Source organism: Chiloscyllium punctatum, chromosome 11 (genome assembly GCF_047496795.1).
Source record: "Chiloscyllium punctatum isolate Juve2018m chromosome 11, sChiPun1.3, whole genome shotgun sequence".
Lineage (NCBI taxonomy): Eukaryota > Metazoa > Chordata > Chondrichthyes > Orectolobiformes > Hemiscylliidae > Chiloscyllium > Chiloscyllium punctatum.
In genome coordinates this window covers 53,881,752-53,953,840 of record NC_092749.1, presented here as the reverse complement: position 1 = coordinate 53,953,840, position 72,089 = coordinate 53,881,752, and the positions used below count along the sequence as shown (strand labels likewise).

Genomic DNA, 72,089 nt, shown 5'->3' with positions numbered 1-72,089 from the left:
TTTCCTATTCTGCCCAATTTTCTTTCCCATGCTCCATTGTCATTTTTAAAAAATGTGTTTACTGGCTTGGGCAGCATTTATCACCCATCCCTATTTGGCCAGAAGGCAGTTAAGAGACAATCATATTGCTGTAGGATTGGAGAACATACAGACTAAACCAGGTAGGTTTTTCCCAATAATCGGCAATGGATTCATGGGCATCAGTAGACTCTTAATTCCAAATTTCTGTTGAATTCACATCCCACCATCTGCCATGGCAGGATTCAAACCCAGGCCCCCTGAACATATGTGGGCCTCTGGACTAAAAGTCCAGCAATAATACTATTAGGCCATTGCCTCCTCTACCTACATTGTGTTACGTACATTTGGTCTTTGTGGGTGGTAGTCATTAGGGTGAGGGATGGCAATGCTGGGTGACGGTACATCTAGAGTGCAAAACTGGACAACATTGAAATCAGCCAAGAGGACTATCTTGTCCAATCTTGCACTTATTGTTTCTGATGCAGTCAGCGTACAAACTTCGTGTGAGTGGCTTATTCTAATAATCACGTGCCTCAGTTGGGGGTAAAAGGTTTTGCTGCAAGGTTGGTACCTCTTAAATTTAATCCGCATGGTCTAAAGCCAAACTGGATCTCCCAAAAGGCTGTAGTTGTCCTCTATCAAGTTGGATGTCGATCATCATCACCATAGTTATTCGTGACCTTGTTGTTGCCTGCTAGCTGGCAAGATCTCAGAGTTGCTTGAGGGCATTGAACAAAATCATCTGCAGTTTCTGCATTTAAAGTCAGCATCCGAACACGAGCTATGCTACAGCCATTGTTTATGAGCACAATGACAAACAAATCACCTGCAGGACAACTATCTGCACTTCACATATATTGCAGTGATGCTTTCACTCTGTATAATTATTCCAATGCAAGTATTTAATAATTTATAAATTTGTTTGTGGGCGCTGGGTGTCACCAGCAAGGCTGATGTTTGTTGTTCATGTCTAATTGCTTTTGAGAAGGTCAACTGACTTCTTGAAGCACTGCAGGAGGGCATGTGGCTTGGATGGGATATTGCAGGTTATAGTGATTCCGTGCGTCTACTGCCCTTGCCTTTTAGATTTTGAAGGTGCTGTTGCAGAAACCTGGGTGAGTTGCTGCTGTACAACTGGCAGACAGTACTCATTAGTGCCACTGTTTGGCAGAGATGAAGGGAGTGAATATTTAACATGGTAGATGAGGTGCTAATCAAATGAACTGCTTTTACCTGCACAGTGTGAAATCTTATGTTATTAGGATCACAGAGATTCTATCAAGTGAAAAGTACCCCATCATGCTCATGTTTTGTGCCTTTTAGATAGTGGAAAGTCTTTGAAAAGGTCAGGAGATAAGCACACAATTCCCAACCTCTGACCTGCTCTTGTAGTCACTGTATTTATATGGTTGATCCAGTCCAGTTTGTGATCAATGGCAACATTACAACACAGTTTGGACAAAAGGTTGTCAATCTAAAATATCAGGCTTCTTGGATATGATTATATTTTGGAATCATTTCTGGTCCCAATTCCATGCAGGCTGTATGAATGTCCACCTGGAATAGCTTCCTGGAAATGACAAATTTAGACATCACATCCAAGTTTGTTGTCCAATTAAGGATGGGGAATAGGGGTTAGGTCCTGAGATGGCAGGCCTACACCGTTGGAAAGACAGCAACTGCAGTGGCAGGAGTATGGTATGGTACAGCAGGATGGGGACTGCAAGGATGCTTCCACTTTGACATACTTACTTTGATAAAATAAATGGTGTCCAGAGACTCCACATATTAGTTGGTAGCAGCAACTCTAGTTTGCTGATGTTTGTGGCTCTGATGGGGCTAATTGGCCTTCAGTGGAGGCTTGGGCCCATTGGCAGTTTCCCAAATCTGCTCACAATGGACAGTCACTCATACTGTGGAAAGTTCCAGAGAAACTCAGCAGGGCTGGCAGCAACTGTGGAGACCAGAGTTCTCCTTTTGATTCTGGTATGTCTCTCCTTCGGAGCAGCTCAATAGACAGATTGGCTATTCACTATTGCGAGGTGTTTAGCCTCTGATGGTGATGGTGTGCCTTTGGGAAGATCGCCCAGGGAAAGAAACAGCTCAGCCACCTACCCAATGCTAATATTTCTCACTGCTTTCCCATTCCTACTTTCCAGCTCATCCTGGCAGCACGAAGAAGATTTTGCCCTCTAATACGATTCATCTCTTGATGGGTGTTGGCCAACCTGTTAGGTATTTTCAGACATTTCTGTTTTTATTACCAATTTCCAGCATTGACAGTTTTTTTGTTCATGTCTCACAACACAGTCTTTTCGAAGGTAAGATTTCTATAATTGTTTTGATTTATATTTGGATTGTTTTGTAGTTATGAAAGCTTCAGAGTATCAGGGCAGCTTTCGTTTTCCTTGCATGTCATCAATTTTTGTTCAATCACATAATTAACATGTTGCTAGTCATGCGATTACTATCATTTTTTAATACTTCTGCTACGAATGATTGTTTGTTCTGTATCAGATAGCTTTTGATTGTTTCCAGCACCAAATATAATGCAAGTAGAACTATCCTTCAATTGCAGTTATTTAAAATAAAGGTTTTTGTTTTACAGAATTCTTCACAGAATGCCAGAAGTGAAACAGCATGGCAAGCGCACACACTTCCTGCTTCAGGAACCTTTGGGCAGTGATACTGTTTGGAACTGCCTTGCATGGAGAAGTTACAATGAGACATTAACCATGTTTGCTAAACACAGGTTTCACTAGCATGAATTGGATTGTATGAAGTCTCTGGTTTCTTTGTTGGTACCTCAATACTAATTCTCCATGCCACTCTGTGATCTCAACAAATGTCAAGTTAGTGAAATGTTTCTTCAATTTATAACTGCCTCCAGCTGTGCCTGTTTTGTTCCTCTGAAGTCTAAAATCTTACGTAAAAGCAACTTGAAGTTGAGATTTTGGTTCCCCATGAATAACTATATCATAAAGTTGATGAACTGATTTATATTAATGATTTTTTTTTATTGACCAGGTATGACACCGAAAATGCCTAACTAATGTTAAGCCCTACTGAAATGTCCCAAATCTGATGGAAATATTGACTTGCAAACTGAAATTCTGAACCAATCACTTATTTTTTTAAAAAAGGTTTACTCGGTCCAGCTGGGTCAGTGACTCACATAAGCAAGCTGAGCGTTTTATTTTCATGAGTGTTAATTCACCTTCTCCGATTTGGAGATGCCGGTGTTGGACTGGGGTGTACAAAGTTAAAAATCACACAACACCAGGTTATAGTCCAACAGGTTTAATTGGAAGCACTAGCTTTCGGAGCGACGCTCCTTCATCAGGTGGTTGTGGAGTATAAGATTGTAAAATACAGAATTTATAGCAAAAACTGGTGTTGTATGATTTTTAACTTTGTACACCTTCCCTGATGTTGACTTGTGCAGTAGTGAAACCTGGGGGTGTAATAATATAACCTGCTCAAGATCTAGATCAGATTTTTTTTGCATTCCTCTGAAAGTGAACCAACACAGCATTGAATCAGTTGTGATTCGATTCACATCATTTATCTGCTTTAGACCGCAGTGAGGCAAATTAGTAACAACAAAAACTGGAAGTGTTGGAGAAATTCAGGAGGTCTGGCTGTACCTGTAGAGAGAAAAGCAGAATTTATATTTAGAGTCCAGTAACCCTTTGTGCCTTGGGTCTTCACTTTCCACTCCACCAGCCTCGGTACCCAAAGGGTAAAAAGCTGTTGTTTCCACCACCTCCAGCAAGATATGGGCGGCACGGTGGCACAGTGGTTAGCACTGCTGCCTCACAGTGCCAGAGACCTGGGTTCAATTCCTGCCTCAGGCGACTTACTGTGTGGAGTTTGCACGTTCTCCCCGTGTCAGCGTGGGTTTCCTCCGGGTGCTCCGGTTTCCTCCCACAGTCCAAAGATGTGCAGGTCAGGTGAATTGGCCATGCTAAATTGCCCGTAGTGTTAAGTAAGGGGTAAATGTAGGGGTATGGGTGGGTTACGCTTTGGCGGGTCGGTGTGGACTTGTTGGGCCGAAGGGCCTGTTTCCACACTGTAATATGTAATGTAATCTAATCATACCGCAACTAGACTCATGTTCCCCTCCTCTCTCTTGTCAGCATTCTATAAAGATTAGATTACCTAACACCTTACCTAACACTACGGGCAATTTAGCATGGCCAATTCACCTGACCTGCACATTTTTGCACTGTGGGAGGAAACCGGAGCACCCGGAGGAAACCCACGCAGACACGGGGAGAACATGCAAACTCCACACAGTCAGTCGCCTGAGGCGGGAATTGAACCCGGGTCTCTGGCGCTGTGAGGCAGCAGTGCTAACCACTGTGCCACCGTGCCGCCCACAAAGATCTTTTCCACCAAAACATTCTGGTACATTCCCAACACCTCCTCTCACCCTCACGGCACCTTCTCATGCAATTGCAGAAGGTGCAACACTTATCCACTTACCTCCTCCCTCCTCACTATCTAAGGCCCGAGACATACCTTCCAGGTGAAGCAGCAATTTACCTGCACTTCACCCAGTCTAATTTACTATACTCGCTGCGTCTCTTCTACACTGGGAGGACGAAACGTAGACTGGGTGATCACTTTGCTTATCACCTAAACTCCACCTGTGAAAACGCCCCAATCTTTCAGTTACCTGCCACTGCATCAAATCACCATATTCCCATGTCAACAATTCTGTCTCAGGCTTGCTGCAATGTTCCTGCAAGGCTCAACCCAAGCTGAAGAAACAATGTCTCATCTTCTGCCTTGGTATCTTACGGGCTGTAGGACTCAGCATTGAGTGTAATAGTTTTACAGCATGCACAGCTACCTCTATGTTCATTACACTTCCCCACGCCCCTAGGTCCTGTGTTGTATGGGTTGCTCCCTGCACAGTTAAACTATTTACAACTTCAAACATTTGCACTACTTATTAGCACCTGACCCAACATTTATGTCTCTCAGCTTATCATTAGTTCTCCCTTTATTTGCCTAGCCTTTTCTCTTCTCTCTCCTTCCCTTTCTCTCTGGTCACCACTTTACTCACTCCCATCAGCAGTGTAAATACCATCATTTCCTGACTATTTTTAGTTCTTACAAAGGGTCACTGGACTCGAAACATTCACTCTGTTTTTCTCACTATAGATGTTTCCAGTCTGGATTTCTCCGGCACATTCTATTTTTGTTTCAGATTCCCAGCATCTGCTGTACTTTGCTTTTATTTTTAGCAGATAATTTATCAAATTCACTTAATTAACATTTGTTGCCTGATCTTACTGAGCTTAAACGAATATTCTTTCTTTACTCCAAAGCAGAACTTCCCCTGCAGTTTCCTGCATTTTTAAATGTTCTCTTGCAAATGTTTCTCTCTGCCAAAACATCTATCTCAATTACTCGTATTGTGAGTGAACAAGTTCCCTCGGATTCAGACTTTTGGCAAAACAACTTCTGAATAGTTTATTTCACCATGTTTAATTTGACTGCTAATTTGGATAGCCTGGACTGATCCAGATAAACAAATCAATGAGAACATATATTTATATAGCATCTTGAAAGTAATGAAGCATCCCAATATTTTTCATACCAAGTCATGAAAGGAAGACTAAATATTTGGTCAGAAAGGTGGACCTTAAGCAATACCTTTAAAGGAGGAAAGCATGGTATTGAGGTGGAGAAGAATAGGGACAGAGGACCAAAGCTTGAGACCAAGGCAACTGAAGTCTCAACCACTAATCAAGGAACAATTAAAACTATGGATGCACAAAAAGCACAGAATTATAGGGCTGCAGGATTGTCAGCAAATTGTTGAATTGGAGAAGACTACAGAGATAGAAAGGGGAGTGATGTCTTGGAGGGATTTCAAATTAAGGATGAGAATTTTAAAATCAATTTGTTGCTTTACCAAGTACTGATGTCAGTCAGCAAACACGAGGATGATAGGGGATTGAAATTTGCAAGTTAAGGCCTGCCCTAGAGAGTTTTGGATGATCTCAGCTTTACAGAGAGTAGAATATGGGAAACCATCCAGGAATCTTTTTGAATAATGTAATACTATAATTATTGTATTTTATATATTATTGTATATTATAATATTTTGAGGAGGCAGTGATGTAGTGGTAATTCAGACCCTCAGCTACTGTTGTAGGGACTTGGGTTCAAATTGCACTATGCCAGATTAAGTTTTAGTTTAGTTCTGTAGAAATCTTGAATATAATGCTAGCCTGTTGGTGACCATTGAACCATTTCCAAATGTAGTAGAAACTCATCTAGTTCATTAATGTCTCTGAGAGAAAGAAATCTGTCATCCTTACCTGGTCTGGCTTACATGTGACTCCAGATCCAATTGACTCTTAACTGTCCCCTGGGTAACTAGGATTGGACAATAAGTGCTGACTTAGCCAGAGATGCCCTCAACTCATGAACAAAAGAACAAAATTATAATATAATTGCAATATTGGATCTGGGTTTGGGTCTGGTGAGGTCAGGGTGGGATTTGCTGGTTCTGGCAGAAGGTTTGGGTTGGATCTAGAATGGTAGATTTGGGTCTCTATAGGGTTTAGTGTAGTTTAATAGTTATCTATGAGTTAGAGCAGTTCTAATTCCTGTAAGCTTTCCTGGATAAGTTAATCAGAGCCCTTTGACTCTGACTCAGACTTAGAGTTGGGAACTTTTTTGTGGAGGATTCCAGGTCTGTCAGAAGCTTCCAAGTTAACACCAGGGGAGTCAGCTGTGTCCAGATTTCCACATAGTCCAATGTGCAATTCCTGGTCTGTGTTGTTGCACTGACTATTTTCCTATTGGAAGATCTGAGTCAAACATTATTCTGTAAAATTATTTTACAAACTTGAAATGAGATACAGACGTAACAAGGAAGGCAAATGGAATTTTGGCATTTATTGTGAAAGAAATATAATGTACAAGTAAGAACGTGTTGCTGAAATTGTACAAGGCATCGGTGAGACCATAGCTGGAGTATTGTGTGCATTTTGGTCCCCTTACATGAGGAGGGATGTAATTGTATTGAGGATAGTTCAGAGAAGGTTCATGAAATTGATTCCAGAGTTGAGAGGTTTGGCTTATGAACAGGGGTTAAACAGTTTAGGCCTACACTCTGTAGAGTTTAGGAGGATCAGGGGAGATCTAAAAGAAGTATATAAGATGTAACAGGGGATTGACAAAGTAGACATAGAAAAAATGTTTCCGTATGTGGGGCACTCTAGAATGAGAGATTATAGTTTAAGGGTAAAGGGTAGCAAATTTAAACACAGATGATAGGGAATAGACAAATTTTTAATTAGTAATGGGTTGAAGGGTTGTGGGCAGGAAAGTGGAGTTGAGGCTGAGATAAGATCAGTTATAATTATATCAAATGGCAGATCAGGCTCGAGGGCCTGATTTGTCTATTAGGTCTACATTATGTTCTTATGATTGATATTGGAAGCTTTTTGAGCATTCTTGGATATACAGGTAACCTGCATAATATATATGGAGACTGTAACTAATATAGATGACAACAGGGAGCCAGTGAGTGTGGTTACTTGAACTTTCGGAAGCTATTGATAAAGTGCTATGCAAAGGATTAGTGTGCAAAATTAAGGCACATGAGGTTAATGGTAGTATGCTGACAGTTGTTTGGCAGGGAGGACACAAAGAAATGGGAATAAAGAAGTCTTTTTCCAAATAGTGGGCAGTGACCAGTGGGGTACGACAGGGATCAGTGGCTGATTTAGATAAAGGAAATGAATGTAATATCTCCAAACTTGCAGATGACATGAAGCTGAGTGGGAAGATGAACTGTAAGGAGGATGCAGAAATATTGATTTGGACAAGTTGAATGAATGGACAAATACGGGTTGGTGACGAATCGCCACAGCACATTCCCCGCTGCCGATTAGCCACTGCCAGTTCGCCACCAGCATTTCTCCACTGGGGTCATTTTACCTCTGGAGACTATTTGCCACTGGAAATATATATATGTACTGATTGTTTTCCCTCACGCCTGTCCTTTAATACTTCTCAGTCCCCTTTATTTATACAACAACATAACACATATTGATAAAAAAAGGTGAAATAAATATCATTTTATTGGTTTATACATAAAAATGAGTTAAAAACACTTGCGGTGGCGAAGCGTTCTCGGCGGTGAAAGGGCAGTGGCTAATCGGCAGCGGCGAACGGTCCCATCCCGGCCAAATATATGGCAGATCAAGTATAATGTGAAATTATTCGCTTTGGCAGCAAAATTGGGAAGACAGGTTGCTATCTGAACTGCAATAGATTGGGATAGGGGAAGGTGCAATGAGACCTGAGTGTGCTTGTTCACCATCGCTGAAAGTAAGTGTGCATGTAAAGCCGCAACCTTTCCACCTGAACCCTGGCAGTGAAGAAAGCAAATGCATGTTGGCCTTCAGAGTAACAGGATTCAAGTACAGGAGCAACAATGTCTTGCTGCAATTGCACAGAGCATTGGTGAGACATACCTGGAGTACTGTGTGCAGTTTTAGTCTCCTTATCCAAGGTAGGATGTTCTGGCTACAGAAGAAGTGTAACAAAATTTTACCAGGTTGATTCCAGTGATAGCAGGATTGACTTATGAAGAGAGATTGGATCAGTTCGGATTTTAGAAGAATAAGGGGCGGTACTAATAGAGAACTATAAAATTCTAACAGAACTAGACAAGGTAAATGCAGGAAAGATGTTCCAGAACCAGGGGCCAGAGTGCAAGGATATGTGATGGGTCATTTAGGACTGAGATAGGAGAGATTTTGTCACCCAGGGAGTGGTGAGGCTATGGAATTCTCTGCCACAGAAAACCATTAAGGTGAAAATATTGAATGTTTTCAAGAAGGAGTTAGATATAGTTTGTGGGATTAAAGAATTTGAGAAAGTTGGTCCAAGGGACTGAGTTGGATGATTGGATATGATCATATTGAATAGCAGAGTAGACTCAAAGAGCCAAATTTGTACTCCAACTCCTATTTCCTATTAGATTAGATTCCTTACAGTGAGGAAACAGGCCATTCGGCCCAACGGTCCACATCGGCCCTCCAAAGAATAACCCACCCAGACCCATTCCCCTACATTTACCCCTGACTAATGCACCTAACACTATGGGCAATTTAGCATGACCAATTCACCTGGTCTGCACATCTTTAGATAGAGGGAGGATGTGGAGGAAACCCACACAGACACGGAGAGAATATGCAAACTCCACACAGACAATGGCCCAAGGTGGGAATTGAACCTGGGTCCCTGGCGGTGGGAGGCAGCAGTGCTAACCATTGTGCCCCTGTGCCAACCATTGACATTATTCTCTGTTCATAATGTAACACAGCACTGGAGGAAGTATTTGCCATTTTATTTAGCCAAATCTATTCATAGTTAATCAAATTAATAACCTGATCATATTTTACCTACTATAAATCAAACACATACTGTTGGAAAGTCCCTCCTTCATTGAACGTTGAATGCTCATGGAACTTTTTTTCAAAAATGCCTTGGGAAATTTTACTTTAGAAATAATATTAAAATCTCCAATGCATCAGTAGTTCTAATACATTAGAAATTATGAAAAATTAAATGGAAGCTTTGGGAAAGCCTAGGCATTTCAATTCAGGTGAGTGAGTATTAAATGATTAATTAAAGTTAATGGAATGAGTTAATACACTGTTCATTCATTTTCTGAAACCCAGGATTAAGACTAAATTATTGGGTTGAATGGCTTCTTTGTTTGTTCATGAAACTCATTCAATAGAAGATCAATCATATCTGTAATCTAGAAATCCTAGAGGATTAGTCCTTTCTCTAAGATGTCTGCTTTTCAAAATTCAAGAATCATTTCAACTCTTCTAGAATGTCCGTCCTGTGTTTTAGAATAGCCAGATTTCTCATACTTGTATTCATCCAGTCCTTGTGTGTAAAATAGTATCACCTCTTTCCAGTCCACTGGGACTGTAGGCTTCATGCTTTTAATGTAGAGTAGGTACAAAAATTTTCTGCTCCCATCACACAGTAGGTAGATATACGTACAAATGTGGACAACTTTAGAAAATTTACCTTTAGAAAATTTTGATCAGGAAAGTCGCAAGAATGGATGATGGATGAAGTAAAAATTTCACATTCATACAAGTATACCATAGCTTCAATACAACAGCAGAAAAAAGACATACCACTTATCATGAACATTTTTTGGAAAGCTGTGGGAAACTTGTTAATGATGTTATGATAAACATTCAATAAGTTACACAGTAGCAGGGTAATTTGCTGAGGTGAGGACACAGAAAATCTAGCCTGTGGTCTCAGGGATCCCCCTCCTTCCCCTACTCTCTGCACTTTCTTTAATGTCTTCACAGCTTCCGTAAAGTATGGTTCCAAGTTTATTCCAGTTGAGGCTGAACCAACGTGTTATACAGGTTTATTGTAATTTCCTTGCTTTTGTACTCTTTGGCCCTTTTTATAAAGCCCAGGATTCACGTGCTTTGTAAACTGCTGTCTAAACCTGCTCCATTTTCTTAAATGACTTATGCACTTATACACGTAATTCCCTCTGGCCCTGCATCTTCTTTAAAATTGTAGCTTTTACTTTATGTTGTTTTTTTTACACAAGCTTCTTCAGATATCACAAACTGTCCATAGATAGGTTCACACTTGCTCTGATGGTGTGAAACATGAATTCCACATATCTCCTGGAAAGTGAAGTCTGTATTGGAGGAATCCCCAGTCAGCAAAAAAAAATCAAGACTACAGCGGCATAATTAAAGTCAGACAACGCTCTTGGGATAGATGGCATTCCAAAAACAAGGATGCAAATCCTGGATATGTTTACAGATCTGCTTACAGCAAGTTGGAGGAAAGTGGAACTGCCTCAGAACCTTGGAGATGCAGCGATTGTCTCCCTCTTCAAAGACAAGTGAAACAAATCTGATTGTTGAAACTACACCTTACTCTCCTTTTCAGGTAACTGATTGATGAGGAATTGCTAAGCATTGACCCACTACATTATCCAATATCTTTTAGCAGGGTGGTTCACATAGTTATGTGTTGATAAATCTTCAACCGTGAAAATCGTAAGTAGCTGACTTTTGGTTAACATCACCCAGCAGTACTTTTAGAAGAATTATTGGCTTTTAATGAATCTAAACTTACACTTCAGATCAAAGATGCACAAGCAATGGTGACATGCTTTGTATGGTTGTTAATATCTCGTTTATTGAAAAATGACTCTGCCACTTTGAATGCTTTGGCTTTAGCATGTATCTTCTACATTATAAAGTAAAAGATATTGTATCCAATAATATTAACAGTTTACCTTAAGTAATTGGCTCTTAATGAACATTTAGTGAATATGATGTCTCCACAAAGTAACATAAACCTTAATAATGCATAATAAATGTGACTTTAAAGTTCTGATAAAGTGAGGATAAGGAATTCTATGGCTATTTAAGTGAAATCAATAAGTGTGGTCTCTTTAGACACACATTTGATTGACAACCTATGGACAACTGAAGAATATAAATAATACTCAACAATATAGGATTCTCAGTTGCATTTCTGGAAAGCGCCTTCCAACAGATGGTAATTAAAATTTAGTTTTTTGGAGTCCTTCTGAAATTCTGTCCCAACAACAAAACTATGTGAATACTCTAAAACAACCATATATATTTCTACATATAGAACTTCTTAGAACTGCTTGCACTGGGAATATTGAGACATTTACAGACATGAATATTTTAAAGGAATTTGTGAAAGCAGAGGAAACAAATCAAGACAAAATCATTTGGAGGAAATGTTTGAGAAAATCTCAATGTTTTGGCAAAATGTCTATGCTCAAATGGAAGACTAGTAAACTTACGAAACAGATCAAAATAAAGTCACAAGAATAGTTGGCCATTACTCAGAAACTCACCTGTGTGTTATAATTGGTTGAAAATTGTGGTGAAAACCAAATTATTTTTGAGGGGCAATGAAAAGACTGCAAAAGGGAAGCAGGACGGGAATTGTGTGTGTGCAGCTGCTCATCTCAAAAAGCATTTAACACTGAACTCTTAACTGAAACATTTGAAAGGTGGGGGTGGGAGTTACTAGTGTTGAGAAATCTTCTAACTTATATTCCACAAAAAAGTTCTAAATATGTGTTTGTTTCCCATTTTGCTATTATACTTAAAGTTGTGACAAAGTTCATTTGATGTCTGTCCCAAAGGATATCTATAGCTTGAAAGCATTGCGACTGTAATTTAGTAGACGCAAGATGCACTCAACAACGGACCCTAAATCCAAGTTGTCTATATAGTTGGGGATTGTGGTTTATCCTGATTAGAAAACCAACAATGAACTTCTCCTGCCTTATGTGCAACTGACTGACAATCAACCAAGAACTTATAATCAGAACACAAATATAAAACTTAAATTGTAAATATTCAAAAGTCATTAAAATTACAATTTAGGCTACTATGGCAAACAGACTTGAACAGGAAAATAACAACCGTTTCCTCGTAGGAAGCGCCAATGTTAGTACCTATGAGCCTTGTGTTGCCTCTAATGTTCTCTCTATGCCACTATTTATTAACTACGCTACTTAATGTCCACTTTATACCAGGAAATTTGGAACTGCTATTAAGTAAGGGAAACATTGTACAAAATGTACATCAATAAACACGTCCCTAAAAGATCAGAATAGTCGATTACATATTGAACTGCTAACAAACGTTTGAAGAAGTGAATGTACAATAATCCCGAAAGACGAACGTTTCGACTTCCGTTTTTTTTCAAGCATTTCTTACGTAGCTCCAAGGCGTGAATGACTAATTTCACCAATATCGGGTAAATTCCTCAAAATCAGACATTCGACGAGGCATAATTAAACATTACTTACCTTTTGTAAAGGAACCCAGGTCATCAAATTCCCTTTTCAAACTTTGTTGCCTACTACAGTAGAGTGGCGATCTCTCTGAGTCTGGTGAATTTATGTGGGACTCCGATCTATTCAATGAATAAACGCGCTATAAAGAGCAGTGATTGAGGGGATAACACTGTGGAAACAAATTCCACCATTCGTAGTCATAAAAAGCAAGTCAATTCAATGATCACATAATACATAACAGACCATCAGATGCCAGCAATATACAGTCAGTCATCAGTTTTAACATGCGTTTGCATGTTTTTAAGGTATGAATAAGCGGATAGGGAGGTTCGAATCAGTGTAAAGGTCAAAATCAGCGATACTCAGTGATCATGGTAATTACGGAGTTTCTGAAGTCTAATTTTCTCCAAGAAATACCTAGAAACAGTTCTGCGTTGATGCTCTTTTAAATTAATTTTATTTTGGAGTACTAATTATATACTGGATTCGTACTGAGTTTTATATTGGAGTACTGGTTATTTCAGGTTGGCAGTTTGAAAAATAATCGAAACAACTTTTTGAGATCCTTTGAGCAAAGCCTTTATTTGTGTAATCAACAATCTGTACTATCTGGGCGTTATACTGTAATATAAGGATTTGCTAAAGTAATGTTATAATGATTGTTACATTCTGCTGGGCTGACTTTGTTTTTGTTCCACAATTTCAGTTACAGGTCGTAACTTCTGGAGAATAAATATCCCGGTTAGATATCCGGGATTTTGCCAGAGCTTTCAATTCTAGGAAATGGGAAAAAAAAAGCTGCGTGCCTTGAATTCCTATTTCTGAAGTGGCTTGTCAGGTTTCGATTTGCCCCGCTTCATAAAACACAAGAAATGATACATTAGAAAATGTATCTGTGTCAAAGAAAAGCCGCACAGTCAGCACGAAGGAGTCTATAATTGTTCACAAAATGAGATACATATTTTCGAAAACAAGAGTGTCCTGGAAATCTCTTGTCTGTTTTAAATAAGCAGCCTAAAGCTCAGTGTTCAGCTCGTTTTCCCCATCAGATGCCTGCTATCTACGGTCATTTCGCTGCTCCGGGCCACATTTCTTCATTACTATGCCATCGCTGACTTTAATCAAACTGATGTGATCCTCTTATGGTGCGGGCAGCTCAGTTTCCTTGGATTGGGGTTGGTTGCATCACCAACGAGAAAGCTTCCCTTCTCTATAAATAGAATGACGTCAGGGGACTGGGCTTGTAAATACCAGAGGCTCGCACTCACTGTATATAAAGGCAGTGATGCAACCCCGAGCGGTGTTCCGCAAGTACTCGAAAAGCTGGAGAGACTCGACTTCTGGATATAGAGAGGCCGCCGCTTCTTCCGCAGCTGAGATTAGCCTCCGTCCCGGGGCAGGGCGTTAGGTAAGTGCCCCCCCCCCCAGTGCCAGCAATTCGACCCCCTACCCCCAGCACCAGAGCCTGGTGACAGGGAGCCGGGGAAGCCCGGGGCCAACCGGGGGTTGATCAATAGTGGTGGCCACACTTTGGTACTTTTTATTGTTTTGTTCCGCCTGAGTCGAAAAAAAATAGCCGAGAGTCCAACTGGGTCTGGGATCTGGACGGGTTCGTGCACCCCAGCGAGTGTTTTGTGTGTGGGATCCGTCCACAAACGGAAATCGTGAACTCACGGAGTGATTGCTCCATCTAGTCCTCGGTGGGTAAGGAGGCTCTTGTTTTAATCAGGTCTTTCTGCTTCGCGATAACTTGTTAGTTTTGAATGAGCCTTCACTCTTGACAGATCACTGTGCGCCAGATTCTTAAGCGGGCTTTTCCTTTTTCTCTCACTTACTTTCCCCCCCGGGGAAAGAAAATGTGGCAAGTTATCATTTTCATCAGTGCCTTCTGGCTGTAGAGTTGTTATTTTGGGGGGTTTGTGAACAGACCCCTCCCCATTATAAAGTAACCCAACAACCCCAGATCTGCTTAGTCAGAAGAGCAACGTCAGTGGTCAGATGACATTGGAGGAGGTTTCTTGTAAAAAGGGCTGAAGTTCCCCAATCGTTTACTGGCTACAGTTAGTTCCAAAGTTCATAAGTTGCACTGCCCGTATGTGCACACATGGTGGAGACGTTGAGGATAGCACATCTGACAAGTGGGGCGGGCTATACAATACTGTAGATTATTAAAGAGGTTATAGCTGGGTACTTGGGGGCTGGGGTGTATCTCAAGGTAATCGGGAATCGTCAGCATGGTTTTGTGAAAGGGAAATCACTTTTAGTCAATTTATTAAATTTCTTTGAAGGAGTAAGTTGGTCCTCTTGTAGTGCAGTGGTAGTGCCTCAATCCCTGCACCAACAGGCCTGATTCAACTCCCACCTGTTCCGGAGGTGTGTAATAACATCTCTCTAAACAGGTTGATTAGAAAAATAAGTTAAATTAAAAAGAAATGAAAGAGTAGCTTGTGTTGAACTAAAAGGGGAGCCTGGGCTGAAAATGTGTTGCTGGAAAAGCGCAGCAGGTCAGGCAGCATCCAAGGAGCAGGAGAATCGACATTTCTGGAGAGCTCTGATCTCCAGCATCTGCAGTCCTCACTTTCTCCTAAAAGGGGAGCCTGTTAATATACTGTACTGGATTTCCTGAAGGCATCTGACAAGGTCATATAGTCATCATAGAGCACCTGGCCCATATTCCCCCATACCCTTCCTATTCATATACCCATCCAGATGCCTCTTAAATGTTGCAATTGTACCGGCGTCCACCACTTCCTCTGGTTATAAAAGGTTATTGCATAAAGTATGGTGTGAATATATCAACAGGGAGTGAAGATTGACCAACTGACTGGAAAGATACAGAGAATATCCATAACTGGGTCTTTTTCCGCTCAGCAGGATGTTGATGAGTGAAATCCTACAGGAGTCTGTGTTGGGGTCTCAGTTTTTTACAACTTATATTAATGAGTTAGATGAAGAAAGCATGGTAACTAAATTTATAGGTAACACAAAATAGGCAGGAATCAATGTTGTGAAGAGGACATTACAGTCAGATACAGATAGGAGAAAGTGAGAACTGCAGATGCTGGAGATCAGAGTTGAGAGTGTGGTGCTGGAAAAGTACAGCAGGTCAGGCAGCATCTGAGGAGCAGGAGAGTCAATGTTTCGGGCATAAGCCCTTCATCAGATACAGATAGTTTAGTTTGAGTTAGTGGGTGAAATCGTGGCAGTTGGAATTTAACATGGGAAAATGTGAAGCTGTTCACATGGCTTAAACAAAGCAGAGACTGCCTGCAGAAATCCAAGGTGTAGAGAGATCTGTATCAGTGCTTCTCAAACTTGTCTTTCTGTAACCCTGTTTCAAAGCTTGAAACTGATCACAGACCCGAGGTGAGAATGGAGAGAAGGAGGATGAGAACCTGAGAGTGCCAGGGTCACCGGCACAGTTGACATGGAGATCATTATCCCAAAGTCTAAACTCTCAATCCGACTTGGGGTCTTGACCCCCACTTTGGATCACTTTAGTCAAGTTGATCGAGTATATGAGTCACAAAAGGATAGTATCAAGGTACAGCAAGCAATGAAGAAGGCTATGGGGCTATCATTTATTACACGAGGAATTGAACAGAAAACTAATTATACAAGGCATTAGTGAGACTATATCTTGAATAATGTTTATGTTTTGATCTCCTTATTTTTGGAAATTTATAAATACATTGGAAGAGGTTTAGAGGTTTACTGGAGTGATACCTGGAAGAGCAGGTTGTTTTATGAAGATAGGTCCGACAGACTGGGTTTGTTTCCACTGGAGTTTAGAAAAATGAAGGGTGACTTAATTGATGTATGCAAAATCCTGATTTGTCTTGATAAAAGTGAATGTGGGCCAGGATGTTTTCCTTTTGTGGTCGAGTCCAGAGCTAGGGACGAATGTTTAAAAATTAGTAATTGTCCTTTCAGAACAAAGATAGAGGGAATTTCTTTCTCTATGATTGCTCAACTTTGAAACTTTCTACCTTGGAAGATGGTAGAGATGGACATCCTAGAATAATTTTAAGGAGGTGAGGTGGACAGATAATTGTTAGGCCAGGTAATCAGATGTTGTTGTGGGTAGATGAATATGTGGAATTCTGAGTAAATCTAGAATTAAAAGCTGCCATGATAAAGAAAGATAGTAATATATCTGTGAATTTGTCTAGTACATGTAACTGAGACTGGTGACTGATTTTCTGGTGGATACTGAATTCTGATTTGATTATCTGTGAGGGCTTCCAAAACATAGTGGCAATGTTGCTTCTGAGTGATTCAATTTTGTTTTCCACACATTTAGTCATCCTAGTTATTGGAAACTCCCAGTGATGACACCATATGTGCTTTGGAGAATTTAACGGATAGTCCATAAATTTCCATGTCAAAGCATAGTGCAATTATAAGATAGGAAGAGAGACTGCCATTTATATAATATCTTTCACAACCCTGGCATGTCCCATTTTGGTTTTACAGATCAGTGTACTTTTGGAGTTGCAGTGTGAGATATTGTATTAAAGTGCAAACAACATCGCCCATAAGCAATAAAGTGATAATAATCAGAAATTTATTTTGATTAATTTGATTTGAGGGAATATGAATCAACAGGAGATCAGATGTAATTCCCGTGCAATTCTTCAAAAGTGTGACAGGATCTTTTACATCCACCCTAGAAGAGAGACATTGGTTTTGGTTTAGGATGTCATCTAAAAGACAGTAGCTCTGTCAGTCCAACATTCCCTCTATAATGCATTCAATTATCAGCTTGAATTTTGTGCTTAATCCTTGGGGTGGGACTTGAACCCATAACCTTTGACTTAAAGACCTTAATGCTACCAACTAAGCAATCGCTGACATGTATATTGTGAAAATATTCATTCAGTTAACACAATTAAATTATTTGAAAATGGGATTTTGTGGGAAAGGTTGTACTTGGGTGAATGGTGGAATGCCAAGTAATATATTTGCTGACGTGCCACAAGAATGTTCCAGTGTTTAAGATTCCACTTTCTGCCTCTTTTTATAATACTCCATATCCTCTGACAAAGACATGAATATTTCTAGCTGATGTTTGATTATTGTGTCACGTTATATTTTCATTTTTACATATCATCATTACAACACTAATAATTATACTATATAACTACATGCTTCATAAGGAAATACTTAATTTATTCAGTTCAGCTTTTACTTTCTATTCTGTAGAAAGTTAAACACTGAATGCAATAACTGTGTAGTTTTCTAATTTTCATTTTTCCACCTCACTCAATATACAGAACCTTGTGATATCATTTTTTGTATTGGGGTATTTTAGTTGTGGGGATATTAAAATATTTACCTTTCTATTAGTCTTTTCACAACTTCGGAAGATTCTCCTCCAGGTGCTCTAGTTTCCTCCCACAGTCCAAAGATGTGCAGATTAGATGGATTGGCCATGCGAATCTGCCCATAGTGTCCAGGGATGTGTCGGTGAGGTGAATTAGCTACGAGAAAGGCAGGGATAGGGTAAGGGGGTGCATTTGGGTGGGATGCTCTTTGGAGGGTCAGTGTGGACTTGATGGGCCGAATAGCCTGTTTCTACACTGCAGGGATTCTATCATTTCTATCAAAAATGCTTTAAAATCAATGATGTCATTTTGAAGTTAACTTTTGTAAGAAACATGACAGCCAATGTGCACACAGCAAGCTCCCATGAACAACAATGTGATGGTTCGATAATCTGTTTTAGTGATATTGATTTCATGATAATTTTTGGGAGAATGCCAGGAAGAAACTCAAGCTGATTTTCAAAATAATCTTGTGCCCACTAGAGGACAGAGAGGGCATCAGTTTAAAGTTTCATCTGAGAGATGGTACCTTTTAACAGTGCACTACTTCCTTAGTACTGTAATGGTACAAGGGCCTAAATTGTTGAGTACAAGAACTGCAGTGGTTAAACTTCTGTCCTTTACATCTGAGGCAAGAGTGCTACCATTGTCCCTGGTTGACACTATGGAGAATGTATGGCTATCATGATCAAATTTCTCACTGTATAGCATGTAAATTCATGGAATGCCCTGTGGCAATTCACTCTTGGTTCTGAAAAGTGAGTCTGCCTCAGATTATCCTGGAAGGATAAATTATCTCAAATGATTGAGTAACGGATGTAGCTAGCTGTTTCAAGCTGCTATAATGTACCAGCGACACAGATGGTGTTTGCCACCAACAAGATGATGCCATCAAGCCAAAAAGATGTTCTGCCTATCGCACAAATAAGCAATGAATTTTAGTTCTGGTGTGATTCCATCACAGTATATACATTGTACTGGCAAGTTGTATCAAACAGCATATCCCTCTGCTGTTCTTACCAAGCAAGGTACTGACCATAGCCAATCAACCCACGCTTGCAAAACTCATCATACTATATCTAACATTAGACATGTTTCTCTAATTGGACAACATTTGTTGGATAATCCTGAATGTGAGGGGAATTATTCTGACCAACAATTTAGGATTGTCAGGGTGAAAGTGAGGAGTGCAAATGCTGGAGATTAGAATCGAGAGTGTGGTGCTGGAAAAAGCACAGCAGGTCAGGCAGCCTCTGAGTAGCAGGAAAATCAATGTTTCGGGTGAAAGCCCTTCAGGAAATTTAGGATTTTCAGTCAGGTTCTCAGTGTGGTACACAAGCATGTACTGGAAGCTATGAATATAAATACACAAGTCCCTGTTCTTTGCAGACTTAGAGAACATGTACATGCACTGTACACATATAAAGTCAACAAAGTAGGTGACAACCGTGCACTGGTTTGTTTTTCAGGGCAAAGCCCTGAACAATCAGAATCCAGCTGCCTGTTTTAAAATTTGGCAAAGCCTCACTATTCACTGTATATTAACATTAATGGATGCATTCACCATGGCAATGCTTCTGCCAATCAGAGTCCACGTGACAACCAATCAGCACTCTTCTGTCACACAGTATAAATGTTTGTCTCCTCCCCTTCAATTTGTAATCTTGTAAAGTGTCCTGATGAGTGCAAGATAAAAAGCTTTGACCAATGACGGTTTTCATCTGGTTGAAGATAAACTTGTAAATCAATAATCCTGGAGTGACCAGTTTGACTGGACTATGAAATGTCAGAATAAAAAAGCTATGTTGCCATTGTTATTTCAGAATAATTGCATCACATATTTCAGAAGTATACTGTAAGCAAGGAATTACCATTTGTCAGTGGTGGGGAATATGGTAAACTAATGTCCAGGAGATCAAGAACTTAATATAATTAAATGTAATAAACAGTGCATTCCTAATTCAAGATCAACAGAAGAAAGGAGAAATCATAATTCATAATTATGATCAAATGCCATTATCAGTGAAGTAGTCATTCCAATTTGAATGTTTTTTGAAATGTCTTTTAAGATCTTGATTATTAGTTTACAAAAATAACACAAAGCTGGTGCTCACTGATTAGCACTGCTGCCTCACATTGCCAGGGACCCAGGTTTGATCCCCACTTCAGGTGACTGTCTGTGTGGAGTTTGCACATTCTGCTGTGTCTGCATGGGTTCCCTCCCATAATCCAAAAGACGTCCAAGCCAGGTGAATTGGCAATGCAAAATTGCCTATAGTGTTAGATGCATTAGTTGGGGGTAAATGTAGGATAGGGGAATGGGTCTGGGTGGTTTACTCATCAGAGGGTAGGTGTTGACTTGTTGGGCCAAATGACCTGTTTCTATACTGTAGGGAATCTAATCTAATGCATTATTGTGGGTTAACATTGGTATGTGACTCTCAGCAAAGTTGGACCAAGGGTTAATTTCTTCTAGTTAAATATGATCTTACAGGGGATGAGTATTAGTGCCTTTGCTATTGCCAATCTTTTAAATTGCTGATGTGTTCAGTACAGGAAATTCCATAAACTGTAGTCATTATCTTTTTATGAGTAATAGTGGGAGAGGAAAAGTACAATTTACTGAGTCATTGTCAGTTAGTAACCGAGTTTGAAGGTCAAAATGAACTTTGTGATTGTATTTTAAATTAATTCAATCCACGGCTTTGTGTTTCATATTAGGATTTGATGAAACCTGTTGTTTACATGACAAATCTGCCACACAAATTAAAGTTCCTATTTCATTTGTGGTTAGACTAAAACTGTCACAGCTAAATAAACTTTATTGTCAAAGATTTTCCTGACAGCTGATTGAATAGCATTTACAACTGGCCATTGTTCTAATCCTTCTGTGCTGTTGGTGTGCTTGTGTGTATGCAATAAATGAGAGAAGCAAATGTGATTATTGTAGTTACCTGGAATATCTGTGACAATGGAATAAGCATATGGTTATTAAAATAGAAATGGAATGCATAGATACTAGTAATTGAAAATAAAATTTTTAAAATGTGTGAAATTTGATTTGGGGTTGGATGGAGACAAATAAGCGAACATTTTTAATAGTACCCTTTATCAGACCACTTATGATTTTTTGCCTCATGATTTTGCAATTGAGAAAAAAACATCCTGTTTGCATTAGCTGGTACATTCTGGCAGAGATTTAAAATGGAATTGAATGTTGTAATATAGCACTGAATTTCACATAGGCTTCAGGACTGTGACTTACTAGCAGTGAGACCAGAGGCCCAATTATGGTGGATGTGGCCTTCTAATTGATGGTCAACAGTTTTGGCACCTCAACAATTCCACTGGAAGAAGTGGTCACTTCTGAGGCAGTTTGTTAAGGGGGTGTGGACATAATTGGCTGGGCAGCATTTATTGTCCAGCCCTAATAGCCCTTTGAAAAATGGTGGTTTGCAACAGTTCAGATACTATAAGAGCAAAATGGAGATACTGTCAGAGATGTAGTTACAGGTTTTTGGCTGTAGGAATTAGGGCCATTAGGCCTTGTGGAGCAGAGGGGAAACTCCTGCAGTAAAATAGGTTGGGTGGCAAGTGTGACCTTTCCTGCCTGTAATCCTGTCATTAGTGCATGGAAACACCAGCTTTGGTCCCATGATGTGCCACAGGGAGCTTGCCTCCATTGAGCTGGTACTCTCCTCAGACAGTAGCAGGCCTCTTCACCTGTTGGGCTACAGCATCACCCTAAATTGGAACCTTCCAATGTTAATTGGCTGTCTACCTATATAGAATGGACAGTTAAGCCACAACCCAACCTGTATCAAAGTAAGTTCTGTAGTGGCAGGAATGCATTGTGCAGTCCTCCCAATGCAGCTCCCTTTGACTTTCCCAGCTGATTTTTCCTCCAAGCTCACAACATGGGGACTGTAAATTTTAACCTACAGATTCAGAGAAAACACAATAGAGAAATAGAATTGGAGACTAGCAGATGCATTCTTTTTTTAAAAAGCACAGCGAAGACCTAATGGAAAAAATTGCCATGGAGATGTAGTAGATAAAGATAATGTAGTAATAAAAGCACGCTGGAGATAGGAGTTTCCTTTTGGAGATGCAAGACAGTTGAGTGATATGGCCAGAGCATTTCCAAATTGCTTTCCATGAGGTTACATTTGGACTGGGTTTTATTAAAGGGGACCTAGAGCACAGGAACAAAGAAATATACCAAGACATTCAAACCAATAAAAGGGTCATTTAATTTGAACAACACCCAGCATTTAACAAGTCTTTTATGTTGAAAAGGTGGAGCTATTGGGAGTATTTTCCCCCAAAAAACAAAAAGTAAGAAGAGATTCCGTGGAGTCATACAATGTTATGGACAATTTCTACAAGATAAATAAAATGACTTATTCCTCCAGTTGGAAAGTTACCGACTAGGGACCTTTTATATTGAGAGAAGAGAGGTTATGAGAAATTGTTTTAATCATTTAGTTGTTGGAGCATATGTTCTTTTTTGCAAAAAGAGGTTGAACAAAAAATAACTGCGGACAAATGGCTTTTTGGGAACAGAATATAGGAATGAGATTAGCTATAAGTTCAACAAAGAGCCAAAGGAAGAATGTTCAGCAAATCCTTTGATCTCCTGTAAACTAACCTGGTCAAACTACATTGTGTATAGTATCAACAGCATCATTTGAGTTCCACTCAAAGCACCAGTTATGGTGTGATAATGATGGAATAATGCAGTAACATCACTACACGATGACATCATTTTGGTAATGCACTTGTTTGCTGATGAGTAAGAAAATGCACAGCTTAGAGACTTTAAATCCCTGGACACATAATCAATTTGTGGTAAATGTCAGGCAATGTTACATTAAAGACTACAAATAATTTAGAACATAAAAACAATGCAACTTGACTCAATGGGTAAATAAAATAAAACAACTGTGGATGCTGGAGACCTCAAACAAAGAAAAACAGAAAATGCTGGAAAAACTCAGCAGGCCTGGCAGCATCTGTGCAGAGAAAACAGTTAATGTTTCAAGTCCAGTGACCCTTCCTCAGAACTATTTGGAACATTATCTGTTTTCTGTTCACGGATACTAAACCTGCTGAGTTCGTCCAGCAGTTTCCATTTTTGTTTGATGTAATAGGTCAATGTTTGTGCTCCAAATGATTGGACTCCCACCTACTATTTCTGACCCCATCAATATATCCTTCTATTGCTTTTACCATAATGGCCTATTTCCCCCCTTAAATGCATCAATGCTGGTCACTCAATTACCTCTTGTGGTAATGAGTTCCATTCTACTTTGTGTAAAGAAATTTCCCCTGAATTCCAATTGGATTTATAGGTGACTGTTTTATACTTGTGATCCCACTTCTGCATCCATCCCCCCCCATCCCACCTCAGTGAGTGGAACCTCTGTATACATTTTAAAATGAGTGGTAGCCAGCCACTTGGCTCTGCAAGCTTGTTCCACAATTCAATAAAATCACAGCTGATCTATGTTAAACTCAATTCCACATTCCTGCTTAGCCCCAATAAGCTTTGACGCCCCTCCCCCCAGGTAATCAAAAATCTGTCTACCTCCACCTTAAAAATATTCCGAGAATCCGTCTCTACTGGCTTATGAGAAAAAGAACTGTCAACCCTCAGAAATAAACATTCTCCTTATTTTGATCTGTCTGAAATGGGCGACCCTTTATAAATGGCAACCCCTTATTTTTAAAGTTGCCCCTAGTTCTACATTCTCCCACCAGAGAAAACATCCTTTCCATGCCCACACTGTTTCGGATGTTTTATTTCAAATAGTTCCCAATAGTTTCATGCTTAGTATTTAAGACAGAGATAAGCTCTTGATAAGGGGATCAAAAGTTATGGGAAGAAGGCAAGAGATTAGGATTCAGAAACCTATCAAACATGATTTAATGGCACAGCAGACAGGTTAGGCTGAATGGCCTAATTCTGCTTCAGTATCTTATGATCTTGCTTTCTGTATCCCTTTTTGAACGAAGGATTCACAGAAGCTACCTTGCAATCTTAGGGAACCTCCCCAAATCTAATTTTTTTTGTAAAATTAAGACCCGCACATCAACTATCTCACAGGTCAATTTTTGTTAAGACCCATGATGAAACCAATCACACCCAGGGGCTTGACAATTTGGAGAAAGTGAGGACTGCAGAATGGCTCATTCCTGATGAAGGGCTAATGCTTGAAATGTCAACTCTCCTGCTCCTCTAATGCTCCCTGACCAGTTGTGCTTTTCCAGCACCACACTGAGTTCCAACAACCTGCCAAGTATTACTCTTCTGGTGTTTGTAGTAATCATGGTTTCCTCTCTCCTTCCAACTCCTGACTGACAGCAATTTCTGAGATGGTTCTTCTATCTTGTATAGTGAAAGCCAAAGCAAAATATCTTTTAACTTCAACTGCCATCTGTTTATTTACCACTATTGATTCTGCAATCTCATTCTATGGGATCAATGGTCACTTTGTTAGCTGTCTTTATTGAACAGCTGTTTGCAGTCTTAATGTTTTTATATCTTTATATAGCTTTCTCTTTTGTTCCAATTTTCCTCCCTTATTCATTGTTTAGTTTTTAAAATATATTCTGCCCAATCTTCCGACTTGCCATGCATCTTTATGCAATTTTCCATTTTCTTTAAGTTTAATATTGTCTTTAAGTTCCTTTTAATTAAACACAGATGAGGGGTTCATTCCTTGGAATTTGTCTTTCTTGTTGAAATGCATCAATTCTATCCTTATACAAATGTTTCCTTAAACATCCACTACTAACTCTATTGAGTGACCCCTTAGCTTAAATTGCTTAGGTCAATTTTGCTAGCTTGATTTTCATGCCCTCATAATTGTCCTTTAAGTTTAAAATTTTAGTTTTAAACACACTCTTCTCTCCTTCAAAAAGCATATGTTCTGGTAAGTGTTGCCTAGGGGCATCTTCACTGAGATGATGAATTAAAACTATCTTCTTGGTCAATACTGAGTCTAGTAAAGCCTGCTGTCTGATCATACTGGAATATGCTGTTGTAAGAATCTCTCCTGAAAATCTTTTTATGAATTCCTCATCTAAGCTATCTGTGCTCATTTGATTTTCCCAATCTAAATGTAGACTAAAATCCCCAGGTAATCACTTAATCCATTCCTTACTTAATCCTTTTATAATTAAAGACTTATTTCAGTTCAGTTCTCAGTTCCCCTTTCTCAGAGAAAAGACCTTTAAGCCTGTTCAATTTCTTCCCAATTGTTGTAACCTCTGACATGTCGAGCACCATCCTTGTAAATCTCTCTTTGCACAGCACATTCTACAGTATTTCAAAATCCATTTCATAATTTGGAAACCAAAACCACACGAAATATTTCCAGCATGGTTTACTTATGTTCTTAAACATTTAACATCTAATGTCCATAGGTGAAGTAAACTTGGTTACGGAGTGTCAACTCAATGTAGCAAATTTAAGGTTATTGCTGTACAAAGAATAAACAGTTTGACTCATGTTGCTTAGCTAATAAAATGTAACTTCTGCAACAGGAAAAAAAGATGAATCATGTAATAAGTGAATAATTTAAAAGAAATGTTTGGTTTTACTGGTAATTGCTATGGTATTTGAATCCAGACGTTTCATAGGCAGAATTATCAGACAAAGAAAAGTGGATAGGAGGTACTGCTTAAACTTTATGGAAACGTTCCTTTCATGAGTTCCAGAAAAAGAAAATGATGGTCGCAGCTGCCAGATCATCATTGTGGAAAGGAGCGTCTGGAAGATAGCCTGGGGCTGTGCCTGTTGGCAAAGTAACTCTGGTGGGGGAGTAAGCATTGGAGATGTGACAGTATTCTCAATGAGGTACTGGAAATTCCCCTCCAGGTTCCTGCTCCGGATTGCTCGAAGTAGGAGCCCTGTCCGCCCCTGTCTTCAATTTGTTCACATGTGGGCACTTAGAGTCATAGAGATGTACACCATGGAAACAGACCCTTCGGTCCAACCAGTCCATGCCGACCAGATATCCCAACCCAATCTAGTCCCACCTGCCAGCACCCAGGCCATATCCCTCCAAACCCTTCCTATTCATATACCCATCCAAATGCCTTTTAAATGTTGCAATTGTACCAGCCTCCACCACTTCCTCTGGCAGCTCACTCCATACACGTACCACCCTCTGTGTGAAAAGGTTGCCCCTTAGGTCTCTTTTATATCTTTCCTCTCTCACCCTAAACTTATGCCCTCTAGTTCTGGACTCCCCTACCCCAGGGAAATGACTTTGTCTATTTATCCTATCCATGCCCCTCATAATTTTGTAAACCTCTATAAGGTCACCCCTCAGCCTCCGACGCTCCAGGGAAAACAGCCCCAGCCTGTTCAGCCTCTCCCTATAGCTCATATCCTCCAACCCTGGCAACATCTTTGTAAATCTTTTCCGAACCCTTTCAAGTTTCACAACATTTTTCTGATCAGAAGGAGACCAGAATTGCATGCAATATTCCAACAGTGGCCTAACCAATGTCCTGTACAGCCGCAACATAACCTCCCAACTCCTGTACTCAATACTCTGACCAATAAAGGAAAGCATACCAAATACCTTCTTCACTATCCTATCTACCTGCGACTCCACTTTCAAGGAGCTATGAACCTGCACTCCAAGGTCTCTTTGTTTAGCAACACTCCCTAGGACCTTAACATTAAGTCTCTAAGTCCTGCTATGATTTGTTTTCCCAAAATGCAGCACCTCGCATTTATCTGAATTAAACTCCATCTGCCACTTCTCAGCCATTGGCCAATCTGATCAAGATCCTGTTGTAATCTAAGGTAACCTTCTTCGCTGTCCATTACACCTCCAATTTTGGTGTCATCTGCAAACTTACTAACTGTACCTCTTATGCTCACATCCAAATCATTTATGTAAATGACAAAAAGTAGAGGACCTAGCACTGATTCTTGTGACACTCCACTGGTCACTGGCCTCCAGTCTGAAAAACAACCCTGCACCACCACCCTCTGTCTTCTACCTTTGAGCCGGTTCTGTATCCACATGATTAGTTCTTGTATTCCATGAGATATAACCTTGTTAACCAGTCTCCCATGGGGAACCTTGTCAGACATCTTACTGAAGTCCATATAGATCACATCTACCACTCTGCCCTCATCAATCCACTTTGTTACTTCTTCAAAAAACTCTCTCAAGTTTGTCAGACATGACTTCCCATGCACAAAGCCATGTTGAGTATCCCTAATCAGTCCTTGCCTTTCCAAATACATGTACATCCTATCCCTCAGGATTCCCTCCAACATCCTGCCCACCACTGATATCAGACTCACTGGCCTATAATTCCCTGGCTTGTCCTTACCACCCTTCTTAAATAGTGGCACCACATTAGCTAACCTCCTGTCTTCTGGCACCTCACCTGTGACTATTGATGATACTAATATCTCAGTAAGAGGCCCAGCAATCATTTCTCTAGCTTCCCACAGAGTTCTAGGGCACAACTGATCTGGTCCTGGGGATTTATCCACCTTTATGCGTTTCAAGACATCCAGCACTTCCTCCTCTGTAATATGGACAGTTTGAAAGGTGTCACCATCTATTTTGCTACTTTCTATATCTTCCACATCCTTTTCCACAGTAAATACTGATGCAAAATACTCATTTAGTATCTCCCCCATTTTCTGCGGCTCCACACAAAGGCCACAAAGCTGGTCTTTGAGGGGCCCTGTTCTCTCCCTAATTATCCTTTTTTCCTTAATGTATTTGTAAAAACCCTTTGTATTCTCCTTAACTCTATTTGCCAAAGCTATTTCATGTTCCCTTTTTGCCCTCCTGATTTCCTTCATAAGTGTACTCCTACTGCCTTTATACTCTTCTCAGGATTCACTCGATCTCTCCTGTCTATACCTTACATATGCTTTCTTCTTTTTCTTGACCAAACCCTCAATTTCTTTAGTCATCCAGCATTCCCTATACCAGCCTTTCCTTTCACCCTAACAAGAATGTACTTTCTCTGGATTCTCGTTATCTCATTTCTGAAGGCTTTCCATTTTCCAGCTATCCTTTTACCTGCGAACATCTGCCTCCCCAATCAGCTTTTGAAAGTTCTTGCCTAATACCATCAAAATTGGCCTTTCTTAATTTAGAACTTGAACTTTTATGCAAAAGGAAATTGACTGAAGTGGGTAACTGTATCCGATTCCTCCTTGTCCTGAGCATTGATCAGAGCTGGGAACTCATTAGCCCATTGACCTCGTGTGCTCTTGGTCCCACCATCAAATCCAACCTGGCAGGAACTGCAAGGTACCGCCCAAAAGGAACTGAATAGGCTCAAAAGTCCTCTGTTTCAGAATGATCATTGCATGATGATGATCCCTTTAGGTAGTGTTTCAAATTAGCATTAATAATGTGATTAGATAGACACTTGAACAGATAGGGAATAGGAACAAATGGATCATGTGTTGTCAGATGGGATTAGTTTAGAATGGCATCACAGTTGGCACATACATGTGGGTTGAAGGACCTGTTCCTGTGCTTTACTATTGAATGTTCTCTGTTCATTTCCAAATTGTTGCTTACTATTTGAGGGTGTTCCTTGAACCACCAATCACCACAATGATGTGCAGGCCACTATAGAAACTATTGCAGATATTTTAAGTGTGATCAACTACTTAATGCTCTTCTGGCTGGTCATCTCTTGTGCTGGCTTCAACTCCTTTACTAAAATATAATGAACATGAGCTAAACTAGCTTAAGGCTCCTCCTGATCATCTTGGAGGTTCTTTAGCATTAAAAATATTCAGTGAAAACTACCACAATGTTCTTTCCACTTGGTATGATGCCTTGATCCATTACATGTTACATCCTTATAACATTGACGACAGCTCCACTTTTTCCCCCTATTAACTACCCTATCCTTTCCAAACAACATATTGAAATTCAAAGTTTGAGCCTAGCCACAGCCTAGTGAGGCTATTAATTCAAGGTTTTACAGTTGCACTGTATAATCTTCTGTCAACTTAAATCTAACTTTCAATATCTGTATAGAAGCATTTAATAAAATAGCCTGATGATGCAATTTTGTCCCTTGATTAAATTCTTTCCTGCTGGGTCCAATGATGTGCTTCATTACTTTTAGTTATGCTGCTCTTTGATTTTTCTCCCTTGCCAGTCTGATAAGTTTAAAGATGTTCTGAATGTTTCCTTAGCAATAGCATTGAAACATTTGAGTTAACTTGCTCAAGTGAATCCCATCCTTACTGAAAAGCTCCAATCTTTCAACAAACTGATTCAATTTCCCAGTTTTTTTTCTTCTGCTTTGTCCTGCTATGTAATATAGTTTATGAAATTCTTAATTCTGCTGTTCTAATTGGTAAAATCATGCTTGGTCAATAGGAGATCTGAAACAATAACAGAACAACATGCTCAATGATGGTATTCCATCTTTCTATGGCTATGAATCATGAGCTATTTTTACATTGTACTGTTTGTCCCCACATGGATCTCAACGATAGTCCTCTTAGGACCCTCTACATTACTGATCTACTCTATTACCTATGTCAGTTATCCCAATTCCAGGGAAAACTTCTCCAGGAACATGTAACTCTTCCTGCCAAGGTCTCTAATTCGAGAAAGCCTCTGATAAATAAGGTGATATCATTTAACCTTTGCATTCTTGGACTGCCAGCCTTGCTTTTCTGTTTCTGTGCATTTGACTAAAAGTGATTATATTTGGAGCCAACTACTTGTTCCTCCCCACTCTTTCTTCTTCTGGACTGCACTTTCCTAATTCATAATTTCTAACCATTAGAGGAACAAGAACAGCAGGTGGCATCACTCTGCAAGCTCCCCTCCATGTCACATGCATCCTGACCTGGAACTATATTGTCCCTCCTTCACTGTTGCTAAGACACCATGTTGGAATTCCGTTCCTATCATCACTGGATGTGCCTGCAAAAGGTGAAGGAGGAGGCTAACCAGTATCTTAAGGGCAATTGGGAATAGGGAGTTAATGCTGACCTAGCTAGTAATGCTCACACCCTTTGAACATATTAAAATCAATCTCTATTCAATTGCATGCAGCTATGGTTTTCAGCCGTAATTATTATAAAGTTGACATTTACTCTTATTGAAGACTTGTATGTTGCCAAGGGAGGCTTACATAGAGCCAGAGATAGCAAGACAGTTTCATTGTCTATGCGGAGGCGATTGACAGTACTTCTTTGGTCTAGGTACGGTGTTATTCAGGGTCTTCCTGTCACAGTCGTGACAATTGCTACTTACAGTGGGACTTCTGTAATGTAAGCATTACTTTCACTATAATAGTTATGTTAAGTCTGTACTCTGTCAATGTCCCCAGCAGAGCAAATTTTTAAAATTCAGTCCTGGAATGTGGACACTGCAGGCTAAGTCAGTACCAATTGCACATCCCCAACTGTCCAGAGAGCAGTTGTACTGCCTCTGGAGTCACATGAAGGCCAGACCAGGTAAGGGTGACAGATTTCTTACCCTAAAGCATATTAGTGAACCCAATTGGATTTTATGATAATCAACAGCAGTTACATAGTTGCCTTTATCCTAGTTTTGTTTTAAATTCCAACATTTCTTAATTTTGACCCATGTCCCCAGAGCAACAGACTGTGGGTTTGGATTACTCATCCAGTAACATTACTTACCACACCACCATCTTCCAAAACAATATTCAAAAAAAGTGAATTTAAAACATTAGAGAGAGAGAAACTGCAATCTTGACCTTTCACTGTTTTTATTGTGATTCTGTATGAAGGTGGTGTCCACTATCATCAGAACGTTTTACATTTGGTATGATAAAGTAGCCCAAACTGTCATTTAAATAACAGAACATTATCTCCAGATTATTCAGTAAACTCAGTCTTTGGTATTGATATTTTTAAACTATTAGGAATCTGTTGAAGTGTATATTATGGTCATAAATTGTTCTGGATAGGTATCAATCCGTAGTGTGTTAGACTGCTGGAGAACTAATTTCTGTTGATATTTGTTTTGAATGCCAAGTGCAATGAACTGCAGCAGTCTGTTGATTTCACAGCTATTTACTGGCAGACATTTTAATTAACTGTCATTCACGTCTGCATGCTAGTGTTATGTCACCTTCCTGTTGTTGGATTTTGCATTGAGTGATGTTGATTTATTGCTGTGAGTGCTTATGGGTAAAATTTAATAGTACTGTTTGCAACTGGATTCTTCCAGTAAGTTGATCTAAGTTGTTTGAAGAAAATCACCATGATATAATTATATATTGGGACATTTGTACTAACAGCTGAAGAATATCTGATAGAATGTTTAATTTTCTCTTTCCATTTTTACAGAAGGTTAGTAAATTAGTTTGGATGAACTTTGTGTGATGTGATCCTGTCAGTAATCTGTTACAGTTTGTACTTATTTATCTATAAATCAGGCCACCACTTACAGGATGACAATGCCACTCTAAAGAGAAGTGGAAATTTGGAATTTTGTTGTGTTTTGCAGACCTGACAATAAATAAGTTGCTAGTGCAGAAATAAACTGTAGGACCATAATTTTATTGTCTGATCAACAGTTAGACTTGCAAAATTCAAACTACTCTCCTGTTTTCACATTCTGGTGAGGACTGGAACGTGGCTAATGTTGTGCTGTTGTTTAAGAAAGACTGCAAAGAGAAGCCTGGAAACTATAGACCTGTCCGTCTGACATTGGTGGGCAACTTATTGAAGGTGATTCTGAAAGATAGGATTGACATGCATTTGGAGAAGTAACGATTGATTAAGGATTATCAGTATGGCTTTGTGCAAGGAAAATCATGTCTCCCAAACTTGATTGAGTTTTTTAATGAAGTAACCAAAAAGATTGAGGGCAGATGGTAGATGTTGTTTACTTGGACTTTAGTAAAGCCTTTGACAAAGTTCTGCATAGTTTACTAATTAGTAAAGTTGGATCATATGGGATTCAGGGTGAGCATGCCAATGGGATACTTATTAGGAGACAAGGGGTGGAAATGGAAGGCTGTTTTTCAGCCTGTGACCAGTGGTGTTCCACAGGGATCGGTCCTGGGTCCACTTTTTTTTTGTCATTTTATATAAATGGTTTGGATGAGAATAAAGGAGGCATGGTTAGTAAATTTGCAGATGACACCAAAATTGGTGGTGTAGTGGATAGTGAAGAAAGTTATCTATGATTACAAAGAGATCTTGTTCAATTGGGCCAATGGACTAAGGAGTGGCAGATGGAGTTTAATTTGGACAAATGTGAAGTCATGGCATTTTGGTAATGCAACCAAGGTCCGGACTTGTACAATTAATGGTAGGACCCTGGTAGTGTTGTAGAACAGAGACCTAAGGTTCAGGTATACAATTCTTTGAAATTTGCATCACAGGTAGACAGGGTGTTTAAGAATGCATTTAGCACATTTTCCTTCATTGTTCAGATCTTTCAAATTAGGAGTTGGGGACATCTTGCTGAGGTTGTACAGGACATTGGTGAGGCCACTTCTGGAGTACTGTATGCAGTTCTGGTCTCCCTGTTTATAAGAAGGGTATTATTCAACTGGAGAGGGTTCAGAAAAGATTGTCAGGATGTTGCCCAGAATGGAGTGTTTGAGATATAAAAATAGACTGGAAAGACTGGGTCTTTTTTTCACTGGAGCATAAGAGGTTGAGGAGTGACCTTAATGAGGTTTATAAAATCATGGGGAGGCATAAATAAGGTAGAATAGCAAGTGTCTTTTCCCCAGGGTAGGGGAGTTCAAAACTGGGGGACATATTTTTAAGATGCGAGGAGAAAGATTTAAAGACATGGGGGCAAATTTTTTTTACAGGGTTGTTTGTGTATGGAATTAACTGCCAGAGATAGTGGTGAATGAGAACAGTTATAACATTTAAAAGACATTTGGATAAGATCATGAATAGAAAAGGATTGGAGGGAAATGGGCCAAGCACAGGCAGGTGGGCTTAGTTTGGGAACATGGTTGGCATGGACTGGTTGGACCAAAGGAACTGCTTCCATGCTGTATGAGTCTATGAATCAACAGAAACTGATTGATTGCAAATTTAAATCTGGCACCAGCGAGATCAGAAATGCATTGGGCAATAACAGACATGTCCCTTATGCATTTCAAATCCTATTCCTTTTTAGCTATTGGGATCTCTTGATGCAGCTTCTCAGCTGAAAGACACCTCCTTTTAAAAACTCAGCACTGAAAACAGTTTTAAAATATCACCTAAGTTATGTGCTCCAGTTTCTCAAATGAGGCTAAGGCCCCACAACCACTAAATCTGAATTCTGCTACGAAGCCAAAGTTCACCTTATATACAACCACTGAGAATTGCCTTTGGACTCTTGAGATTGACTGCTGGAACTTTGGCAGAAACTCTGCATAGACAAGTAACTGCTGCTTTTGCTGAACTTCTGATGAAAGTACAAAGATTGGGGGAGTTGTGGCAAGAGAAATGCATCTCTGAAAATGAGACGTTATACAAATTAGTCATAATTTTTTGAAAACGTCAGTTGTGATACCTGATTAACCCTGTCCAGAGCCTTGATGTTTAACTCTGATCAGGATTGGGGTTAGAATGAGTGTGAAACCCACATGCTAAAACCTGGAGAGATTTTATCATCTTGATTTTTGAAAATAAATCATTTTTATCTGTTTGGATCTGACTCCTGACTACATCCTGCAACAACCACTACTTGGTCAGAGGGCAAGTGTGGGAGTTCAGACAGTTGGAGTTCATTGAATCCCCAAACTTCAGTGCCCAATGTTTTTAGCTCAGGCACGTGTATAAGTATTTACTGCTCCAAATTACACTCAATCGTGACATTGACATGGAATGCCCTGCCAGTAGCAGTAGTGGACTCTCCCTCTTTATGGGTATTTAAGCGGGCATTGGATAGGTATATGGAGGATAGTGGGTTAGTGTAGGTTAGGTGGGCTTTGATCAGCGCAACATCGAGGGCCGAAGGGCCTGTACTGCGCTGTATTCTTCTATGTTCTATGTTCTATGACTGGTTCTCTTCTCTCAATGATTGTCATACAAAAGAGAAGGGGAGAGTTAGTGATTGGTGATTGATGAGATGGAGAAGATTTCAGGGTTCCATTCTGAATAAACACTTCTGCCTCCATAAATAACAGTTGCCACCATGTTTTCAACTAGTTAGAACAATATGATGCAATGGTGTGTTTGTTTGTTTATTTATTCCTTCCTTCCTTCCTTAGGGAACTGCCTGTTCCTACCAGGTGGGTTTCTGATCCTGGCCACTCCAGTTCGTTCGTGACCTGTTACCTTTTACAATCAGGGTGAAGTGGCTGACTAGAAATGAAGGGTGAGGAATATGAAGTGAGGCAGGAGTTCTGAGAGAAGTGGTGAATGTGTAAACTGTCAAGTGAGGGGAACATGGTACTAATGGTTTCTGTGATGGGAGCAAGGAAATAATATCTTTGTAATGGGAATGGGTGGATGTGTTTATACCACATGGATTTCAGTGGTTCAAAAAGCTGACTCATCGCCTTTGTTTGAGAACAATTTATGATTGGTAGTAAAGGCTAGTCTTGCCAGTGATGCCCACATCCATGAACAATATTTTTTTTAAAAAACCTCCCTCCCTCTCTTCTTGGAATTTTCTTCAGTTCCCCCTTCTCTGATCTCCCTTCTCCATCAATGTGGCAACATGTTTGGCAACATGGTATAGAGATTCTGAATGTATATATTATGGGTAAACTATTGAACTGTGCTGCTACCTTGAATTAAACAGTAAGCAAGCACATACAGGCAACTGAAGGAGTATTTCGTCCTTTGTGTTGTACCCAATTCCATTTACTCACTACCTGAGCATGATGTCAAGCAATGTCATGAGCGACACATGTAGAGATCAATGAGATATGTTTATAATGAATTCAAACTTATATGTGTCTTTGTAACTCACTGCCCTAACTGCTAAAAAACATATTCCTAATTGGGGCAACGATTAGGAATGGAAGCGGAAGTACTGTGTACAGAATGCAACCCTAAGATCTGACCAAAAACATTCCTAGTTGATCATGTAACAGAATGAATGATTAATCACTGAGGCGTTGACAGGACTACATTGAGCAAGAGTTCATACTGAATAGTCAAAGAACAGCTGTCTTCTAATCTCATAGCTATAACAGATTTTCATAAAACAGTGAAACGTCACATCTTCTTTGGCATCTCCCTATTGCTTGGATATGTACAATATTTTCAAATTGGCCTTGAATTGATTCTGGGTAGTTCTTTATGGTCCCAATTCCAGATTAATTCTTGAGTTACAACAACACTTGCAGGAGAAGAATGTTCATTCCCGAGTGAAAAAAAGGGTAGGCAACTCTGCCAGCATTTACACAACACTTTATAGTGCAGAATATTTCAGAAAGTTACCCAGTAAGAGCAGACTCAATTGAAGAATTGCATGATACAGGGATTCAAACACTTGCAAATTTTTAGTTTGAGAAACTGAGATTGAGTTCAGTCAAGATATACTAAAAAGCCTCTTACGGAGGGGGAGAAACAATATATAGAGCCAGTTGACAAAATGAAAATCATTCCGTCTTTGCACTGGTTTTATTGTTTTAATTTTGGCCTGTTGTTTGAATTGCCATGCTGAATAAACAGTGGAGTCACTAAGCTTGGTCCTCAGTCTGTGCTGAGTCACCAAATTTTGGACAGTGCAGTGAAAAAGGTGCAATAATTGGCCAAGGTTACAACAGGCACAATCATACAAGGAGATTTGCTCTCTTGGCTTGCCTCATGCAGGTGGAGTGCTGTCCATCAAGCTATATATAACCAATTCTTTCTCTCTAAGTAATAGAGATGTCTAAGGACCCTTGTGGTCTAGCGCTAATTACTTTTCAATTACTTAAAAGGACCTTCTCATTTAATGCTCACTCTGACAGTAGTCACTATAGCAAATAATACAGACTGGGAGTGAACATTGCTTTTCAGAACAAACAGGGCTGATTTGAATATTGTTGCCTGATGGCAGATAAATCATCCAAACACTAAGATCTGTTTCTCTTCAATGCTTTTCTTTAGTTATATATACAACTTCTTCAAATGCTTTTATCGTAGGAACAGTTCATAAGTATGCACTTCTAGTGGGCAGCCTCGCTCAATGAAAGTACAAACCTGGACGTTATCCAGTTGTGTTCATTTTAATAAATGGGAAGTCAGTTCTTTCTGCAGTGGATGAGGATACGTGCCAGAAATGCATGAGGAGAATTTACATCCCAGGAGCGGGTTTACAATAAAGTGGGAGGGAAAAGTTGAGAGTAGTGCCATTATGTGCTTTTCTTCCTGCCTAAAACTTTGTTGCATTTTCCCTGAGCCAGGTTTGAGGCCCTCTAGGTCCCACTCTTTGGTCTGTTGCCAAGAAATTTGGGGGAGGGAGGTAATCTTCCTTTTCACCTCTGGTCCATCAGCCACTGTCCTTCAAAAGTCCACTGATTTTTCTTATCCCTCAATCATTTATATTTTAGAAATAGTTATGCAAGCTTCATATAGCAACAATAATAGCAATTTTTTTTTTAAAAAGTGGTAGTGTTACACATGGAGTAGAATCTAAGTTATGGTCTGGTCTGGGATTTTCCATTTCACCTGGGTGTTTGGGCTGGATAGACTCAAGGCATTTGCCCAGAGAGGAGGTGAGAGACAATCAGTTTGAGGCTACGTTTGGATATTTCTGAATGGCATATTCTTGATCGACGTAGGCGCATGTTGGTGAAGTGAAGAGCTAAGAAAAATGCTGAGAAACAAATATGTGAAAATTTGATTTTAATCCAAATGCCTTGAATAATTTCATCATAACTTAATTCTTTTTCAGCCAGTACCATGATGCTCCAACACATAGGACAATCATCTGCATCAGATGTCAGTACAGCAGCAGTAGTTCCATGTATTTCGCCTTCAATGTCTTTGGTATTTGATGAGTTTACAAACATTACCCCTTTGGTCAAAGAAGAGCTGCGATTTGCCATTCAAAGCAAACGGATATCAAATGGATCCTCAAGCATGGATTATTTAACAGCAACTGAGAACTCAAGTGAAACAGTAGAGAAAAAGGTATGTTAATTAAATGTATAGGTTGGAAATACTAAAATTTTACTATAATGTGAACACTAAACCTAAAACATTGCAACAGTGCAAGCAAATAAGGATCTTACTTAATTTTAGATTGTAAGGCATTGCCATCATTTTACAAATCTGAGAAAGTGAGTTTAGATATTCATTCTTTTTAGGTGACACCACAGGAAGATGAACGAAGAAGACGGAGGAGGGAAAGAAATAAAATAGCAGCAGCTAAATGTCGAAATAAGAAGAAGGAAAGGACGGACATATTACAAAAAGTAAGTCACTCAGATGCACAATTTCTTTGGCCTGAGGTATGGGTGATTATGGAAACTGCACTGTTCTGATTTGACAGAAACAGTCTATCATTACCTACATGGCCATAGCATGGGAAAATTGATTCCTTAAAACAAAACTGTGCTGTTCACATTGTTTATTGTTTCCAAAGCACTAATGTTTAATTAGCCAGGAAGATGTTATTCCTTACATAAAATGACCTTGTTCCCACAGTCTTTCTACATTAGATGTAGCATACGGACTATTTGGCACTGAATTTTGCGATGTGATCTTAGGTAGAACTGAAGAAATGTGTAATTAATTTCTTGTGGGGACATTTATGAGGAAAATGAAACTGAAAAATAATTTCAAAAGGAGAAAGACAGATAGGATTAACAGGTGTCAATGATGGAACATAAATGTCTCAAGGCCCTGTCTGGAGACGCACTTCATTTTTGTCATTTAGAGGGATTATTAGTTCCCAGTTAACTCTAATTGTGGTGCCACTTTCTGGACAGCTACAATCTACATATGCAATAAAATAAAATCCTACTGGATGAGTTGGCTACTACAAGTAGAAAACTTGCACTTTGTGTTATATCCTGTGACAGAGGCTTAAACATGGCCTTTTTTTAGTTATCTCCTGGTAAAGAGGTTATTTTTTAGGGTGTAGGTTTGCTCGCTGAGTTGTAGGTTTGATATCCAGATGTTTCATTACCTGGCTAGGTAACATCATCAGTGGCAACCTCCAAGTGAAGCAAAGCTGTTGTCTCCTGCTTTCTATTTATATGTTTGTCCTGGATGGGGTTCCTGGGATTTGTGGTGATGTCATTTCCTGTTTGTTTTCTGAGGGGTTGATAGATGGTATCTAGATCTATGTGTTTGTTTATGGCGTTGTGGTTGGAGTGCCAGGCCTTTAGGAATTCTCTGGCATGTCTTTGCTTAGCCTGTCCCAGGATAGATGTGTTGTCCCAGTCGAAATGGTGGTTTTTTTCTCCGTGTGTAGGGCTATGAGGGAGAGAGGGTCAGGATTCATAGCAGAAGCAGTAATGCAAAGACTAGAACAAACAGCCCTACCAACCATCAAACCAAAAATCTGGGTCTGCTACATAAATGACACCTTTTGTCATCACAAAACGAAACAAGATAGAGACATTTAACATCATCAACAACACATTCACAGGCATGAATTTCACCAAGGAGGAAGAAACCGACAACAAACACGCATTCCTGGACGTCACAGTCGAAAGAACAGACAACGGAGAACTACAAACCTGCGTATACAGAAAACCGACAAACACTGACCAAACACTTAACTACACCAGCAACCATCCCAACACACACAAACGAAGCTGTATCAGAACACTATTCCAATGAGCCACCATGCACTGCAGCAAGACAAACTTTGGAAAACAGAGGAGAACCACTTACACAACGTATTCAAGAAGAACGGATACTCACAAAATACAGTCCACAGATTCCTCAAGAACAAACCACGACAAACAGACCAACACAGCCAGAATCCCTAACCACCTTACCATACATCAAAGAAGTTTCAGAAATGACAGCCAGACTACTAAGACCCCTTGGAATCCTAGTAGCACACAAACCCAACACTCTCAAACAAAAACTAACAAACTTAAAAGACCCAGTGCAACCCATGGACAAAACCAACGTCGTCTACAAAATTCCATGCAAGGACTGTCACAAACACTATGTAGGACAAACAGGAAGAAAGTTAGCCACCAGGACACACGAACACCAGCTAGCCACAAAAAGACATGACCCTCTCTCCCTCGTAGCCCTACACACGGATGAAAAAACCCACCATTTCAACTGGGACAACACATCTATCCTGGGACAGGCTAAGCAAAGACATGCCAGAGAATTCCTAGAGGCCTTGCACTCCAACCACAATGCCATAAACAAACACATAGATCTAGATACCATCTATCAACCTCTCAGAAAACGAACAGGAAATGACCTCACCACAAACCCCAGGAACCCCATCCAGGATAAACATATAAATAGAAAGCAGGAGACAACAGCTTTGCTTCACTTGGAGGTTGCCACTGATGATGTTACCTAGCCAGGTAATGAAACGTCTGGATATTAAACCTATAGCTCAGTGAGTAAACCTACACCCTAAGCCTCAACCTGAGCTACAAACCTTGCAGGTTATTTTTTTCTTAACTAAGTTTTCTAGCTTCCCTGAATTGAATTAATTTTTTATGATCCATCAGCATATTATTGATCACTATTACTATAGTTAATGGTGATTTCTGCCAAACTCCATGCTGTCTAACTATTGCATTTGGAGATTTCCCTGCTTAATTATATGACATTTACTTATTCAAGTTGGAATTAAAATAAGAGACATTGGATACAGGTGGAGCAGGTGCTCAATAGGGATAACCATAAAAATGTAAATTAACTAACTATTTTGAATAAAATAACATATCCCAACAGACACTTTACATCCAAAAGAAACCAGTTGGAATATTTTCTTAATGGTGAAGGATTAGAAACAGTGGAAGTACAATGGGGCTTTGGTGAATATGTACACAAATCACTAAAGGCTAGATGGCAAATACAAAAACACTCATCAAAAAAACTAAAGGCAAGGAAATAAGGTACACTCAATAGTCAAAACTCTTCCATGCTGCCTTTTATCTTGTGATTTTACTGGCAGGCATACTAAGATGAGTCCAAAATTAGAGGGCATAGGTTTAAGGTGACAGGGGAAAAATGTAAAAAGAACTTAAAGGGCAACTTTTTCATGCAGAAGGCAGTGCATGTATGGAACGAGCTCCCGGAGGAAGGGCAGGTTGGTATAATTACAACATTTTAAATGGCATCTGGCTTGGTACAGGAAGAGGAAGGGTTTAGAGGGATATGGGCCAAATGCTGGCAAATCAGACTAGATTAATTTAGGATATCTGGTTGGCATGCACGAGTTCGGCTGAAGGATCTTTTACTGTGCTGTATGACTCTGACTTTAAGCTGAAATACCTATACTTATGCTGACTGTTGTCCAAATGCCATCCAACAGTGTCTAATATTCATTTTTTACTTACTTTAAAATTATCCTCTCCTGAGTATCTAAATAGCCACATGTGGCTATGGTGGCTAACTTATTGCATAAAGATAGCTTTAGTTGAAGCTCCAAATTCAAGTTATCCACAAGCTGCAACATATTGTCAAAAATATCTTCTCAGCTTTGTCAAGTAGGCTGTTTCTTTTTGTTGATTAGTTTTATTATCATGTGTACCTAAGTTCAGTGAAAAGCTTTGTTTGCGAGCAATACAGGCAGATCATATTAAGTAAGGATCTCCAGATAAAAGTGTAGAACAGTTACAAGAAATGTTAGAGTTAGATCTGCTATAGGGAGTTTGCAAGGAGTCCCCTCGTGTTGGCGCCATCTTGAATCCTACCATTCCACAAAAAGCTTTACCTGCCAACATTGAGTACCCATATTTGTCATTCTGAGGCCTCTGTCACAGGAACAAGGTTTATTTGTAAGCATGCCATATCCACTCATCAGTAAACCAGTCCAAATGGACCTTTAAATGGTACAATGTAATTGGAAATCTGGCACTTGGATAATTTTGGGAAGTCTTTTGGACCACATTACCTGAGAGGTTAAAACAATCGAAAATAGAGAATAATGTTCCGATAAACGTCTCCAAATTGAATTTTGTTGTGTAGAATTCTGTATGTCAGTTTGATATTTTATGTAAAGTAAAAGGGTAAAATTTCAAGGTAATAAATTTTCAGTTAATGAACTCTAACATAAAAGGTGAGGAATATATTTTGCAGTACTTCAGGTGTGTAGTTATTGCATTTAATGTATAATTTTAAAAAATCATAACTGCTTAATTGACAAATTACTGAATATGATATCTTACCCCCAGGAGTCAGAAAAACTGGAATCTCTGAATGCAGAATTAAAAGCACAAATAGAAGAATTAAAAAATGAGAAACAACAGCTGATATACATGCTGAACCTGCACAGGCCTACGTGTATAGTCCGGGCACAGAATGGGAGGACTCCAGAGGATGAGAAAAATCTTTTCATTCAACAGATCAAAGAAGGAACACTACAGAATTAGGCCATAAAGGAAGTGAATCATGGATCCACACAGTCCGTCTCCTTGGAGGCGCCAGGAACAGAAGTAGCTCCACGTTAGTACGTTACTAACTTGCTAGGGAAAGACTGTTCATTAGTCAGAAGAGTTTGCACTTTCAGCATAATGGATATCTTTTGTTTCACCATTAACTGTTGAACCTGGAAAAGTGCTGCATTAAAATCGCATGCAAACAGGAGAAAACACCTACTTACTCTCTGCCTTGACATTAGGCTGCACACAATGATTTTTTTATTATTGACGCAGGCGTCGTGCCTTTTATTGTCTTTAATTGCTCTTGATGACCTGTTGATGTACCAGCATGCCAGTCGTGTTTATGGTATAGTTACTTTGGGACAGTGTGACACACTTACACCTTGGAAGCTTTTAGTCAGCTCTGCAGCATTTATGCCAGTTGTCTAGGATGTTATTGCAAGTGTGTTACATGAGTTTCAGAAGTTAAGCAAAGTTACCCCAAAATCTAAGCATGTATGTTCAAGTACTCGAGATTTTATTGGAGTGCTCTAACTTTTTTCTACACTGTGATAGTTGAAGTGTGCATTTGATACATTTAGTAATAAAAATATTGTCATAACATTTAGTTTGGTCAATTTTATAGCTGTGATTTCTTGATTTCAGTTATATTATGCAAGTTTAATCGTAATTATGATTACATACTCACTTTTGAACTACAAGGTTGTCTCCTGATAATCTCTCATAACTCTACTAGGTCCTTTGTCAAACTATGTAAAGTTGGTACGTTCAGACGTTTAGGTCAAACTCTCACTTTAGTCATTCCATATTCAATTCTTTCTTTTCCCTGGCAATGGGAAGGTGGGCCATAGGCTCCTGTATATTTTTCAGAAGCATACTGCAAATCCTACCAAGTACATCTCATTGGGGCAGATGAATGGAGTTAGTTCTTCAGAACATAGGAATGCAAGCCGGATTAGGCCAGTTGGCTCTTTGAGCCTGCATTGCCATTCACGAGGATCATGACTGATCACGCTATGATCTCAGTTCTATTTTCCTATCTGCATTCCCATAAACCTTGATTCCCTTGTTTACCAAAGTCCATCTAACGTTGCTTTAAATTCTGCGTTCCACTGCTTTCTGGAGGACGTTTGGCAGCACGGTGGCTCAGTAGTTAGCACTGCTGCCTCACACCTCCAGGGATCTGGGTTTGATTCCAACCTCAGGCAACTGTCTGTGTGGAGTTTGCACATTCTCCCCATGTCTGTGTGGGTTTCCTCCAGGTGCTCTGGTTTCCTCCCACAATCCAAAAATGTCCAGGATAGGTGAATTGGCAATGGGAAATTGTCCATAGTGTTCAGAGATTAATAGGTTGGATGCATGACTCAGGAGTAAATGTAGGGGAATGGGTCTGGGTGGGTTACTCTTTGGAGGGTCAGTGTGGACTTGTTGGGCTGAAGGGCCTGTTTCCACACTTAGGAATTCTAATTCTAATTCAATACAACCCTTTGAGAGGAAAAAAGTTCTCCTCATCTCCACTTTTAAAGAAACTTCTTATTCTGAAACTACTCTCGTTCTGGTCTTCTGTATAAGAGGAAATGTTCTCCTGGTACTCACTCTATCAAGTCCCATCTGTATCTTTATATGTTTCAATAAATTCAACTCACAGTCCTCTAAAATCCAATGAACAGTGTGAAGTGTAGTGCACATTGCCCAGGAGCCTGTAACTGAATTGTGTTACTTGTTCATTTGGGGGTGAAAACCCTAACCAGAGCTGGAGTACACCTCTTGTGGCTAGCAAAATGGCATTAGCCCTGAGCTAGTGCACCACAGTTCTTTTCAGACTGAAACAGGGGAGATCAGTGACCTCTCCCAGTTATCTCACTACCACTGCATAAGACTGACTCCAACCGGGGGGAATGACACCTCATTCCCTACAGGTGAAGTGAAACAGCATACGAGAGCAGCAGGTTTTGCACACACTGAAGCTTTCTTCAAGTATGTGTAGGTGTTTCACAAATGGAGGCTAGCACCTACATGAACAGGAGTTAGTGCCAGTATTTCAATGTCCAGGGAATCGTGCAATTGCAAACAACAGATAATGCAGCTCTGTGCCTGGTTTCCTGGCAACAGTTATGATGCCTTCATCCTGCATCAGTCCTGTACTCTAGTCAGCTACTCTGCAACAAGAGGTGTTCTTCAACACTTGGCTAATGACTGCTGCCAGGCACAGATACTGAATGGGTCCATGTTGTAAACCATGGCAGCACTAGATGTGCTGCAGGTGATAGCTTTCCCTCCGGAGAGGTTAGCCCGTCTTGTCACATGGGTAGGAAGAAGCAGAGCAGGTGGAAGCAAAGGAGCAACTTTTGACAGCACCCAGGAATCTCGGACAACCAGTAAAATTATACTTTATTTAAATCCCACAACACAATCTCACCATTCATATTCCTACATTCCTTACGTGTGCCATCTGAATTCCACATACAGTCCAAAATCAGAAGTCCTACCATTGCATAGATAAGGATACTAAGAGCAATACCAATTAAGTAAAAAAAGTTAACATAATTCACTGGAGAACCAATAATATTGAAGACATGCTAAGGTAATCTTTGTACAAAACTCTATGGCCTGTCTTGTGTATTTGTTTAACTATTCTACTATTCATGTGACATAGAACCCTGGTAGCTACAACTTGGGAGGTGTTAGGCTGCTGGACTTCCATTCAGAATGCATATAATCTTGACTAGTTTTACCCTGGTGGCAAAATGCAGCAACTTAGCAAGCAATAGTAATGGTATCACGGTGTCTCAGTAGTTAGCATTGCAGCCTCACAGCGCTAGGGACCCAGGTTCGATTCCAGTCTCGGGTGACTGTGTGTGTACAGTTTGCACTTTCTGCCAGTGTCTGTGTGGGTTTCCTCTGGTGCTCTGGTTTCCTCCCACAATCCAAAGATGTGTGGATTAGGTAAATTGGCCTTGCTAAATTGCCCATTGTGTTCAGGGATGTGTACGTTTAGGTGCATTAGTCAGGGGTAAATGTAGGGGAATGGGCCTGGGTGGGTTACTTTTTGGAGGGTTGGTGTGGACTTGTTGGGCCAAAGGGCTTGTTTCCACACAGTAGGGATTCTAATAAGTCTGGTTCTTCCTGGCAACTTCCTTGGCAAGAGCTCCAGTGCTGCAACCAAAGTATTGGGGAATCTTGCTCCCGAAGCTCACCCAGCCATTTTTAAACTATCAGAAAATTTTCTGTTTGTCCCTCCAAACCGGCAAGCAGTCAAGTTGGTAGTGCCCACGGTTATATAACAGTTTTTGTATAATGAGATAGGTGCACCAATATTGGGTGCCCCTGAGACCATGCAAATGAGCTATACTACCTGCTGTATGCCTATATTTATAGCAAAGGTTCCCCTTATTCTCCCCATAGACCTTGCCTCTCACTCAACATGTTTTCTTTCTAGGTACAATGGACATTTCAAACTTGTTACTCAGTCATTTTTGCAATATTGTGGACTCGCACAGCTTTTTTTTGATCTTTTAACCTTTTACAACTGGTTTTAAAATTTCTCAAACTAGTAATTATTTCAGATGAGCTGAAATTAGCCATTTTGACTTATCACTCCAGTAAGCAAGATTGTGTGATAATGAAATACATTTACCCATCAATTTGAAATGTTATACGTAAATGTTGAAAAAGATAGTAAAACCTTTTTATACAAAGTTGAAATCATACCATTTTAGGATTAGTATGTATTGTGCATCAGATTGTGAAATTCAAAAAGTTTGTCAAAAAGTTTAACATTTGTCAAATTCTATGGATACTGATAAAAGAAAATTATTTGAAGAAAAATATAGTTTATATGTAACAGTCTTTCTTTTCTATTTAATAGTCCAGATGAATGTTGTTTCCCCTATTCCTCAAGCAGATTTATCTACGGATTGTGATGTAGTTATTGAAAAAGCCCACATTCTCAATCTTTAGTAAACAGAGTAGTCAGACCAGATGACCAGCTTTAATGTTACAATCTGGCTAGGGGAGGCTAATTTTTATTGTGAAAATGGGGAACTTACTAAGAGAATAAAGCCACAAGATTCCATAATTTTGATCAAACAACAATAAACTTTACTATAGGATATTAGAGCAGTAATACAATCCACAATACAAGTACATTGTATACGTTAACTTGCAGAATTATCGTGGGGAAATATGGGTAACAGGTGGTGATTGAATTACACATTAAATAACAAATATAATCAGGACAGAGCCCAAGGATATCTCAACTGCTAATCCCAAACTTTAATGATGAATGTGTCATCAAATCTTTTTCAACTTCTCAAGCGATACAATTATTTGCTCTTGCTGATCTGGCCTTGAAACCCCCTCTAAAGAACCTCTCCATTATGGACTACCTGAATGACTGTTCCCATTCTGGTTGATTACCCTCCCTTTCTATGGATCTATGTTTCCCTGGATTGCTGAAACTGAATTCCAGTATTCAGTCACAAGCAGAACTCCAGTTGTTCACTAATAGCTGGCATCATTGAGCCAAGCCTGGGCTTTTCATGTTTGTTCAACTATTCTGCTCCTCAGATAACATAGAACCCCAGTAGTTACAACTAGCCCAGCACCCCCCCACTCCAACCCTGCCAAGTTCAATTGTATTAGGAAGCACTGTTTCTGAGTTTCCACACCCTTAATTGCTCAGCTTCACTGAAAGATAACTGTTCATGGGTTTCTTCTGAGCCTGCACTGCCTCTACAGACCTATGTTGTGGAGGTGCTGATGTTGGACTGGGATAGACAAAGTTAATAAGCACACAACACCAGGTTATAGTCCAATAGGTTTATTTGAATGCATTAGTTTTCTGAATTACCTGAGGAAGGAGCAGAACTCCAAAAGCTAGTGCCTGTACTTCCAAATAAACCTCGAGAGTGTGGTGCTGGAAAAGCACAGCAGGTCAGGCAGCATCTGAGGAGCAGGAAAATCGATTTTTCAGGCAAGGCCTCTTCATCAGGAATGAAGCTTGTGAGCCGAGGAGGTAGAGAGATAAATGGGTGGAGCGGATAGATGGGAAGGAAGATGGACAGGTAGGGCAGGTTATGAGAACGATGCTGAATTGGAAGGTTGGAACAGGCATGAGGTGGGGAGAGGGGAAATGAGAAAAGTAGAGAAGTTCACATTGATGCTGTGTGGTTGGAGGTACCAAGGTGGCAGATGAGGCATTCTTCCTCCAGGTGTGGGGTGGTGATGGTGTTGCGAAGGTGGAAGCCCAGGATCTGCATGTCATTGACAGAGTGGGAGGGGGAATTGAAGCGTTTGGCCACGGGGCAGTGGGGTTGGTTGGTGCAGATGTCCCGGAGATGTTCTCTGAAGCACTCTGCAAGTAGGCATCCTGTCTCCCCAGTGTAGAGGAAACTGCATTGGGAGCAACGGATACAGTAAGTGACATGTGTGGAAATGCAGGTAAAACTTTAATGTATGTGGAAGGCTTCTTTGGGGACTTGGATGGAGGTGTAGGCATGGGTTTTGCAAATCCTGCAGTGGCAGGGTAAGGTGTCGGGAGAGGGGACGGTGGGTTGGTGGTGATGGGGGAATGTGGACCTGACCAGGGAGTCGGGGAGGCAATGGTCTTTACGAAAAGTGGATAGGGTGGGGAGGGAGATATATCTGGTGGTGGGGTCCATTTGTAGGTGGCTGAACTGGTGGAGGATGATGCAATTTGTACAGAGGTTGGTGGGGTGGAAGTGGAGGGGTACAGTTGGGGATGCTGGGAGAGGAAGAAACATAGAGCTTGAAGGTCTTTGTAATGGCAAATAGAGGTTATAGGGACTGGATGTCCATCATGAAGGTGAGGCATTTGGGACCAGGGAAACAAAAGTCTTGGAGGAGGTGTAGATTATGGGTGGTATCCTGAACGTATGTGGGTGAGTTCCTGAACCGAGGGGATAGGTCTTCTTCAAAGACTGCAATTTCCCCATCCACATGGTCAATGATGCCCTCCAGTGTATCTCATCTATTTCCTGCCCCTCAGCCCTCAAACCCAACCTGTCCAACTGTAACAAAGACAGAACCATCCTGGCCCTCACCTTCCAACCCACCCTCCCCAAAGGAGCCTTCCACATCCATCAGTTTTACCTGCACTTCCACCCATGTCATTTACTGTATCCATTACTCCTGATGTGGTCTCCTCTACATTGAGGAGACCGGACACCTACCTGCACAGTGCTTCAGAGAACATCTCCGGGACACTTACATCAACCAACCTCACCACCCTGTGGCCAAACACTTCAACTCCCCCTCCAACTCCGCCAAGGACATGCAGATACTGGACCTCCTCCATCGTCACACCCTCACCACCTGGCGCCTGAAGGAAAAACACCTCATCTTCTGCCTTGGGACTCTTCAACTACACTGCATCAATGTGGATTTCACCAGTTTCCCCTCCCCCCACCTTATCCCTGTTCCAACCTTCCAACTCGGCACCGGCCTCATGTCCTGTCCATCTTCCTTCCCACTTATTTGCTCCAACCTCCCCTCCAACCTATCACCATTACCCCACCTCCATCTACCTAGTGCACTCTCAGCTACCTTCTCCCCAGTCCCATACCCCTCCTATTTATCTCTTCACCCGTTTGGTTCACAAGCCTCATTCCTGATGAAGGGCTCTTGCCCGAAACGTCGATTCTCCTGCTCCTCGGATGCTGCCTGGCCTGCTGTGCTTTTCCAGCACCACACTCTCGACTCTGATCTCCAGCATCTGCAGTCCTGACTTTCTCCTTCCAATAAATCTGTTGGATTCTAACTTTGTGTTGTGTGATTTTTAACTCAGTCTGCAGGCCTAGAAATGTTCCTACTTCCTCAACTCTCCAAATCTTTCTGCATTCAGACTCTTAACATTTAGTTACCTACTAATTTGCAGAACTTTCTCCTGTCTTTTTTCAAGAGAGCAAGTGAGCTTCTTTTGATTCTTCACTGGTCTGGGCAGTTCAGACACCTTCCCAGAATTACAGCTAACCGCAGCATTCATAGCACAGAGTCTACATCCCACCCATGTCTGCCTTTGTCCTTGCCTCACTCTTTAACCTTTAAATTCCTCCTCAGTGACCCCCAAACTGTCCTGACTGATCCTTCTAAAATCTGACAATAAGCTCTGCCCCTCCCACTGGGCAGATTTTAACTTGCTACCTAGCAACTCTGGGAACTATTGGTTCCACGCACATTATCTGTCATCAATTGCTGGCTTGCTCATACAGAATAAAAATGAAACAAACAGAGGGATTTAATCACAATAAAATAATTAGATGGCTCTGAGGAAATGAGAAAATATATTCACTAGGTGGTGCTATAAATCTATGTTGTTTAAAAATGGTGCAAGTTCCTTTTGTATGACAGCAAATGATGAAGGCAAGATGTTTTTTTTAATCAATATTTGTATTAAAAACTATTTGAAATCTTTTACAAATGCAACTATATATATAAAAAAGATAGAGGTAGTACAACATTGTCATATCACAATACTATTAATAATAAACTACCTACTATTCTACCAGAACAAACGTATCTACTTAATTTAACTTTGATTTAATTTGATTATAGTTTAGTTTAAGTTGAATTCAAATTAAACTAAATTACATCATATTACTTTATTCTATTTCACTCACTGCACCTCTACTGAAGCTCCCATCTCTGGGAGCACCAGTCATTGTACCCGTATTTTCCCAGCTTTCCCCTCCCAGGGCCACCTAATCCGACTCCCATGGCCCTGGTTTATATTGCCGATAAGTCTGCTTCTACATAATTTAGAAAGGGTTGCCATGTCTTATAAAACTGCTCCGTTTTGTGGTCCACCTGGGGGTTCTTCCAATGTACAATTCAATAAAATGTTCTTCCTCGCACAGTGCGTAAGAATGGTACACAGTCTCTTCCCATGTTCCCCCAGGGAGGGTAAATTTGGTAACCCCAGAAGAAGAAATACCGGGTCGACTTTGACTTCAATTCCCAGGATTTCCTTCAGCTCCCTTACTATGGCACTCCAGTATCTCCGGATCTTGCAACATGACCAGTAGCAGTGTGGAAGAGTACCTATACTAAGTTTACATTTGGGACACCCTGGAGATACTCCTTTCTTGAACTTAGCCAGCCTCTCTGGCGCCATATAAGCCCTGTGTGTAATCTTCATTTGCATGACCTGCGCTTTATTAAATACTGAGATTTTCATTACATTTTCCCTTACATCTTCACATTGTTCCAATGAAATATCCACTCCTAGTTGCCGACTCCAAGTCCTACAGAGTCTCTCCACATCTCCTAAGGCATATCCTTTTGGTAATTTGTACAAAGTACTAACTGAAAACGTACTCTTTTCTCCACATCTGACTTGTAAGGCTGAGCCAGGAGTGTAGCCTTCCTCTGTATATAATCCCTTATCTGAAAGTACCAGAAAAGGTCCCTATTAGACAATCCATATTTCTGACTTAGTTGACTAAACAACATCAACACCTCCCCCTCGAATAAATCTTCTAAAAAAGAGATTCCCTTATTCTCCCATACCTTAAAGCCGGAGTCCGTAGCCCCATGTTTAAATCTGGGACTCCCACCCACGGGGTAAATAGTGACGTCTTAAGCCAATTGTGCTCATTTTGCCTCATTATTCTCCAGGCTTTCACTGTATTTAAAATGATTAGGCTCTTACACTGCTCGGTCACAGATTTCACCATATCCATGAATAATAGATTAACTAGAGGAAATTTCGATTGCGAGATTTCAATGTCAAGCCAAATCGATTCCGAATCCCGCACCCCAACCCCTCCACCCCGTACCCTGTCACTCACATTTGCTAACAGGGCGCTTATTTAATATCTCTTCAAGTCCAGAAGGTAACCCCCCACCACCACTCCCTCACCCGGGGGGAGCTGCAATTTAATCATTTTAATTAGAGGCTGTCTACAACACCAAATAAAGGACCCTAGTCAACCACGGAGCCTCTGTAACACTCGTTTGGGAAGCAACAATGGGGACATTCTCATGAGGTACAACAGACGAGGAAGAACATTCATCTTAATCAGGGCTATTCGGCCTAACCATGAGAACGGTAATCCCTCCCACCGCTGCAAATCCTGTTTTATTCAGTCCAGTAATTGTACATAGTTAGCTTTACAGAGCTGGTGGAAGGCAGCAGTAATAAAAATTCCCAAATATAAAAAAACCTTTTGATGACCATCTAAACAAGAACTGCATTCCATCCTTCAGATCAGGGCAACTCCATTAATCACCCCATCAGAATGGCTTCTGATTTTGTGAAGTTGATCCTGTATCCCAAAAAAACTGCCAAATAAATTAATTTTTTGTATCAGTCAGGGTACGGATTTCTCCAGATTGACCAAGAACAAAGGACATTGTCAGCATATAGAGCGATCTTATGCTCCCCCATTGCCACCCTTGGTGCCACTATTTCAGGATCCCTCCTGATAACCTTGGCTAATGGCTCAGTTACCAAGGTAAATAACAGCGGTGAAAGAGGACACCCCTGTCAACTACCTCTCTCAATACCAAAGTTATCAGACTTAGCACCGTTTGTGATGACTGCCTCGTTAGGATCATTATACAACAACCTAACTACCTAACAAAGGCTGCCCCCAGAGCAAAGCGCTCTCGGACCCCAAACTGGTGCCGCCATTCTATCTGGTCAAACCCTTTTTCCACGTCTGGGGAGACCACCAGACCCACGTTCAATCTTTGCTGGCATACCTGAACTATGTTTGGTACCCTCCTGGTATTGTTAGAGGAGCTACGGCCCTTGATAAAACTTGTCTGATCTTGTATAATATTGGCAATACCTTACGCAACTTCAGGGCCAGCACCTTTGACAGAATTTTGAAGTCCGCAGTGAACAATGAAATTGGTCTGTATGAAGCACATTCTTTGGGGTCTTTCCCCTTCTTTAAAATGAGGGAGATATTAGCTTCCCTAAGAGGGGGTAGAAGACAATCCTGTGTATATGAATAGCTATACATTCTCAAAAGTGGCTCCACCAACATATTTATGAATTCCTTAAAAAACTCACTTGGAATCCATCTTGTTCCGGTCCTTTGCCACCCTGGAGATGTTTTATTGCTTCCTGCACCTTTTGTATCTCTTGGGCACATTTAACAGGGAGGCCTGTTCCGCGTTTATACTGGGGAGGTCCAGGTTCTCAAAAAAGGACTGCAGTCTCACTGCACCATCTTCGCCGCCCTCCAACAGGTATAAATCTGCAAAGTATCCCCTAAATCTAACATTGATCTTCTTCAACTCATGGGTAATTGTGCCAGCTTTCTCTCTAACAGACATAATGGATTACGAAGCATTTTTCTTTCTAGCCAGATATACCACATATCTATCTAGCTTATCTCCAAATTCAAGCAAACACTCTTTGTTTAGCAAAGGAGACCTCTTTTTTTGCTGTCTGTGGGTGTACTGAGTCAAGAGCAGCCCGGAGAGCTGTGACCCGCTGCAGCTTGACCAATGAAGGCTTCCTCAGCCAGGTCTCCAGCATACGTGGCTGCTTCTCCCTCTGCGTCCTTCTAGTCGTTGAATACAAAATGATCAGGCCTCGTAAATATGCCTTAGTGGCCTCCCAAAGTATTGCCAGATTATTGACTGTACTGGAGTTGATATCCCAGAAGGCCCTGAACTCTCTTGTAACGTACTTAACAAATTTGCTATCCTTTAACAGGAATGTGTCCGTGCATCTATTCCGCCACCCTTGATTTTAACATCTAAATACACTGGCACATGGTCTGAGATAGTTATATTCTCAATTTTGTAAGTCAATGTTCTGTCCAAACAAACTGACGGCATAAGGAACATGTCAATTCGCATGTGGCACTTGTGTGGGTTGGAATAGAAAGTAAAATTTCTTCCCATTAGGGTGGAAACACCTCCACACATCCATCAATCCCAACTCCTCACACAAGTCCACCAACCATCTACTTTGCGAGGGCATACCTGCTGGGCCCCTTGGCATCCTGTCTACCCTGGGATCCATTAGGCGGTTAAAATCCCCTCCTATGATCCTATGGTGTACCCCAAGATATATCAATTTAGCAACTGCATCAATTAGAAATTTAAGAGGGTGTGCTAGGGGGGCAATAAACATTCAAGATGCCATACTCTTCGCCGTGTATTAGAGCTTTAACTCGTGATTTCCCAAGAGGAGGAAATTTATCTGAGGTGTAGCGAGTGAGAAAAAAACATTAACTCTATAAAGTCTAAAAAACTCCTCTTACAAAAACTACTACAACTAAAAAACTAATCATTACATTTAACTTAAACAAACACCCAAATAGCCCCAAATTCACTAGAGATCTCCCCCCTTGCCCATTGGGGACAATACTCCCAATCTTTGCAACCACCTTGTCTCCTTCCAGCTGAGGCTGCGCCCTGGTCCCAGGCAATGAACAGATAAAGAGAACATGTTATTTACATTCCTGAGAGGTAACAATGGACGCCCACCCTCACCCCTCCACACCTCTTCTCCATACATCTTAACCACAGATATTGCCACCCCCAATCCAGAAAAGGACAGCAAATAAAACTCAGATAATAGTTAACCATAGTACACCAAGGCAGTACAAAATCTATAAAACCAATAATCACAAAAAAGGGAGAGAGATTAAAAAAAGGGCAGAAAAAGTAAACAAAAACTGTACCATTTTCCGTAACAGTGCCCCTTTCCCCTTCACCCCCCTGACCTGAGTTCTCTATTACAAAGAATTCACAAAGTCCTTTGCCTTTTCTGCCGAATAGAAATTCTAGACCATCCCTCCGTAAGCGAAACGCAACACCACTGGGTACCTCAAGGAATATTGCATGTTCAGATCCCTTAATCTTCTCTTGACTTCATCGAATGCCTTTCTCTTCTTAATTATGGCTCCAGAGAAGTCTTGAAAGAACATTATTCTTGGGCCTTTGTATATTAAAGCCTGCAGATCTTTTCCCAGTCTTCTTGCTGTCTCAGTCATTAACTGTTTTCTTTACAGTGCTGGAGTCGCACTAGGACCAGGCAGGCCCAGTCCTGCGCATTGCGATCCGGTGGGCCCACTCTACACTCACCAGGCCCAACTCCAACTTAAGCCCTAGGAACTTTGGAAGCAACTTTTCCAAAGAGGTCCTCACCTTCCTCCCGCTCTGGGAGACCCACAAGCTGCAAGTTTTTCCTTCTACTTTTATTTTTCAGGTCGTCCATTTGATCTTGGAGGACCCAATCCTGGTCTTGCAGCATTTGGATCCCTCCTCCCGAGTCCTGCTCCGCAGACTCCAACGCTGTGGTCCTCTGCTTGACTGCTTCCACTCATCAGTCCAGTGTGTGGATCTCTTGCTCATGCTTCTTCAGCATAGCAGATAGTGGCTCCAGTGCTGTCTCAACCTTTTCTCAGAGTTTAGCAAACGCTGAGAGCAAATGTTGCTGCCCCATGAAATCCAAAAGGGCCGCCCTGGGAGTTTGAGCAATGGCTGAGGGCACCTCCGACACAGTAAGGGAGTGCCCTGTCAGCTGTACTCCTTTCACCCCTTTTCCTTTATGTGCCTTCATCCTGACCTTAGAGCTGTCAAATCACAGTTTTAGCAACTATAGATGTTCATCAACTCTATATTATTGATTTTTCTCATGGGGTGGTTAGCGAGTGGGGTAGTAGTGGTCCCCCTTGCCTGGATTATGGCACAGAGCCCAACACAGCATATAGCTCAGATTGCCAGCATCTTGGATCTCCAAGATGAATTTTAAGGCAAATACTCGAAATGCTTACATTTATCCTGATGAAAAGTTAGGTAATGTTGAGGCTTATGCACCACTTACAAAACTTTAAAGCTGTTAATGCTTTGTATTGAAGTTTTCAAGGTAACTGAGATGTCATTGACTTTCACAGGCTCAGCTTTCAGTAATCTGATCATAGAATCCCTACAATGCGGAAGGAGGCCATTTGGCCCACTGAGACTGCACTGACCCTCTGAAGAGCATCCCACCTAGACCCAGGCCCCCACCATATCCTGTAACTCACATCTACTCTGGTTAAACCACCGAGCCTACACACTCCTGCCCACTCTGGGCAATTTAGCATGGCCAATCCACCTGACCTGCACATCTTTGAACTATGAGAGGTAACCGGAACACCCAGAGGAAACCCACGCAGACACGGGGAGATTGTGCAAACTCCACACAGACAGTCGCCTGAGGCTGGAATCAAACCTGAGTCCCTGGCACTGTGAGGCAGCAGTGATAAGCAGATATACACTAGTTTAGTTCATAAGACTCAATCTTACAGTTTTTCTGGTTAAGTTGAAATTTTGTGGAGTTTCCCTGGAGCTTTCTCTCCGCGAGGCCTAGTGTGGTTTCTTGCCACTTCCTACCAAACGTGGCTCATGATCTTCCTACCTCACTCAATGGGACCCCACTCATTCAATCCTTGCCCAATATACCTGCTGGTCTCAGAACTACTTGTTAATCATTGGATATCCCTCTGATAGGCCTGCACCCCGGCTACCTTCACCATTTTCAAAGGCCATTGTGCACTCAGACAGGCATTAGCAATTCAGCTTTGATCTTCACTGGTAATGTAATGGAGTGTTGCTCATTGCACATAGAATGCCTGCCACTCCCTCACACATACAACTCCAAGCTCTCATAATAATCACTGTTTAAACTTGGCTACGAACATTACCTGTTTATTGGCTACAACTCATCTAAACACACTCTTAAGTCAATGTTACATTGTTCCCAATGCTCACTGCATTGTCCAGTAGGGAGCTTCACATACTGGCAAGCAACTAGGCAATTCCAAAGATGAGTTTTTATTACAGTCATCTAAAGTGAACATAAAACAATTAGAGTATGCAATTCAACCCCACAATGCAACTGTTGGTGTGATGACCAATCACTATCGACAGTCCACGATTGTGTGTTCCACCCAGCTCTCATTGACCATAATTGGGTGTCACTCAGATGCTGTCTGGTTTATACAGTCATGCACAAGGTGAGCTTCTGTATTATTAGACTGAAAACAAGTTCTTTAAGGTCTTGGGCATGGATGGGTTGGACCGATCTGTATGCTGTTCATCTCCATGCTGTACATCTCTATGACTCTATGATCAAAATGATTGAAAGATGGCATGTGTGCTTTGATATAAAGCAAGTTTATTAGCTAAATCTATTTAATATAAACATATACAAACTAATAAATGAATCTATTACCTTAAACTACATAAAATACATATAAAGTCTATGAATTAGGTGATCTCAGTTAACATGTTTAACAACAATGACAACATGTCTCACTGCCTTCCGTCCATCGGGACTCCGCTGGTGGTCTGGAGTACAGTAGTCTAGGTTTCTGCCACCGTTCACGATCCTGGTCTGAGGTAAAGTCTGATCAGTGTGACTGAGTCTCTGAAATTATTACTATTCTGCTTAAGTACTGTGTTATCATTTCATAGTGCTTTCAGTACTTTTGCAGGCATTTTGTTGTGCAGACAATAATTTCCCCCCATCATATGTGTCCAAGTAGTAGATCCAGATCTTCAATAGCCCTATTGTGTGCTCCATCATGACTCTGGTCAAAGAATGGGCAGCATTGCATCTGGACTCTGCATCAATCAGTTTTGCACAATAATGTCATATGCCATGGTCACAACAGCTTGTCCCTTGTCCCCAGTAACCAGCCTTGTAGGGCCCCGGTCCCTCAAGTGCACCAGGTACATGAAAGTTGTCTAAGGCCTAGATTGAAGGTAAGAGGCAGGAGCTGTATTGGGGGTTTGAAGAGGATATTTTTCACACAGAATTTGGTGGGTTTCTGAAACCCACTGGCTGAAGGAGTGGTAGAAGTAGAAGCCATTATAACATTTAAGAAGTATTTAGATGATCAAGTGAAACACCTGAGCATCCAAGGTTATTGGTCAAGTGCTGAAAAATTGGATGAGAACAGGTGAATGCTTGATGACTGGCACAGACACAATGGGATGAAGGGCCTCTTTCCATGCTGTCATTTTCTATGATATCACTATTGCTGGAAATGTCTAACATTGGGAACACAAGAAGCAAAACAGGTTCTTCGCCCTGAGAACAATCAGTGAATAGCATGTACTGCAGTTGTGGGCTGCACCCACTGCTCCACACAATGAGACATGCAACATCCCTAGAATAAAACCTATATCTCCATCATTCATTCAGCTTCAGCCTCAGCATATGTGCAAACACATTACACAACAAGGGAGTGCCTACAGTACTCCAATCCCCTTTCCACCCCAGACCCATGTCAATTATCAAATTTGTCATTGCATTCAGTAAGTTCAATACTTATAAAATAGATGAAGCCATCAGCTCTACCTTCTACAGCACCCCTGCAAGTTTCACAAGTTATGCCAGTATTTCCCTCTTTTGAAATTATTGACATCCCTTTGATACAGAAGTTGGAGGCAATATCCAATTTGCACCAGCCTGACCGACAGTGCCCATCCCCCCCACCCCTTACTCTTGACCATGGAATATCCCTCACATACGTTCTGGTTGAATGCGTGTGTTGACAATACAGGCAGCTGACACACATCCTGCCAGTGTGTCTGTACAAATGAACAAATTAATATAGACAGTGTTTAGACTCTAGGATGAAGTGCCAAAATTTTAACTACCTTGGCATGGCTTGGTAAAGTGTGGATGCTGCAACCATGCAGGTAGACACTAAGTGAGTGAGTGTTTATAGAGCAAGCGAGCATACCTGAGATGCAGCCTGGTCCAACCTCTGAGCTGGATTCCTGTCTCTGTATGCAAAGAATCCTCACAGCAGCCTTTCAATGCCAGTTGCTGATGCAGGTCTCTGCTTCCTAAGCATTCTGCAAGTGCATCAAAGAGGTCCCATGAGGGGTTGGCAATTATTGCATGGCAATGTCCAAGTATGACGCATTCATGAGGCTGGTTGCCATGGACCACGTCTGTGATGTTGTTGAATGGTGACCAACACAGAGGCTGCTTGCAGGCAGAGGGAATTTGAAGTCATCAAATATCTGTTCTGACTTATGTCAAGAATTATCAGCATCTAATTTGCTCACAGTGGACAATACATAGAAAGCTGCATGTTAATGATGCGAGATTTGTACTTAGTAAGGTCATTCACCGCAATAATCCTCCTTATTAGGCAACTAGACACTGCCTAGCAAGAATCTTTCCTTGACAGCCAGAACATAGTGAAAAGAGTTAGCAAGTTGTTCCTGTCATCAAGGTGGATCTAAACTGGTTAGACGATAACCTCACAGAGCGAGAGACCTGGGTTCAATTCCAGCCTCGGGTGACTGTCTGTGTGGAGTTTGCACATTCTCCCTGTGTCTGCATGGGTTTCCTCCAGGTGATCTGGTTTCCTCCCACAGTCCAAAGATGTGTAGGCAAAGTGGATTGGTCAAGCTAAATTACCCATAGTGTCCAGGGATGTACAGGCTAGGTGGGTTAGCCAAGGGGAACGCAAGGTTATAGGGTAGTGAGAAGGGTCTGGGAGGGATGCTTTTCAGATGATTGGTGTGATTTGATGGGTCAAATGGCCTGCTTCCATGCTGTAGGAGTTTTTTTAACCCTTGTTTGATTTTTCACGTGACTCTACCAGATTTCTTGTCATAGCCCACGATATTCAGGCCCCTGTAAGATTCCACTTAGGGCCATGCCATTGCTATATACATCTATTTTATTGTGATAGTTGCATTAGGATATAGACAATAGACAATAGCAATAGGTGCAGGAGCAGACCATTCGGTCCTTTGAGCCAGCACCACCATTCATTATGATCATGGCTGATCATCCACAATCAGTATCCTGTTCCTGCCTTATTTCCATAACCCTTGAGTCCATCATCTTTAAGAGCTCAATCCATCTCTTTCTTGAAAGTATCCAGAGACTTGGCCTCCACTGCCTTTTGGGGCAAAGCATTCCATATATCCACCACTCTCTGGGTGAAGAAGTTTCTCCTATGTTTGAAATGGCCTCCCCCCTATTTTAAACTGTGTCCTCTGGTTCTGGACTCACCCACCAGCAGAAGCATGCTTCCTGCCTCCAGAGTGTCCAACCCTTTAATAATCTTATACGTCTCAATCAGATCCCCCCTCATCCTTCTAAACTCAGGTGTATACAAGCCCAGTTGCTCCAATCTTTCAATATATGATAGTCCTGCCATTCCGGGGATTGACCTTGTGAACCTACACTGCACTCCCTCAATAACCAGAATTCCTTCCTCAAATTTGGAGACCAAAACTGCATGCAATACTCCAGATGTGGTCTCATCAGGGCCCTGTACAGCTGCAGAAGGACCTCTTTGTTCCTATACTCAATCCCTCTTGTTATGAAGGCCAGCATGCCATTAGCTTTCTTCACTGCCTGCTGTACCTGCATGCTTGCTTTCATTGACTGATGTACAAGAACACCTAGATCTTGTTGTAATTCCCCTTTACCTAACTTGACTCCATTTAGATATAATTTGCCTTCCTTTTCTTGCCAACAAAGTGGATAACCACACATTTATCCACTTTGAGTTCTTCAAATATCTTAACGATTTAACATCACAATCTGTTGCCCAGTCGACAAACACTTACAGAAACCTTTTCAACTGAAGGATTACCATCCACATAAACCAAATTCTCTGAGGTTAGTATGTTGCAATTGATGTTTTTCCCCTCAAAGAGCCATTTCAGTAAATTATATCATAGTGATAGTCTCAGAAAATCTTACATCTCACCCTAAAATCATCAAGGGATAGAATTGAGACTTGAATAATATAAAAACCGAAAGAACTGCGAATGCTGGAAATCAGAAACAAAAACAGAAATTGCTGGGAAAACTCAGCAGATCTGGCTTTATCTGTTGAGAGAAATCAGAGTTAACATTCTGAGTCCAATGACCCTTCCTCAGAACTTGAAAGAATTTAACCTCTCCGAAACATAAGGCAAGAAGGTGAAAGCATCACAAATTCGGATGATTTTACTGTTCTGTCTTTCTTGGCAGAATTTAATGCTACGTCTGTGGGTAGCAGGTTCAGAGGTGAGGACAAAGGGAAGTGGCTGTTTTGGATAGGCTTGAGGTTGGGATTTCAACTCTTTTCCTGGATTAAGTTCCAGGGTTGGAAGGCCTAGGGACTGCTTTCCTGCCTGGATCCTAATTGAGACCTTTAAGTTGCAATTGTCTTAGCCAATGGGCTCATGTGGTGCAGTGGTAGTGTGGGCCAGAAGGCCTGGGTTCAAGTCCTATCTACCCAGAGATGTGTCTTAACTTATTGAGCAGGTTGATTAAAAATAAAAGATGACTCCCTAAATATTGAAATCAAAGTAAATATGGATACTTGGAGCTCGAGGTAATGCTCATACCTCTGAGTCAAGAGGCCTGGGTTCAAGTTCCACCTGCCACAGAGGTGTGCAATAAAATCTTTGAACAAGCTGATTAGAAAATATCAGAAAATCTCCCAAGCAGGATTTCTCCCTCCCTGGGAAAAGTCCTGAAATTGATGAACCCTACGCGGTGTGGATACTCAATAACAGTGTTCCCACTGCCAATTACAGACAGGATTCGATGAAGACTCCCAGAAATCAGGATGACAAAAATTCCACCAGCTTTGGTGATGAATAAACTCTTCTCTGTTTTATTTCCTGTTATTCACTATTAGAAAGGAGCTCGAGTCTTTCCATTACTGTGTGGAGTTTGCACGTTCTCCCCGTGTCTGCGTGGGTTTCCTCCGGGTGCTCCGGTTTCCTCCCACAGTCCAAAGATGTGCAGGTTAGGTGAATTGGCCATGTTAAATTGCCCGTAGTGTTAGGTAAGGGGTAGATGTAGGGGTATGGGTGGGTTGCGCTTCGGCGGGGCGGTGTGGACTTGTTGGGCCGAAGGGCCTGTTTCCACACTGTAAGTAATCTAATCTAATCTAATCTAATTACAATATATATAAGGTGTTTATTGCTTATTGAGACTGGCTACAATATTGCTACTTAATATTGTCTATGAGAAAGAAACATCAAAGATAATTTATTAACATCTTAGTCTCTTGTCTCTAGGAAGTATATTTGGTTTATAAAAGTTGTGGGAATGCATATAGCTTTAAAATAAAAATGTATTTCCTCATATACCCCGGTTCAAGGTAAAATAGGGGTAGGGGGTTTAAGTTTATGTTTGCCTTGTGACATGCTTGATTGCAGAAGGAATTGACCAGTGTATCTAGAAATGGTACTGTTCTTTCTCCTGTGATGTTGCTAATTTGCAGACAACACCTTACTTGGCAGTACCAATGCACTTTAAAAGCTAATGGAAGCACATGGTGAGGTCAGTGCAGTGAGGGAAGAAACCCACACTACTAACTGACACAGCAGCGAACCTGCGCTGTTACTGCCTTTGCTGTTTGAATTCATGTATCGCTGGGCATCAGAGTGTGTCTGAGAAAGCTAACAAACAGTGAAATTCACAACAAATCTTGAAGGAACCTGTCTGGGAGAGGTCACAGCATGGAAACAGAGAAGGGAATTTAGGGTGTAGGTTTGCTCGCTGAGCTGTAGGTTTGATATCCAGACGTTTCATTACCTGGCTAGGTAACATCATCAGTGGCAACTTCCAAGTGAAGCGAAGCTGTTGTCTCCTGCTTTCTATTTATATGTTTATCCTGGATGGGGTTCCTGGGATTTGTGGTGATGTCATTTCCTGTTCTTTTTCTGAGGGGTTGATAGATGATATCTAGATCTATGCATTTGTTTATGGCGTTGTGGTTGGAGTGCCAGGCCTCTAGGAATTCTCTGGCATGTCTTTGCTTAGCCTGTCCCAGGATAGATGTGTCGTCCCAGTCGAAATGGTATTTTTTTTGTTGGATGTGGGAGTTCAGGGAGAGTTTACATGTTACTGAGGATTATATCTGCAATAAAATGCTATTGGTTGCGAGTCATATCAGATTGAATAGATCGGTTGGAGAGACAGTCAGAGGCAATGAGGAATTTACAAGAGCAAGTGGATGTGATGGATGGCAGTTATAGGAAGAGGTAAAAGTCACAGATACAGTCGCATAGATGGGTTAACTCCAGGAAAGGTAAGAGAGGTATGCAGGCAATGCAGGAGTCTTCTGTGGCTATCCTCATTTCAAACAAGCATGCTGTTTTGGAAATGGAGGGGGTGACGGATTCTCAGGGGAACATAGCATGAACAGCCATGTTTCTGGTATTGAGACCGGCTCTAATGCAATGAGGGATACGTCGGTTTCCAAGAGATCAATTATGTTCAGCAACTCTCTAGTCCAAGGTACAGACAGAAGTTTCTGTGGCCAACAGCAAGAAGTCAGAATGGTGTGTTGCCTCTCTGGTGCCAGGATCAAGGATGTCTCAGAGAGGCTGCAGAATGTTCTCAAGGAGGAGAGAGGCCAGCAGGAGGTCATTGTCCACATTGGAACCAACAACATAGGAAGGGAAAAGGTTGAGATTCTGAAGAGAGATTACAGAGAGTTAGGAATTTAAAAAGGAGGTCCTCGAGAGTAGTAATATCTGGATTACTCACAGTGCTATGAGCTAGTGAGGGCAGGAATAGGAGGATAGAGCAGATGAATGCATGGCTGAGGAGCTGGTGTATGAGAGAAGAATTCACATTTTTGGATCATTGGAATCTCTTTTGGGGTAGAAGTGACCTGTACAAGAAGGATGGATTGCACCTAAATTGGAAGGGGACGAATATATTGGCAGGGAGATTTGCTAGAACTGCTTGGAAGGATTTAAACTAGTAAGGATTGGGGGGAGGGGGGGTGGGGAGGGGGAGCGGTGGAGACCCACGGATATAGTGAGGAAAGAGATCAATCTGAGACTGGTATAGTTGAGAACAGAAACAAGTCAAACAGTCAGGGCAGACTGGGACAAAGCAGAGAGTAAAATTGGACTGATAAATTAAATTGCATTTATTTCAATACAAGGGGCCGAACAGGGAAGGCAGATGAACTCAGGGCATGGTTAGGAACATGGGACTGGGATATCACAGCAGTTACAGAAACATGGCTCAGGGACAGAACTGGCAGCTTAATGTTCCCGGATACAAATGCTACAGGAATGATAGAAAGGGAGGCAAGAGAGGAGGGGGAGTGACATTTTTGATAAGGGAAAGCATTACAACTGTACTGAGGGAGGATATTCCTGGAAATACATCCAGGGAACTGAGAAATAAGAAAGGGATGATCACCTTATTAGGATTGTATTATAGACCCTATAATATTCAGAGGAAAATTGAAAAACAATTTTGTAAGGAGATCTCAGTTTTCTGTAGAATAATAGTGTGGTTATGGTAGGGGATTTTTTTAATATAATATATTTTTATTAAGAAAAAAAGACTTTTAAATATTACAACAAATACAAAACAATGCAATTCAAAACAGTACAAAAATAGCACAAAACTAAACCCAAATATAAAAACAAATTCCCCAACCCACCCTCCTATACGAATGTATAAACATATACAGAGAAGTATAAAATTAAATAAAAACCTAAACTAGCTATTTAACTAACTAAATAAATACCTAACAACAAACAAATAAACAATAATAACTCAGCCCAGCCAAACAAAACACTCATACATTCACAGTTCCTCCTCCCTGGATATTGGACTCATGAAACACAATCGTTATGGCTATATAAAAGCCCTTGTTAGTGTGGCAGATAAATCTGTGTCCAGGTATTTCAAAAAAGGTTGCCATGTCTTGTAAAAATTCTCAGTTTTGTGGTGTACCATATTTGTGAGAAAATCCAGAGGAATATGCTCCTCCGTGTGGGCGGCACGGTGGCACAATGGTTAGCACTGCTGCCTCACAGCGCCAGAGACCAGCGTTCAATTCCCGCCTCAGGCAACTGACTGTGTGGAGTTTGCACATTCTCCCCGTGTCTGCGTGGGTTTCCTCCGGGTGCTCCGGTTTCCTCCCACAGTCCAAAGATGTGCAGCTCAGGTGAATTGGCCATGCTAAATTGCCCGTAGTGTTAGATAAGAGGTACATGTAGGGGTATGGGTGGGTTGCGCTTCGGCGGGTTGGTGTGCACTTGTTGGGCTGAAGGGCCTGTTTCCACACTGTAATCTAACCTAAAAAACAATCTTCCGCCAACCTGATAGGCCTGGGGGGTTTTCTGATATCCAACCTAGCAAGATATTCTTCCTTGCACAGAATGTAAGAATATTGAAAAGTTTTGCCTTAAGCGAGTCTGCAGGAAATACAAGGGTAGGCCCAAAAGGAGCGAAATAGGGTCCTTCTCCACCCCTACACCTAAAATCCTCTCCATTGCACCACCACAGCGCTCCAATATGTTTGAAGCTTGTCATAAGACCAAAGATAATGGGTAAGAGTACCCGTACAAACCTTGCACTTGGAGCATGCTGACGATACCCCTGGTTTAAATTTTGACAAACGGTCTGGGGCTAAGTGGACCCTGTGGAGAATCTTCAACTGTAAAGCAAGAGTCCTATTTCAAATTGATATCTTCCTTGCATTCTCCCAAATAGCCTCCCATGCCTCTGAAGAAACTTAAACACCCAGCTCTCTTACCCACAGCTTGCAGAGTCGATCAGACTCATCTGAGGTGGCACCCCCCCAATTGGTGATATAAAGTACTGACAGAGAGTGAACTCTTAGCCCTTAGTACCCCTCTTTCTATGTCAGATTTGTAGGGATCAGTCAAAAGTGTGGTCCTTTTTTGAATAAAATCCCGAACTTGAAAAAAACGAAAGAGGTCTCTATTAGGTAACTCGTACTTCCGTACTAACTGATTAAGGACATCATTACATCTCCCTCAAATAAATCACCCATGCAAGATATACCCCTAGCTGCCCAACGTTTAAATCCTGAATCTATCATACCTGGTTGAAAACTCGGCATATCCACTAAAGGTGTAAACAAAGATGTTTTGCCAATATTACCTTCCCTCTGCCGAATTGCCCTCCATGCTTTAACAGTATTGATGACGATTGGGTTATGGCAATATTCCCTAACTGTTCTCACCTTATCCAAAAACAGCAAACTTGTAAGGGGGCACCTTGCCTGGGAGACTTCGATATCTAGCCATATTGAAAGAGGGTCCCCACAAACCCAATCACTTACGTAGATCAAAAGCGAGTTTAATTAGTAATTTTTAATGTCCAGAAAATCTACTCCCCCCACTCTGTGAGGCAACTGCAGTTTGGCTAATTTAATGAGGGACCGTTTACGGTGCCAGATAAAAGAGCTGAACCAACTGTTCAGTCTCCTGAGTGTTTGTTTATTGAAAATCAGGGGGAGCATCCGTATAGGGTATAGTAAATGAGGGAGAATATTCATCTTAATAAGCGCTATCCGACCCAACCATGAGACTGGAAGTGCCTCCCATCTTTGGAGATCTTGTTTAATTTTTTCAAATAATTAAGTAAAATTGGCTTTGAACAGCCAATCCAGAACTGGAGTAATGAATATGCACAAATACACAAAACCCCCCTCTGACCACCTAAATGGGAATCTATAGTCACTCTCAAGAGCCAACTCTTTCGTAAGACCACCCATAGGCATTGCCTCTGATTTAGCAAAATTAATCTTAACCCTAAAAAAGCGCCAAATGCGTGAATGCATTGTATCAGGCAAGGCACTGAAACTGCTGGATTTGTCAAGAAAATTAGAACATCATCTGCATACAGCGAGATCTTATGTAATTTTGACCCCACTTCTGAAGCTGATATATTGAGATCCCCACGAATGGCCTCTACCAACGGTTCAATCACCAACGTAAAAAGTAATGGTGAAAGGGGACAGCCCTGCCGGCTGCCCCTAGAAATATTAAAATTGCTTGATCGTACCCCGTTGGTAATGACCGCAGCGAGAGGCACACTGTAGAGAACCTTTACCCATCTTATGAAAACTTCACCCAGACCAAACCGGTCTAGAGTATAGAAAAGGTACGGCCACTCAACTCGGTCAAATGCCTTCTCTGCATCTAAAGAAATCACCAATCTCTGTATTGACTGCTGTTGACATGCTTGAATTACGTTAAGCAGCCTCCTAACGTTATTGGAGGATCTGCGACCCTTTATGAAGCCTCTTTAATAATAGAAGGTAACACAGTCTCCAGCCTTAACGCAAGAGCCTTAGAAAGAATCTTAAAGTCCACATTTAAGAGCAAGATGGGCCTGTATGAAGCACAGTCTTCCGGATCCTTCCCTTTTTTAAGGATAAGTGAAATATTAGCCTCTCTCAGAGATGGTGAGAGACAAACATGACTGTATGAATCATTAAACATATTCAGCATCGGGCCTGACAGTATACTTATAAATTCCTTATAGAATTCACTGGGAAGTCCATCAGGACCGGGCACCTTTCCACTCTGAAGCTGCTGCACAGCTTCCTGCACTTCTTTCTCTGATAATGGGGCATTGAGAAAGGAGTTGTTCGGGAGTCACACCCGGGAGCTTCAGATCTCTAAAAAAGGATTCCATTTTGGCTTGCCCCTCCTCACAAATCTCCGACTGATTTAATTTAGAGTAGAATCTCTGGAACGCCACATTAATCTTTTTAGAATCACATGTTAGGTTCCCAGACCCTTCCCTAATTGCTGTAATGGCTTGTGAGGCACTTCTCTTTCTGGCAAGGTATGCTAAGTATTTGCCTGGCTTGTCACCATGCTCGTATAACCTTTGCTTTGCAAAAGCCAGCTCCTTCTTTGCCGTCTGCATGAGCATGGAATTTAGTACAGACTGCAGTGCCATAATCCTCTGTAGTTTGACCAACGAGGGTCTGTCAAAATAGGCCTTCTCGGCTGCCTTCAACTGTGCTTCAAGGAGACATTGCTGCTCACCCTTCTGCCGCTTCCTACTTGTGGAATATGAAATAACCAACCCTCTGGCATAAACTTTGGCAGTTTCCCAGAGAACAGATGAGCTATCAACCGAGCCTATGTTGATGTCTAGGAATGTCCGAAATTCCCTAGAGAAATACTCCACAAACTTGCTGTCCATGGGAATAAAGGGGTCCATTTACCAGTACCTTGAATCCACTGTAACATCCTTAATTTTAACCATCAGGTACACTGGAGCATGATCAGAAATGGCAATATTACCAATCGTACAGGATGCCACCAGATCCAGGGTTACTGCAGGAGTCAGAAAAAAGTCAATCCTCGTGTGACATCTGTGCGGATTGGAGAAAAACGTGAAATCCCTACCTGTAGGGTGGAGACACCTCCAGACGTCCACCAATCCTAATTCCCCACACAAACCCAATAACTGTTTAGTTTGTGCCGAGGGTATCGAGGGACCTTTAGGCAACCTGTCGACTGTGGGGTCCATGAGGCAGTTAAAATCTCCCCCTACAATGATGTGCTGAGACTTGAGACTTATCAGTTGAGAAAAAGCATCTACCAAGAATTTAAGAGGATGAGCTGGGGGACAATAAACATGAATCTCCCATATTTGTCTTTAACACATTCCAACAATTTAAATGAGAAATGTTTCCTAACCAATATAGCCACTCCCCTACTTCTGGTATTAAATAATGAAAAATAAGCTTGGTCAAAGCCATTCTGATGTAATTTCAGATGCTCCTTGTCATCCAAATGTGTCTCCTGTAACAAAGCAATATCCACCTTCTCCTTTCTAAGACTCAAGAGTACCTTCTTCCTCTTAATTGGTGAGTGACTTCCCTTGATATTCCATTTAATCAAATCATTAGACATAATCTTCTGCAATTACATTTAAATTCCAGAGAGGAGGAACCCGAACCACAAATTGCTGAGCCTTAGTGTCGCATGATCCACCAAATATAAAAATGACATAAACTAAAACCACTACATTTAACAAACATACAAAATTATTAAAAATAAAAAACAACAAAAACCAGAAAACAAACCAACATATAAAGCGCCAATAGCGCTGAGTAGGAGAACTCACCTCCTGCCCGGAGGGGGCAACTACCCATCCCGAACTGCCCATAAATAGGCATCTAACCATCTCAACCACCTTCACTTCTCCCAGCTACAGCCGCATCGCAAGCACAAGCTAAAAAGAATAAACACCCCATAGAATATCAATATGAATAAAAAACACATTCTTTTATAAAAAAGGGAATAAATACTCCACCCATCCTTTGGCATGTGCTAACTTAGAAATTTAAAATGTATATCTAAACCACCACCAGACGTAGTTAGCACCAAATTATTATCAATAGAGTTAAAAAAAGGGGGAAAAACAAAGCTCCAACTGGATTTCTTCCATTTCCTTTACAGAATGATAAACGCATACCCAAGCAACAATATTTATACATACTACAATTGTTTAACTTAGGTTAGTTTGTCCACAAAGTCTCTTGCCTTCTCCGGTGTGTCAAAGAGATGCATGGATCCATCTAAGGTGATCTGAAGCACTGCCGGATATCTCAGGGAGTACTGAATCCCAAGCGCCTTCAATCTTCTCTTGACACCATCATACGATTTTCGTTTCTGAATCACCGCCGCTGAAAAGTCCTGAAAAAACATGATCTTAGACCCCTCATAAATTAGGGCCTTTGGACCCGGTGCGCCCTCTCTATCTTCAATCCTCTCATACCAGTCTCCAAGTCAAGGAATTTCGGAAGCCAATCTTCAACAAATTCCACAGGCCGCTCACCTTCCTTACCTTCAGGCAGACCGATGATCCGAATGATTTTTCTCCTGCCCCTGTTTTCAAGATCATCCACTTGGTCACATAAATTACGAACCAGCGTCTTCAGGGCTTGGATCTCTTCCTTGAATGAACTGGCATCAGCTTCCACCACTGTGACCCTGTGCTCCACCTCATCCGTCCTCTTCTCCAGGTCTCCCAGCTGCTGCTCATACTTCTGCAGCATGAGAGAGACTGGAGCCAGCTTTTCTTCAATTTGTTTCCTCAACATCTCGCGAGATTTCGAAAGCTGGTTCACCAGGTCCTGGAGAGTAATCTACTCTGAGGCTGCTGCAGGCTGAGCTGCAGGCCCGGCCTCAGATGCTCCTCCTCCCTTTTTAGGCGTGTCTGGACAGCTGAAAATACAGGTAAGTCAATTTTTAAATGTTTCTTGGGGCTCCACAATTTTTCCAATACCCCAAGAAATCCTGAGGACCTGGGTTGGGTGGGTTAAAGGACCATCCTGTTCCTGCTGCGATGCGAAGCTCTGCAGTGTGATCTTCTCAGATCGCTGCCATCTTAGATCCCCCATGGTAGGGGATTTTAACTTTCCAAAATTGGACTGGGACTGCTGTAGTGTTAAGGGAGAGGAATTTGTTAAGTGTGTACAAGAAAAGTGTCTGATAACACTATAGTAGTCCCAGTCTATTTTTTGGAAAGTATCTGATTCAGTATGTACCTACTAGATCTACTCTTAGGAAATAAGCCAGGGCAGGTGACTGAGGTGTCAGTAGGGGAGCACTTTGGGGCCAGTGACCATAATTCCATTAGTTTGAAAATAGAGATGGAAAAGGATAGACCAGATGTAAAAGTTGAAATTCTAAATTGGAGAAAGGTTAATTTTGATGGTATTAGGCAAGAACTTTCAAAAGCTGATTGGGGGAAGATGTTCTCAGGTAAAGAGACAGCTGGAAAATGGGAAGCCTTCAGAAATGAGATAATGAGTGTCCAGGGACAGTATATTCCAGTTAGGGTGAAAGGAAAGGCTGTTGGCATAGTGAAAGCTGGATTACTAAAGAAATTGAGGGTTTGGTTAAGAAAAAGAAGGAAACATATGTAAGGTATAGACAGCACAGATCGAGTAAATCCTTAAAAGAGTATAAAGGCAGTCGGAGCATACTTAAAAGGGAAATCAGGAGGGCAAAAAGGGGACATGAGATAACTTTGGCAAATAGAGTTAAGGAGAATCAAAAGGGTTTTAACAAATACATTAAGGACAAAAGGGTAATGGGAGAGAATAGGACCCCTCAAAGATCAGCAAGGCGGCTTTTGTGTGGAGTTGCAGATGTGGGGAAGATACTAAACGAGTATTTTGCATCAGTGTTTACTGTGGAAAGGGACATGGAAGGTATAGAATTTAGGGAAATAGATAGTGACATGTTGAAAAATGTCCATATTACATAGGAGGGAGTGGTGGAAATCTTAAAATGCAAAAAGTGGTTAAATCCCCTGGACCTGATCAGGTGTGCCCTAGAACTCTGTGGGAAGCTAGAGAAGTGATTTATGGGTCCCTTGCCAAGATATTTGCATTGTAGATAGTCACAGGTGAAGTGCTGGAAGGCTGGAAGTTGGCTAATGTGATGCCACTGTTTAAGAAGGGTGGTAAAGACAAGCCAGGGAACTATAGACCAGTGAGCCTGATGTCAGTGGTGGGCAAGTTGTTGGAGGGAACCCTGAAGGACAGGATGTACATTTATTTGGAAAGGCAGGGACTGATTTGGGATAGTCAACATGGCTTTGTGCGTGGGAAATCATGTCTCACAAACTTGATAGTTTTTTGAAGAAGTAACAAAGAAGATTGATGAGGGCAGAACGGTAGACGTGATCTATATGGACTTCATTAAGATGTTCTTCAAGGTTCCCCATGGAAAATTGGTTATCAAGGTTACATCATATGGACTACAGGGAGAACTAGCCAATTAGATACAGAATTGGCTCAAAGGTAGAAGACAAAGGGTGGTGGTGGAGGGTTGTTTTTCAGACAGGAGGCCTGTGACCAGTGGAGTGCCACAAGGATTGGTGCTGATCCACTACTTTTCATCATTTATATAATTGATTTTGATGTGAGCAATAAATTATAGTTAGTAAGTTTGTAGATGACACCAAAATTGGAGGTGTAGTGAACAGCAAAGAAGGTTACCTCAGATTATAACAGGATCTTGATCAGATGGGCCAATGGGCTGAGAAGTGGCAGATGGAGTCTAATTCAGATAAATGCGAAGTGCTGCATTTTGGGAAAGTAAATCTTAGCAGGACTTATACACTTAATGGTAAGGTCCTAGAGAGTGTTGCTGAACAAAGAGACCTTGGAGTGCAGGTTGATAGCTCCTTGAAAGTAGAGTTGCAGGTAGATAGGATAGTGAAGAAGGCGTTTGGTATGCTTTTCTTTATTGGTCAGAGTATTGAGTACAGGAGTTGGGTGGTCATGTTGCGCTGTACAGGCCATTGGAATATTGTGTGCAATCCTTGTCTCCTTCCTATCACAAAGATGAGTGAAACTTGAAAGAGTTCAGAAAAAATCTAAAAGAATGTTGCCAGGGTTGGATGATTTGAGCTACAGGGAGAGGTTGAATAGGCTGAGGTTGTTTTCCCTGGAGAGTCGGAGGCTGAGGGGTGACATTATACAGATTTATAAATCATAGTGGGCATGGATAGAATAAATAGAAAAGTTTTTTTCCCTGGGGTGGGGGAGTCCGGAGCTAGAGGACATAGGTTTAAGGTGAGAGGAAAAAGATGTAAAAGACAGCCAAAGGGCAACCTTTTCACATAGAGGGTGAATGAGCTATGCATATAGAATGAGCTGCCAGAGGAATTGGTGGAGGCTAGTACAATTGCAACATTTAAAAGGCATCTGGATGGGTCTATGAATAGGAAGGATTTGGAGGAATATAGGCCAGCTGCTGACAGGTGGGGCTAGATTGGGTTGGGATATCTGCTCGGCATGGACAGGTTGGACTGAAGGGTCTGTTTCCGTGCTGGACATCTCTATGAATCCATGGAGCTGAATAATGGAGCTGAATATTGTGTTAAGGCATGGAGGTTGAACCTCTCTGCTTATTAAAACCAAACACCCAGAAAAGCTCACTTCACCTCGTAATCTGTTAAAACTGTGAAGGAGTGAAAGAGAACTCCTAATATCCACTATTTAAAGAAAAATAACAATTTATTTTCCCTAACAGAACATGAAACAAAATTATTAACAAACCTGAACACTCTTTCCCCTAACTGAACACAATCCTATTAACATGCTGTTCCAATAACTCAATTATTAAACATGACATTAATTTAATCTCAAGTCTACACAGTATCTATCTTCTCCGCTATCTTCAATCTTTTGACTACTGATCTCTCTGGGTCTTCTTGTTTCTTTTTACTGTGAGTATGTTTTATAGGAAAGGGTACCTTTTGATATAGAGTGCAAGCTAATTTCCTTGAAAGCAAGATGTTAGATGGGCAGTTAGCTCTCTGGCAGTTAGCTTTGCTCTTTTGTGGCAGATGCTCTCTGACCAAATTTTCAAAATGCCCTGGTTTTATACACCCCAACATCGTTCCCTGTCATTGGTCCAATGTTGTCAAAACAATAAATTCAAACTCAACTGGGTTTTAGTAACCTGGTCATAATTTAAAGTAATTGGTTAAATTCGAATTGTTGTCAAAACAGCAACCACAACCCAGGTATTCATTTAACAGCCAATTGTTACGTGCATCTATTTTGGAACAGCCCATCTCC

The 72,089-nt window shown here is 41.0% G+C and overlaps 1 protein-coding gene across 4 annotated transcripts; it reads left to right on the top strand.

The window, feature by feature from the left end:
• Positions 1-14,160: 14,160 nt before the first annotated feature.
• Positions 14,161-42,330, top strand: atf3 (activating transcription factor 3). 4 transcript variants are annotated; one of them, XM_072580813.1, is made up of 4 exons: positions 14,161-14,315; positions 37,086-37,324; positions 37,501-37,608; positions 41,521-42,327. In XM_072580813.1, exons 2-4 carry the CDS (start codon positions 37,094-37,096, stop codon positions 41,716-41,718), a joined length of 537 nt encoding a protein of 178 aa, XP_072436914.1. In that variant the 5' UTR covers positions 14,161-14,315; positions 37,086-37,093; the 3' UTR covers positions 41,719-42,327. The 4 variants fall into 4 exon arrangements, with proteins under 4 accessions (XP_072436914.1, XP_072436915.1, XP_072436916.1 ...); XM_072580814.1 differs by lacking the exon at positions 14,161-14,315 and adding an exon at positions 14,323-14,611 and having other exon boundaries at positions 41,521-42,330; XM_072580815.1 differs by lacking the exon at positions 14,161-14,315 and adding an exon at positions 14,323-14,607 and having other exon boundaries at positions 41,521-42,329.
• The last annotated feature ends 29,759 nt before the right edge of the window (positions 42,331-72,089 follow it).

Bases quoted from the DNA above. Each gene is read 5' to 3' on its own strand.
- atf3 (XM_072580812.1), top strand. The intron at 37,325-37,500 runs GTATGTTAATTA...CATTCTTTTTAG, and splicing joins GTGAAACAGTAGAGAAAAAG to GTGACACCACAGGAAGATGA. The intron at 37,609-41,520 runs GTAAGTCACTCA...TCTTACCCCCAG, and splicing joins GGACGGACATATTACAAAAA to GAGTCAGAAAAACTGGAATC.